The following is a 72,089-nucleotide window of genomic DNA, read 5'->3' on the forward strand; positions in this document are numbered from 1 at the left end:
TTCTTGATGTGATGATTGATAGAGTTTGATTGAATTAACAAGTTTGATTAGATTGATGAGATTGAGATCAAGTCTAGTTTCAAGAATGGTACCTTCTATATAAGACAAAGATGATCAAAGCATCTGGTTTCAAGAATGATATATCCTATATAAGACTTGATCAAAATGTCTGGTTCCAGGAAGGATTCATCCTATATAAGACACAATAGAATGGATCAGATGAGATGGATTGATAGAATTGATAAGATTGATTGGATAAAGAACTAACATTTTGTTGATATCTCATTGCAAGAAGATTTAGATGCACTGAAGTTGGTGCATTTAGGGCAATAGCATAAGATTCACTTTGGGTTGACAAAATCTGGAAAGAGATGAGTCATCATTCTGATTGTGTATACACCTATGATGATACATTGATGATTCCTATGATAGATTTGGCCTTGGCTAATATAAGCTTTTTTTATCCTATGCAAGAATGAAATGCAAGCTAAATGCAAATGAAATGCAATGTTGCGGTCGAACCAGTCACTGGGTTATTTCTTTTTGTCATCATTGAGCTTTTTAAAATGTGGGAAGTGAGTGAAAACATCGATGGTATAATTGAACCCTGATGACCTAAGCATTACTTTCTTGAATTTTGATATTGAAAGTTAGCACAAGCATCAAGGTATAATTGAACCAAGATGACTTGAGTGTTAGCACAAGCATCAAGGTATAATACAACAATGAACCAAGGCCAATTTAAGAGATCAAAATATAATAAAAAATAGTTAATAATCCTCAATAGTGAGGCATGAACATCCCACTGGAGTTCTCATAATCATTCCTCAACGGCAAGACATTTATCCTCTTGCTAGAGCTAAGCATAACATAAGTACAACCCTCAATGGTAAGGCACAAGTCATCCTATAGGAGCTATATACAATCATGAAAGAATAAATATAAAATTAAAGAAACCTCTAAGAACCTCAAAATCAATCCCAAAATATTCTAGTACAAGCCAAAGATCTAGAAATGCATTCACACTTAGCAAAACTAACAAAACTAGTAACTCAGGGCAAAACTGCACAACAAAAACCTAGTTTAGCATGTTTGGGAGATAGTTTAGCACATCCATGACATATCTTGGAATTTTTGGGTCTTCTTTTGGTGTTTTGATGCCATATTTTAGCGTTTTGGGTTCAGAGAAAAAAAAATCAAGGAAAATAGACAAAACAAGTGACGAAACTTGCCCAGTTTGCACATAGGCCTACAAAATTGATAAATAACTCTCCCGAAAGACATGGGAGGAAAAAATAGGACTAAGAAAACATGAAGTATCAAAACTATGCACCTCCTACACACAGACTTACAAATAACACACCCCGATTGCACAAAACTTCACCAATGGATTCATTGGGGTAAAAGAAGGACTGTCACACAATAAATAATGGAAATAAAGACTCTATAAGTCTAGAATAAAGGAAAACAAAAAGAACTATATGCACAACAAAGGAAACCACATGCATCACAATCATTACACAAACACATTCTTCCATTCCATAAGAACATATCCAGATAAATAGAATCCTAAAACTTTCCCCCAATCAATATATAATAACATAGTATCAAATAACCATTTACAATACCCAAATACAATCTTTTAGGAAGACACAAAGAAAACTATTCCATTTTGCAAATCAAAATCTCAAAAATAAAGGCTTATCTCCAACCCGGAGAAATTGAGTGATGGCCAAGGAAATCAAAGAAGTGCAAAAAATTCTAGTCCAAATCTTTAGCAAACCAAATCCAAAATTTTGCTAAATGGTAACTCGACAACATGCCAGAAGACTCAAATAAATAAAAATCAAATTCAAATTATAGAAATCCACTAGCTGATCAAAAAATTCTTAAAACTATATATTATACCTACCATGTGTGAATATGAGGTAGATAATATAAAACTATATTATTTACAAAAATCAACCAATCAAAATAGAGGGTAGGTAAACTTTATATTATAACCAATTATACAAATAATAATAAGTAGTAATACAAACATAAATGGGATAATAACAAATAAAATCCCAATAGAAAATAAAATAAGTAAAAGCTCAATAAATATAAACTTATAATAAAATATAAAATCAAATCAATAATAAAATATAAATATAAATAATTAATAAATCAATAAATAATTATTAAATAACCATTAAATAATAAAGAAATAATTATATAATCAATTAAGCAATAGTTCAAATAAATTAATAAGTTTATCTCAATTAAATAATTATAAAACAACAACAATAATTAAATATCAAATAATCAATTAAACACTAAATAAACCAAATAAATAAATATCCATGCTATATAATACATTAATAAATCAAATTAATCTAATTATTAATTAAATAATAAGCTTCATGCAACCACATCACCTGAAGCAACCCAACAAAAGGGGCAAACACTGACACAAGACTCTAACCACCAACTTGCGCCACAACACAAAATAGACAAGGCGAACAACTTAAGCCTAGAGTATGAGAGGGAAACACATGCCATCTACAACAACCTGCCATTGGGATAAAGACACACTCAGACCTATGAGACCAGGTGGAGTCGATGTCTGGTGCCTACAATCCTGCATCCACCATTAAATACAATACACCATATATACATCATAAATGATCAATCAAGTGATAGAGAATCACAACGTCATATCATGCTCACAATGAGTGGTATGACATCATCTCTAATCACAAATACACTAGAAGATAGTCACACTCATCATAATTTCAACTCAATCATCATCATAATCATGGAATAGGGTTGGCATAATCAAGATGTCCTCATAACCTCATAAGCAATATAATCCATATATGAATAATGAGTGCATCTAGATCACTTCACACAAGTTAGATTATCATATCAATCCAAGACATAAATTTATCCATATAAATCAAAATGAATCCACTAATGTCAAAGAGACTATCAGAGCACAAATCTAAAAGTGTATATCACACCCTTTGATAAAGAATGAGTTAGGGAGGGGCACTACACTAATACATACCATTTCTACAACTGCTATAAAAAGATATGTTTATACCATCTGAGGATAGTTAAGGGAAGGGATACCAAGTATTTAAAACATTGAAATCCTCAAGATCTAGTTTGTTATCAAATGACTACTAGTAACATTTATCAAGATCATGAATCTATTTTATTTTGAATTAAAAAATGTTTGATTTTAATATTATATTTTAATATTTTTGTTATTTTTGTTTGTTTTAGTTGATTATTTCACTAGCTAAATGGTAATTGATAATTCTTGAATAGACTCTCTATAAACACCAAGATCAAATGAAGATAAATAACAAGCACAATAGAAATCTAATTATGAGCAATGTTGACCAAGTAAAAAAGATGGAGAAGGAGATTGGATCAAATAAAAAGTTGAACCCAACAGTCAATGAGTGGATGAAAGTTTCCTCCCACTAAACTAGAATTAGGTGTTGTAACTAAGTCAACACCTTTCTAAACAACTCCTAGATAATATTGACAACTTGCATGAACAAGTGTCAACTAGATATGGACGACTAAGTAGGCTTAACTAAGCCTAAGTTTAATGAAATGAAAATTTAAATAGCTTGACACTAACAAACCCCTTTAAGCATATATTAGGAGGACAAGAAGAGAAATGGGTCTTGGCTACTAGCCTGGTAAGCTACCCATGTACAATGAAATCTCTCATAAAAGGAGAAAGATAGAAAACCTAGCAGGAAAAAACTATCCTCCAAAAAAGAGATAAGAAGAGAAGAATCCTAGAATCCTCCCCCCCCCAAGGATGATGGTGATGCTAATGTAGACCGTACACTAAGAAGAGCTTGTAGATGAATGAACTTTCTCTCTATTAGACTCACACTAGCTATTGGCACAACACATTCATGGGATGTTCATCATAATCTATATTTCATGGAGACACAAATGATGATGGTGTAGCAAATAAGCCCTTGCATGTTAATTTCTCTTTCTCCTTAGTATTTTCCTGATTTGAAGAAGATGCTTTAACAAAATGAGTTACCCCAATATTATTCTTTTTGAGTAGAAAAGTGAGGTGCTCAATTTAATTTTTCATTCATTGATGCTCTTCATGACGAGTTTTATTACAAAAAGAACATGTAACTTTCTTAATAGTTGATTTACTTTGTTGAGAACAATTATCATTTTTGAATTTGTCAATTTTATCTTCTTTCATCCCTTCATTGTCCTTTTTAGTGTTCTTCTTCTTTCCTTTAGTATTTTTTTAATTTTCAATTCCCGCAATTAGATCTTGAGGCTTTGTAGGTTTCAAAGTGTCCATTTGAATTAACTTTTCTTGCTTCCTTGATAGATTAGAAATGAAGTCCTAGTGTGGGAATTTTCCATGAGCTACCAAGAGCTCTTTTAGTAGAATACAAAGTAGGGACAAACATAGAAAATTGAAGACCTAGTTTGGAAAGTATAGAAAGGATTAATTGATCCTCTTTCTTATCAATTCCACAATATTTTAATTGCACCTTTAAAGATTTGAATTTAGTGAAAAAATCATCTAAAGCAGTAAAATCTCTAGGACTTAGACCTAAGAGTTGATTTTCAAACTCATCACTTCTAAGTTCATCAATTGTTCTAGATAGTTGTTTTAGAGATTCCCAAACTTTGTTGGGTATTTTAAAGTTCTCAAAATGAAATACTAATTCAGGAGATAGATTTAAACACAAGAAATCAAATGCTTGGTCACACTTATTGAAATAATTTTCTTTGTCTGTAGTTGCATTATGCTATTTTTCTGTTCCCATTGTTAGCCTAAATAAGCCTTTATTCTCAAGGGAAAGAGTTACTTTCAACTTCCAATCATGATAATTCAAAGGTGTTAGAGGTTGTATAGGCACATTAGAATCCATGCTAGTAGACTTAGATTGTTGCTTTTGTAGAATGTGGAAATGAAGAGAGGACTTCTTGAGGAAGTGATAAAAATAGGCCATACACAACACTCCCCTTAAAAGAGCTTTTTGTTCCCCCCTTGTGTTTAAAATTTTATAGGAGTGCTTTGTAACCAAACCACCCCCCAAAACACAAAAATCGAAACTTTATAATGAGAGTGCATGAGTATGCCCATTGGATTTGTGGTGAAAAAACATGCACTTTTGTAAAAAATAGCAATCAATTTCAAGTTACATAGAAAATGTTATGAGAAATTTTTTTTTTGTCTTATTACAAAATTAATCCTCTAAAAAATTTTTCACTTACCAAAAACTATGGAGCACATTAAGCCCCCAAGGGTCGGAAAGAACTAGGGGCTAAAAAACCATGTGACCAGGGGCTAAAGTCCAAATGGTAGTAACAAGGTCAAGTCACAGTTGTGTGCTCCAATAGCCTTAAAGCAATGCCTTCTTTGACTGCGTGGGAGCTACACTAAGTAGCAACACAAAGCTAGAAGAACATGCGCTGGTCGACAACGGGTTCAAAATATGGACGCTTTGCAATAGTACCTCAAGAAAAGCTTTGATACCATGTAAACACCAAGATCAAATGAAGATAAATAACAAGCACAATAACAATCCGAATATGAGCAAAGTTGACCAAATAAAAAAGATGGAGAAGGATATCACATATAGCAAGAGTGATTGGGTTGAATCAAACGTTGAAGCCAACACTCAATGTGTGGTGGCGAGTTGCCTCCCACTAAACTACCATGAGGTGTTGAAACTAACTTGATACCTCTCTAAACAACTCCTAAATGATATTGACAACCTGCATGAATAAGTGTTAAGTGGACATGGAGGGCTAAGTAGGCTTAAATAAGCCTAAGTGTAATTAATTGAAATAAATACACTAACACTCTCCAATCTCAATTTCATAAGTAGATGTTTTGAATTTATAAGAGATGATTTAAAGAGTGAATATTTAAATTGTGTTGTATATAATGAGTTGATTTTGGTAAGAAAATATCCAACAATGCAGTAGCCTATTCTAATAGAAAGTTGTCTTCTACAAGGATGGACAAAAGTTAAGATGTACTCCATATTACATAATAAATTAAAGAAATGTTCAATATAATGATGAATGTCTAGATTTAGTTGGATGTAGTAGGAGAGGAATTTTAAAACTTAGAGTTGATGAAACATTAATAAATAAAATTTAATGAAATAGTTGAAGGTGTCAAATTTGATGAAGAAGGTATAAATGAAAGAATGTTAAAGGCTATTTAGAATTGGTAAAATAATTGAGTTGATTTGCCCAATGATTTTTGGTAGCTTGAATCTCGAAGAGTTAATTTTTCTCTTGTTACATTTGAACTTCATTTTAATGTATTATCATGTTATAATTTAATTTATATTTTATTAAATTATCTTATAGTTTATTTCATACTTCATTTAGATTAGTAATTTAGAGAATTGATTAATTCTATCATTTTACTTCATCAAATTATTTTAATTTAATAATAGTTATTTAAATTAATTTATAATTTGAGGGATCTTCAAAAATAAATTATAGAAAATTAATTAAAGTTTACTAATTTATTTTATTAAGTGAATAATAAATTACTGAAATTATTTTTCTTAATTATTTATTCTATAGAGTTTTTACATTGTATTTAAATATTATTGAATTGCTAAAATGATAGGTAAGTAATTATAGTAAATTATTAATTTCTAATAAATTTGTACTAAGTAATTAATTTAATATTAAAATTGATAAGTCAATTAATAAAATATAAGACCTTAAAATTTTAAAATATAGTGTGAATAGAATTATCCATGATAAAATATAAACTATTCAAAATTTAACACAATTTTATGACAAGTTTGTCAAATACATGAATTATCATTAAAAAAACATAAATAGCATCATCAAATTCTCATATTAGATTAAATCATCAAAATTTAGAGGCCTTTTAGTTCAACATTAACTAGTTTCCTATCATCTTGTAATATAATCCCCTCAAAAAATCTAATTATTGTGTTTTGGATAAATGTATGGAAATGGGAGTTAAAAGTTGCCATGTTTGTTTGTTTGTTTTTTTGATTTATTTTAATTAAATAAATTAAAGTTAAACTACTATAGATGATTTAATATGTCTACCCTTAATATTTAAAAATGTGATAATGAAAATAATTATAGTACAAGAAAAATAGTTATTATTAAAGAATAAAATGTTGAGTACAAGAAAAATGATTCTATTTATTATTATTAAAATATAAAGTAGTTTTTGGTGTGCACCTTCTATTTTTGATAGATTAGGTATTTTAAAAACTATTTGTTGGAAATATAGTCAATAGTGATTACTACAAGTTATTATTATTTTATTAAATACTTTTCTTTTGTGTTTTTTGAAATGGTTGATTTCAAAAAATTACATTTCTAAGAATCCGAATTATATAACTTGCACAAAATTAATAAATCTCTCTCTCTCTCTCACACACACACACACACACAGACACACACACTAGAATGCTAAGAAGTAGATTTTCATTTTAATGCTAATTTCATAAAAAAATATTGCAACATATGTAAAAATTAATGATGTTAAAGTTCAAATTGAATATATGAGATGTCCAACCCTTAGAAATTGGAAATAAAATCTTAAATGAATAGGGATAATAAAATTTTTAAAGTTCTAAGACATTCAAAATGTATACACATTAACATACATATATGTTATATTTTTCTTTTCGATAAAATTCTCAAGACTACTCATTAATTTATCCCCCATTTTCATGCACCTAACAATTTACCCTAAATTGATACATTTGTGTCACCCTATAAAGATGAATTTGTAAAGGTGAAATGTGTAAGATCCTCTATAAATAAAATAAACATAGATAGAATAATACAAATACATACGACCTAAATTGCATATATAGTTTTCTTTAAATAATATTAATTAGTAGCCTCAAATGAGGTAGAATCAAATGAAAAATGATAAATAATTTCTTGTGTGGCTAACATCCTACATATTAAATTATAATTACTAGTAGTTGTACATTTTATTTGCATGCAATGGTAAGTTGATAGGCGGTTGACCACTCATGGGAATGCTAGAGAGGATTGGAGATTGATGTCTATTTTTCAAAAAATTGTATTGAGGGGAAAATGGCAATTCAATTATCATTATTTTTTATATTAAAATAGTTCAAAACATATACATCATACTATCAGGTGTCCTGTTTTTTACATATATTTTTCTTTGCTCTTCTTTTATGTCCTTCTTTGTACAATATATTTTTCACATGTATATCAAAACAGGCCTTAGCCTTGTGTTAGATAACTATGTATTAAAATTTGAACAACATATAACGAGGATTAATACAAAATGCCTCATAGGCCAGTATTGAATTAACAAAAGAGCCACCCTATTCACTGTTCTCCTGCGCCTTTCTCCCCAATTCGAGGAGAAAGCTCATCTGAGTCTTCAAGTTTGAGCTTTTGGCCTCGATCTCCTTTGGATGCAACATATCCATATGTTTCTTGAAGTACTGGATAGACTGGATATCTTCCTTGTAAATCTGCAAAGTAGCTTCACGAACCAGAGTCATGAATCTATCTTTAGAGATCTCCAAGATAGTAGAAACTTGTGACATAATATAAAAATGTGTCAGTTTATTATTAAACTCGGTAAGCCTCCTCCTCTTGTTTTGAAAACTCTCTCCATTTATTTCTTTCCAAACAAACCATAACACCTCACAAGAAAAGACAGACCATAACCGGTTCATCTTAAGGTCAAAAGATTCTACAAAACCAGAAAGGACGTCACTCTAGGAAGGACTAGGTCGGTGGTCCCAACAATAGAGGGGCCAAAGAAAATGGACCACACACCACAGGAAAACTGACACTCAAAAAATAGGTGCTCAAAGGATTCTTAGACATTACACACATCACACTTAATAGACATGAGACCCTCAGTAGATAAGAAGGAACCAACATCTAACTTTTTTAAAAGGAAGAGCCATCTAAAACAAGACTTCTTAGGGTCAATGGGAGAATGCCAAAAGAAATCAAAAACAATTTTCCAACCCAGTCTAAAGCACAACCTGGATTAACTCTAGAGACGATTGAGTAGTCCTCCTTCAACATCAAATAAATCTGTTTAGTAGAGATTTCCAAGAAGGGAGAACCATCCAGCCATTTAAGTTGTTTCAAGGAGGAGACACTATCCAATATATTACCAAGGAAAAAACAACCTCTAGCCTTATCAATGAGAGATTGTAGTTTCTTTGGTGAAGCACGGATCTCATATTTTGACTTAATCTCAACCCAAGAGCCAAGTCGGTTGTCAATCAATACATTACTAATCAGAGAGATACCCTTATCATTCCATATCTTCACGGAGTAGCTTTGAGTCAAAGCAAGGGATTTATTGTTCAGGTTCACCCCCCACCAAATAGATCTATCCACAACAACATATGAGAATTCAATTATTTTTTTTTCAAGTAGAGATTGCTTAAAATATATTTATTTTAAATATTAATGAAGAATGTGCTTTGACAACATGAAATTAAATATGTGGTGAAAAAGATGCAATATTACCATTAAATTAAAGTTTTTTTAATTGTATGAAAAAAGCATCAAATGTAAAAATTACACTTTAAAGTAGTTAAGAAAACCTATATAATATCAATAAAATAACACATAAAGGGGCAAATGAATAAAAAACTAATTATAGAAAATTATTTACAACTATAATAACGTATATTGTAAAGGGATTACAAAAATTTATATTGTGAGCAAATGAATTGATATGTAGTTTGGGGACACTAAACCAAAAGATAATTTATTTTATCATGGTTGTATTGGAAAGCAATATTTTCTTTTGCAAACTTGAAAAATTTGGGCCAATCTCTCTTTTTCTAAATTTTTTTTGGAGAGCTTGGAAGGTTGACTATCCATAGAAGGGAAAAATTGATGATATATGAATTTTAGTTGAAATTGCTTTTTTAGCATGGTTGTATTGGAAAGCAATATTTTTTTTTGGCAAACTTGAAAAATTTGGGTCAATCTCTCTTTTTCTAAATTTTTTTTTTGGAGAGCTTGGAAGGTTGACTATCCATAGAAGAGAAAAATTGATGATATATGAATTTTAGTTGAAATTGCTTGTTTAAAGTATATATTTTTTTAAATGTTAATGGGCATTTGTTACCAACAACATTAAATTAAATAGATGCTGACGAAAAAATAAGATCACTATTCATTAAACTTTCTTAATTCTAGGAGAAATGAAAGCAAAATTCAAGGAGAAATGAAAGCAAAAGTTTTTCAAATATTCTTTTCTAGATTAAATTACAATGATTACATTTACTTTGTTCGGCGGGGAACATGACAGAAATGTAAAAACATTGTGACAGCAATGGAAATTAGTATAACGTGGAACCCAAAAAAGTAGCAAAGAATACCTATAAAATGGTTCTACTCAAATGCAGTATTAAGCCGCAGCGAAGGAATGTACTGTCGTTGGTCAGGTCTTGAATTGTGGCAGCTGTCTTTAAAGAGGACAACACTCATATAAATATCAGCAGGAAATGTTAAAAATAACTGAAATTAAATGCAGAAAGAAAAAGGATTGTGTATTATAGAATTCAAGAGGAGTGTGATATGACTTTATAATAAGTGCAACAGTATACCTGCAACATTGTTTTACGCAGACATGTAGTATGGATGTGCAACGGAGGGATGACCTGGCTCTCGAAGGGAGTTACTGTATCACAGTTATTTGGAAAGCAAGCAAACTTTTATAGAAGAATGACCAACAAAGAACATTTGAATATATTGTGCAAAGGTTGAAAGTGATAGAGATCGCAAATAAATATTGTTTTAATACGTTACTAAAATAAACGAAATGGTTTGTATACGAGATATAAAGCATCCAAATTATGAAATTTATTGATAGAAAGGTATGAAACAGGAGGAAGTAGATAAAAGATAGGGAGCTTACCAAGTAGCAGATTCAGAATGTGGTGGATTGTTGTCTTTGACGAGAACTAATGAATATTCAAATTCATACTATGCTATGTTTACATCAGTTTAGATTATAAAGTGATGTGATCCGCAAAAGGAAAACTTTAGTACTTGTTGAACGGATCCACACATATGTAAGGATATATATTGATTTACATACTTAAGAATAGGAAAAGCTTCATTAATTCTGTGGTTTTATTTAATTTGATTTTGAGGGAATTATTTACAGTTTATTTTGGTGCCATAGTTGGTAGCCTCTGCAAAAAGAAAGAACATCTAATCACTGTATACTGGAAACTACAATAAAATTGTTGAAAAAGGAAGCTAAAAGGAAGGAAGCACAGTAAATGTGAGTAAATACCTAACTGATGTTGTATTCGGGAGGCTCTAGAGCCAACAAAAAAATACAGAGTATAGAAAAATGTCATGGTTGTGTTATTGTGTATCTGAATACTACTGCATCTGTGAGAAACTTGTATCTATTTTGTCATTATGGTCAGTTTACCTAAATTGTTAAAATAATAAATTTAAGATTCCTAACAAAGTGAAAATTATAAGAAATTTGAATTAAGGTAAATTTAAAGGAGATTGAAAACGCTGAGCAGCAAATGGAAAGAAACATTACCGAAAATAATAGTCCAGCAAACATCATTACTTTGGCATGGGAGGATATTGAGTTTTGTGAAAATATACCTTAGCCGGGAATGCAATTTGTTGGAAGTGGATTTACTTTGAGAGGGGGCTGAATCAGAGTAACGACAGATTTTGACAAATTGCAAACACAAGACTCAATTACATAAAAGCTCTCACAATGAACTGTTGTCAATGCATCATTTTTATTTAAACCAACCAAATAACTTGACAGGCATGTTTTTCATTGTTCATATGAAACTGATTGAACAATAATTTTATTGCTTTGTACTTAAAGTATATTCAAAACTCATGTAGCCGTTCAAACATAATAATAGCATATTAACCAAACAATTATGACCAATGAAATTATTAGAGCATGACACTTGATACATATGAAAACATGAGCTTTAAATCACACAGACAATAACATAGATATTTTCCTCAATAACATAGATATTTTCCTAAGTGGAAAAACTCTCATGGGATATAAAAAATCACTCAAAACTTGTCTTTTTATTTTACTCAAAAACAACTCTTTACATCGGTGAAGTATCAACTCAACACCTTATCTGAAATTCCAAATTAATGGGAGCACTGACTCCTCAAACTACCAAGTCACTTTCAAAGTTTGTAATCACTATTGACCTTACAACTACATCAAGTGTGCTATCCCAAAATCATTAATGAATACAAAAACAAAATATGATTTTTAATGATGCCAATTACAATATGTACTGTATATAACAGTACCACCAAATCATTTCTCTCAATTTTGAATAAGATTCTCTGTTGTGAAAGCCAGAGACGATAAAACCTTCTTTTCAATCTTGACAAGTGTTTCAATACAGCACATTAAAAATCGTTCATAATGCTCGGTTTCTTTTTACAAAAACATTGAATTGAGAAATGGCTTAAAGCCATGAATTTATAGAGTAGAAGAAATGAAACCCTTACAACAAACTGAAAACTCCAGTCAAGGATCAAACCCTTGAGTTAGGGTTTCGAGAAAAAATGAAACTCTTTGAAACAATTGGAACCAAAAAATTAGTTTGTAACTTTCTTTTCAGTTAAAGAACAACTGAAATTATTCTCCTTTTGGAAAATGAAATAACTAAGTCATGAAGGTAAGATCTCACATTCACTGCCTTAACAGAGTACAAATCTTTGTTAATCTTTTTCTTTTCCAAAGAAAACAAAAATAAACCCTCAATAAGATCTTATTCATAGCCCTAATAATTTTCAAAATAAAACTTTTCACCAATAGTTTTACTTTGGAGAAAGACTGAAACGCAATCGTCAAATGTTACCTTTACAGTGACCTGAAACCAAAAAATAAATTCCCATCAAATCTGCTAAATTTACCTCCACTTCTAGCTCAAGCGAAAAACACCAACTGAATCTCCAATGCCAACTCTTCGTGATACCTGTGGTTCAAATCAAGATGTGCAAGCCAAGCGTAAAACACTAAAACTAAATAATTTACAAGGTGGCGCTAGGGTTCGGGCTGTTGTAGCCAGATGAAAGAACGATACTCTTTTACCCTAAGGTTTTTCCTTTACATACAAATCCCAAAGCAAAATGAATCTCATTTCAAGTCCGTGACACTTTGAATCTTATCAAACTTTGACATCATACAAATATAATTCATTTCAAATCACTACCCACGTGGATTACCACATAATCATCATTAGGTGCTTGAGTGTATTACCACGTAATCAACATAAGTGTTTAACTGCTATCAAAGTCACCCGATGCTATATGTCAATGAAAGACAATAATGTTTATCGACAGTCCATAAGAGCCGATTGCCCAAGCTCCATGACGGCACACATTTTCGGCGTAAGTTACTTAATCAAAAACTTCAAGCAAACCAATCACTCATCGTAATAGTTATAACTATCTGCATAGGAAAATCATACTAGATCGACTAAACAAGTTATTCCAATTTAACACTGTCAACTCACCTTTATCGGCATAAGTATTCTGATTGCAAACCCATCAGAATATCTAACACTATCGAATTAGCTTTTGGATACTATACCATCAATACATATTTATTTCGATGACCCAACCTAAACATGCATGGACATAGCTATGGACATAGCTATTCCGATATCCTGATATCAGAGTAGTTTACTCTAGCAGTGTTACTCAAAAACGTTACTCTACCTTTGTCATACTATCCCGATAAGTGCAGATGAACCAAATGTTATTTGTCAGAGTCAATCACCAAGATGCAATGTAAAAATGAAACCAACAATTTTTTCATCAAGGACAAATAGAAAAAGAGAAGTCAACACAACTAGTGTGGGCAGAGATGGAACAAGAGAGTAGCACTTATCGTAAAAGTCACTTGAAAGTTCGATGGGGTAAACTAGTGAATCATTGGAGGTGGATAACAAAGGCGGTTGTGAATTCCCGTCAATGACGTCAAACTCAGATGAAATATTATAGAAATTGGATATGGTGGATATTAAACACAATGAAAAACCTAAATGGAACAAGTAAAACATTTTGTTGAAAATACAAATAAAATGTAATATATCAATGGTTATAAATACCGAAGTGAAAGTTGTAAGATTGAGGATCAGTATATTTTGAACTCTTAGTTTTCTCGTGCAAATTTGATTTCATTGAGTTGGAATGACATATGAGTTTGCTTTTTTAGTTTGCTTCTTACTGAGAACGAGGAGTGTGTAATAAATATGCTATCTATTGTCGAATGGCAAATGAAAAATGCATATGTGTAAGGTGTCATGGGGAATACTATTGTGTAATAAATATGCTATCTATTCTCCATTGGTAAGTGAGAAATGCATATGTGTAAGGTGTGGTGGACAATGCTATAAATGGGGTAAAAGAACAACACAAAAGACAAGAGTGATATAGTTATGTTGAACAAAAATAAAATAAAGAATATTTGAAAGACAAGAGTGATATAGTTATGTTGAACAAAAATAAAATAAAGAATATTTGAAAGCTAGAGGAGGAAAATAAGATATATGGAAAAAGAAAATACTTGATTTTAGTTTGTGCTCTAGAGATTAGCTGTATTTACACTATATAGTTGTGTCCAAAACAAAATAATGTTTTCATAGTTGCATTAAATTAGATGCCAATAAGAATGAAGGCAGCATATGTGTGACTTGATGAGCGAGATGTTAAAGTTGATGGTTGCTTGTTGGATCTGATAATAGCTGCAACCATGCTTCTTCTTTCTTTCTTAGAGTGGTATAAGCATTGTTCTGCAATTTTTAATATCTTTCAAAGAAGGGTGGCTCAATATGCAAACCTTCAAGCAATCATACCTTGATATTGTTGTAAATGTAAGTCTTATTTTTCAGTTCTGCTTATGTCTATGTCTACTATAGCCATTTTTAATGTTAGACCTTGGGATTTGTGTATTGGGATGGTCTAGGTCATTGTTAGAGGAATTTGTGTACGACTACCTTGTGGAATGGGAGGAATAGGTATATCTTTTAGATTTGCAATATCCCATGCAGGTCCATTATAATTTGTAAATTGAACTACTACGTATTTTGGTAAATCAGGTGGCACAAAACCATTTTCATAAATAATTATTTGAATTTGACCTATTGAGCCATTCACAAGACCAACTTTGATCCATAGATTAGCTATTAACATTACTTACTGATTTATACACCAGGACTTCAAGTGGAAGTTGTTCATCATTGTCATTATCATTAAGCTAGGCAAATTTAATTGTTTTAGCATTTTTATATTATGTAAATCTGTTGATTAATTTGTTGTAAATAAATGTATCGATATATCAAATTCCTTTTTTGTTCAACAATATATTTTTAGTTTGTTTGCCCTATCAGAATCTCCCAATTAGACTCCAGTGGCAAAGCATTCCTCACATCCTGGATAATAGTCGAGAAATTTTGTTGTGTTTCAGATGAAACTTGTTGATGGAAAATAGCATCCAATGTTACTACTATTGTAAAAGTGCCAAAGATTTAGAGCTGTAGAATGTGATGCATATATAGCTTTGTCCATTATAGGAGTCGTCTATTCAAGGTCACCCACAAGGATGATAGACAAATTGCCAAAGTGTTCATGTTGTTTATGTGGGAATGCTTGGCATAAGCGGCTACCTATTTTCAACATTAATTTCAGTCCTAAAAAACTCATTTCATCTATGAGGATGTATTGAACTTGTCTAAATTTCTCTTGAAATGTCAATAATTACCCAGTTAGGGGCTGCATTTGTTTTATGGGTATTCGTAGACCTGCATCAATTGTTGTTACTTGTATATTATATGCAGCCTGTTGGTGAGAGGACCAATAATGGATTTATATCGAGAGCGGGTGAAATGTTTATGGCTTTCCTTATGCAATTTATTAAAAATGATTTTCTAGTACCTGCTATTTTTTGGATAATCATTCGTAAGGGTGTTGTCTTACTTTGGTTTTTATAATGGCAAAGAATAATGTCTAGTGCAAATTGCTACTTTGTCCCAATTGAAGTGCTGGTTTATTTAAAGTCGTTGAGTGAGAAGTACCTGGTTGAAACAGTACTGTAGTTGTAGATATCAATTGTGCATCAGTTGTATCTTGTTGTTCCTATACAATACTAATATTTCATGCATAGTTAATATCATAGTCACCTCTTCCTAGTATTTGAGGATCACTTTTAAAGTTATTTGTGTCTCCCATTTGTGAGAGGAGCTCTCATTCATAGAGGTCTAATCCATCTTCATTGTGGCAATCATCATTATCACTATCATTTTCATTCTAGGCTATGTAATTATTTGCTATTTGATCAATGTGCTAATGACTATAATAATTACATGACTATAATGACTAATTTTAAAGGCTTTCCAATTTGTTATTATCTTCTCCTTGATTGATCCTATATCTGCAGGGATGCCACGAAAGTGTTTGTACAATAGTAGTTCGCTCCAACAGACAGTTTCAAAATCATCACAATCTTCATTTGGAGGTTCTTTGAATAGAGGGTGTATATTGACTATGGCTTTCTTTTCTCTCTTTTTCCATTTTCCTTTCTTGCGTTGAGCATTATATGCAAATATTTGTGCTGAATCTAGAAGGAATACATCCTCAAGCTCAGTGGGGCGCTCCATATAAGCATGGATATAATTGATGGATACTCCACCTTCATCTTGTGATTTTGTTATACACAGTAGTTATTTTCTGCCAACATTTAGTGAAAAAAATTATCGGTTGCGTCTTATCAATGGTAATTTTTCAAGCATATTGCATGTTTCTTGCGCGCTTATATCACAGTTTACGGTTATCCCCATCATAAATTTTTGGTATGCTAACAAGATGGTATCGTCAGATTTGGTTGTAGGCACTATTTTTTTCAACATGTAACTGTATGTTTGTGATTTCTTTTTTGATTTGGAAGCATATTTTAAAATATATTGGAGGACAACCTTTTTTGACACTATAGGTTGACAATCAACATTGGCTCTCCATATTACAAGCATGTGAGGATTCTGAATATTCAAACGGTCGTCATTTCTTGTAGGTTTATAGCATAGGTTATTGTCATTAGAACTTGTTAGAGTCGATGTTTCTTGTCCAGGCCATGGTGCCTTGTAACCACATTCTAATCCATTTGCTTTTTTATCAGACATGTATGTTCAGTGCATTTTGTGTGTCTTTGAACAATATTAACCATTTCCTTGTAATCAAATGCAAATTCCATGGATAGAATTTGTGTTGTTTCAACTAAGCATGGATCATTCAAAGGGTGGTTATAAACTCTATTTAATTATTTAGTTTGAATACGTGGATTTCAAACACAAACATAATTATCAAAGAATATTTTTTCTCCTTCAATCTGATAATGGTTAGTCCAATCTACAGTGTCCATATTTGGTGCATCAGGGAGCCACAAGAAGTCATGAATGTGTGCTGAATCACGATGCTGCCATTCATACACATACCAATGGTCTGTTGTTTGGAACAAATTTTTGATAACTTCTTCATAGAATATTGTAAACCTATTATGTAAGAACAATATTGTTATATGTGGATTGTGGATCACATTTTCAACAAATTGTTTTCTTGAATGAGTGTTCCGATTGAAATCTGTGGTAAAAAGTTTGTGTAGGTTAGGCCATTTTGTATCAGCCGAGCTTAATGTGAAGAACAACGTGGCAGTTCCTAATTGGAAGATCACTGTAGTAAGATCTTTTCGACACTTATTCCAATATGCTTGTGTGCCTTGGAATGATAATGCAAAGCACATCAGTTGGTTTCGCAATTGATCATCATGAGTGTCTTGTAATTGTTGGCAGAGGGCTAGCAAGGTACATGGGACACTTTCTTCCAAATTAGCTCTAAAAAAATGGTAGCTATTTGCTATGAATGATGCCTCATTATCAAATCAGATTATAGAGATAATAACTGAATCTCACATGTTTTCCAAATCTTTGATCGATGTATTTGATTAAGTGCAGAGCATGTTCATGCAAATGAACATGTTTTGCACGTGCTTGAAGAGGGAATATAGATCTAGTTGGAAACAATGTTGGAAATGTCATAGCTAATAAGCCTTCGGTGTTATATTCATTTATTGGGAAGTAGTTTATCTCAGACCAAGCTGTGGAATTATTCTTAGCATTGTCAGATTGAAAGATTTTTTTAATTGCGTCAAGTTCATGTATTGTTTGTGGCAATTTGGGAATAAATGATGACAATGAGTCTGGTAAGTCATCTTCATTGTTTGCATCAAAAGTGTGTTCCATTGGTGAACCATTTGTTTTTGTAGAATTTTTTTCTAAGCTATGCAACATATCTGAAACATTAGTAGTGTTGTCTGATAGCAAACTCGCATCGTCATAATCAATGACAACATCGTGATAGTATTGGTTAATACATCCATAACATAAAATTTATTAACGTAACAATCATATTTTTTCCTTGTGTATTGGTTCTATGGATTATAAGAATCTCAAGATCTTGCAATCTACGTGGGAGGACCTTTGCAATTTCATAAATATACTGCAAGAAACTTATAGTGTGCCCAATGTATTTATATTGGCTGCCTCTAGCATGAGTAACTTGCAAAGCAGGTGAATTCCTAGCCATTAGCATTTCCTCCACTTGAGAAAGCTTTTTTAAAACAAAGGGACACTCAACAGGATCTAAGTTATTTTCTAAAGAGAAACGATGTATTCCCTTTTCAGCATAACATCTTAAGCAAACAACATGTGGTTGATTGGAGTGTATCAACATTCCAATATATATATTTCATTACAAATACTGCATGTTTGAAGGTTCAACAATGCATCAATCCGTTTTCAAAAAGTTGTCAATGCTTGTATCAACTCTTCAGAAGAAAAAGTATTTGTTCTTGATTGATGTCTAGTTATATTGTCCACAATTGTTTGTTGAATGACAAATTCAATACATTGTGGAATTCCTCCTTGCAGCAAACCAGGCAGCTATTGTGCTATATGTGACTTTGTTTGGATTCTTAATGGTTCCTTCAATGGTTGAAATGACCTTGAACCCATTTTTTTGCTCTGTCATTGTAGACAACGTTTCCTTTAAATTTCTTCTCTGTGTTCTATCTAATAAATCCTTATTTTTTCTTTCTTTTTAGATTTTTGTAGATCAAATTGTTGCATATCAATCTCATTTGATATCCAACAGATGGCCAATGCACAAACCATATTAGACTGTGTATTAGAAGCAAAGGAATATATATACAAGTATATGTATCTTTCTTGTTTGTGACAATTTTTATGTGAGGTTTTGCATACAAGGCATATGAATGCAGTTCATAATTATAATTGTTACATGACATTTTTCTATATAAATGTACATATGTATATATACAAATATATGTGTATGTGTACATATGTACACCTGCATGTCTTTATGTATAGAAGCAAATGCAGTTTTATATACATTTGCTTGTGCATAGATAAAGGGACACACACAGATATATTTAGGTGTACATATAGAGAATAGATTTAGACCGTATATATTGTAATGTCTACACCCCAAAAATATTGGACATCTAATGTTGTACCTTACATACATGAACACATACATATAAATACATGCAGATGTACATGTATAAGATGCATGCAAAAATTACGTAGTCCAATATTTGTATGAAGGTGCTGTACTTTTTTTGAAGTGTGCAATATATGACAGTTAAAGAGATGCATACATATATTGGATGCACCTAGCTATGCTTAGGTATTTTTGGAGCTTTTTTTCTTTTTCTTTTTTTGGTTTTTCTAAGGGTCCGTAGATCTAAAAGTGTGCATATATTGCTACTTTCATTCTACAACTATATAAACAGTTTCATATGACCCATACATTGATGTAAGTTAAATATAAATTCAAAAAAATCTATATTTTAAGTGGCATGCAAGAGATACATATATTGACATATATATAGCTAGAATAAGTCTAGGGAGTACAAATATCTATCATATAAATATCTAGAATAAGTCTAGGGAGAACAAAGTTGACAGATGCAGAGGAAATATTTTTGTACGTTTTCTTTTCAAAAAAATTTGATACTAGATAGATTCAAATAAGTTTAAAAAATGGGAGGTTGCTAATGTAATTGGGTATATTCAATTTGAAGCAACACAGTAAATTAAATTGTCAAAGGAGAGAAAGAGGAGAACAGGCATACATACAAATACAAATAAATTAAACTATTGTAAAACCACAAAGATCCAACCACAATAAACCCTAGTTCTACAACTAAAAATTCACCATACACCAATGAAGATACCTAAGAACATGCAAATCAATAAATGAAGAAATATTACCATTCACATGCCAAGTAGGGTTTTAATTTCCATTGTCTCCTATCTCCATTGATATTGTTTGATAAATGTGCTCTTAGATTTTGTGTGTGCACAAGAGATTAACAAAGAATGGATTGTGGTTGTGAAGTCGCTTGAATGCAAGAAGGCTTGATAGTTGCATTAGGTGTTAGATTAACAAGATAGAGTGGCAAGGTCATGCGTGAAGACTGACATGGGATAAGAAGACTTTCATGAGAGACTAGGCCTAAGCAGCCTATATGTACAAGCCACAAGGAAAACAATCTCATTTGAATCCAAAACATTTAGGAGATCAGAGAACCAAGAGTTTAGATAGTAGTCAATAGAGTAGGAGAGATGGCAGAGAGGATTCATAGATTTTGATCATGTCCGATAGTTCTAGAGACTAGATGACATGGGTGAGCCAATATGTAACGTGACTTTGCTTTGTATGTTTCTGCATTTATTGCTTCATTTAATGCATTTTAGAGTAGTTTAGTAAAAACACATAAGTGGTATTTTAGGGTTTTAATGCATCCAGGTTAGGTTTGCCCTCATCTGTGATGAATAGGCATGTCTAGGTTGACTTAGGGTGCATCTTCATGGATGATCACATCTGCATCAAGGTATGGGCGCATTTGTCATAGATAAGCCCGTCCATGCTAGACAAGCGCTTTTAGGTAAGACAGTGTCGCGTCTGTGCTTAAGAAAGCACGTTTATGCTGTCAAAAAATGTTTGGGTAGGGTAAAAGTGTGTCTCCATAGCATAAACATGTCTATGTCTAAGATACGCAAAAATGAATATTTTATGATGAATTTACACTATCAATTGGATAATCTGTCAAGAGGACTCACTCAAATAGGTGTCCTAAGGAAGACAAACTAAAAAAATAGGTTAGAATTGACAATTCATTGATAAACATATGTTGCCAATTAGATAAGCTATTGAGAGGATTCACTCAATAGTTCCCTAAATAGGTAGGTTTGCTAAGCTAAGTATAGGAAAAGTCATCAAATTGATAAAATCCAGCAAGTGCTCTAGCAAAATAGGATCAAATGCAATGTGATAAACATATACACTGATAGGATGCAACACCATGTGATAAACATAAGCACCAGGATAGGAGTAGCACCATGTGATGAACATGAGTACCACTAGGATTGACATGATTGATTTAACTGGATGTAGGACTACTTGCCCCAACTAGAGTCACGAGAGAGATTCCCAATGACTCAGTCATTATGACCAGAGTTAACCTTTGAGGAGCATACCAATATTGATGCGATGGGCTTGAGATATTTGTTGTATATGCCAAAGATCAAGACGAACATAAGACTATTGTCTTCTCTTATAGAGAGATGGAACTCAGAGACATGCACATTTCCTTTGCCAATTGGTGAAATGTTAGTCACAGTAGAGGACATCTACAGGATACTACGGGTGCCAATCCATGGGGATCTCATAGTATATGATCAGGAGGGAGATAGAGATGCACTCAGACGAGTGTTTGTAGACTCAGATCTGGAGTTGAGATCAAGACATTTGAGTTGGGAGGTTATGTACTCCAATGGATGGAGACTAGCAGTGGTGGTGGGAGGAGTGATCAGTGGGTTCTTATGTCCTGACAGAGCAACATCAGGGTTATCTATTAGATGGGGGAGGATATTGGATATCGTTATCATTGAGAGGAGGAGATTTGCATGGGACCTTGCATTATAGCTCATTTATACCATGAGTTGCATCAGTTTGTATACCTCTGTTGCTATGGTTAAGGATGTGGGTTAACAACTCTGCAGGTGTGGGTTTATGAGATTATTACTGTGACGAGGCTAATACATTTCAGATTCTGAGGATACAAACATTCATATGTGCACTTGTATAGCATGATCACTTTCCAGCCATGGATTGGGTAGGTAGATTACTAGCATCGGGTGATAGATGACATTGATAGTGTGACATGGAGGCCTTATGTCGACTGCGAGGTCTGGGAGGAGGATGATAGGGAGTTATTGTATTATTTTTAGAGAAGATATTTGATAGGGCAGATGCCATATATTCTTCATAGATATTTGATTCATAGATTTTGCAGGCAGTTTGGCAAATAACAACGGATGCCATGAGTCTCAGGAGAGTTTTCATGCATTGTCAGAGAGCATGTCCATTTTGTCATATGATGCAACTGTTATCCAATTCCAAGAGATGGTACCTATGCCTTGTGATAGTTTGCCATATATAGTTTATGTAGGGATGGATGATGAGTACATGGCATATTTTGCAACCCATCCATTCCCTAATCTCATTGATCCAGGAGAGCCCATACCACCTGCAGAGGAGGAGGATGACAATGAGGATGGAGGTGGAGGTTGAGGGAGAAAATGGAGAGAGAGAGCTAGGAGGATCGTGTGGGGTATAGGAGGACAACAAAATGGAGGTAGAGAAGAGGGTGTTAAGGGAGGTGGAGAGACAGAGCAGGAAGGAAAACCACTGAGGCTACCCAGGGGTAGAGGAGGACAGCTATTGGAGGTTCTAGTTCAGGGATAGGGACAAACTCAAATTGGATAGAGGTAAGTATAGGTACCAACTAGATAGGTTCAAGGTGGATGGGGATAGGATGCCCCATAGCATAGAGAGCAGGTAGAGGGAGCCTAGGGAGGGAATGAGGAGGTGGATGACTTGCTCATGTGGTGAGAGCACATATAGGGCTAGGCTGATGAGTTTGACGATCTTGAGAGAGATGTGACTCAATTGGGGCATGAGAGCTAGGGGATATACAATGGGAGAGAGATGAGGCTATACAAAGATGCATAACTATCAAGGAGACACTGAGTGTGGCTAGGGCTACAACGACAGGAGACACAACATGAGGGTTTTCCTTCTTCCTTTAGGAAAGAGATGACATAGCATACTGGAGGAACTTGTACTATGTTGTAGTAATTCCACACTTGAGGGAAGGGAGCTACAGGAGAGCTTAACGCTCGACCGCGATAGGTAGAGATGGATGAGTAGAGTCTAGTGGAGGGGTCATCAATCCACCCGCACCAGAAGTAGTAGGGAGTAGAGATAGGCGAGATGATCCTAGGGTTGGGACTTTGAGTGCTCATATTCCTTCAAGGCTTGCCAGCTCTGAGGGAGGGTCATCATTATAGCTCTCTTATATCCAATTTTGTATAAGTTTTTATAGCCATGGTATCAGTTTTTGTATGATGGTATATACACCTTTGGGCGATTTTGTAGCCATATGAGAATTTGGCATCATAGCATCATGACACTAATATATTTTTGATTTATATACATGAGATGATCTATCCTTGCGACAATTATATACATGTGTTCTTATGATCTATACGGTGCTTCTATATGTTCTGTAATTATGTAATGATCCTATATGATGATGTAGGCTATGAATGATTCTATGGTGCCTATGATAATTATGATGGATACAAAATATGTACATGAGGTGATGCATTGTTTGTGTTCTCGTATGTTTTTACATATTTATGTATGTATTATGCAAATTTATATGTACTAATGCAAATGAATGTATGATAAGGATGTTTTATGATGATTTACATGATGCTATGCACTATATAAATGATGAAATGCATTATTTTATGTTGTTATATTTATATTATATATGAGAATTCAAATGAATGGATTGTACGCAAATTTTTATATGAAATACTAATAAGTGGTGTGTGCATGATGCGATTATTATTTTTTCTATATGCATGTAATGAGAGTTACTAACATATGATGGTGCGGATTAACACTACATGAGATGCAAATATTTTTGGCATGTCATTATACTCATTCATGTGATAGCGGGTTACATGGACTTAGGAAGAGACAACAAAAGATAAATGAAAGACAGGGTAATGAAAGGTAGAAGATATGGAAGTGAAAGGAGCTTCTTGTGATTTATCATCATTGAGCTTTATTATGGAAATAGGTTATGACCATCCAGTATTCGACCTAGAAAGTCATTGTACCTATTTGCACGGAGATCAGACAGTCAAAAACAAGGAATGCCCCAGTTCACACTAGACTCGCAGTGTCCTGATATCCTTGGACGAGCCATAGTATTACTAAGAGAAAATCCATAGACAACAAAATAGGTGAACATATCACATCCTCGTCTTTCTAGTAGAAAACATCCTAGAGATAGAATCTCTAGTTAGAGACATCTTGGGAAAGTCAAAAGACATGTTACCATAAAAGATAAATTCAAAATAAAACCAAGACTTGACACCCACATAAACTGCAATCATCAAGTTTTTTGTGTTTCTTGCCACGTATGTTAACATGTTTGATTTGTTCACAATGTTTATTTAAAGATTTGATTTGTTGAAAGCCTACTGCTAATTGAGTCTCATTTAAAAATGACCGAATCCATGAAACTACTACCTTTGTTGTAAAGAAGAATGAAACTTTATTGTGGATCAGCGATGCAAATGTCAAACAAGAAGGAGGTACATGAAAAGATGATACCCCTCAAAACATGTGATGTTTAGGGTACCACTTCCATCACTAGATTTAGGATTTTGCCCCAGTTATAGATTGGACTTGATTTATTATGGAAGGAAAGGGTGAAAAGGGGTTTATTATGAATGGAGAACCAATCTTAGTTAGATCAATAACAAGACATGATGGGAATAGGTAAATTTATTATGGGATGGTAGGCTATACATGTGTCCATAGTGAAAGAATGAGATTTAATCTTCAAGGAGGGAGGAGCAAAGTCTCTACACATTGCATCAGTAACCCAATTTTCACCACAATACTTGCCTAGGGTGTCATTGAAGTGGTTTTCACCATTGGACAAATTTTATTTCTCTTTATTTTTTTTTATTTTTCAATTTTTTTGTGTCACAAGGTGCTTGTTTTCTAGGTTTTCACCAAGTAACGATTTATTTTATTTTTATAATTTTTTGTATTTTTGATATTGGGATACTTTAAAAAAACTATGTGTAAAACATGCGAAGGTGCATGCTATTAATCGGATCCTCTAAAGGTTCTCCATCTGGTGTTGAGAGTTGATATGCACTTGATCCATAGACTGCTATGATGATGTAAGGGCCAAGAAAATTTGGTTCTAACTTAACCTTTTTCTCTATATCTTGCAAATTCTAAGGATTTTCTCTAAGTACTACGTCACCCACCTCAATTGTGTGACGATTTAATTTATGATTGTAGTTGCATCGTTCCTGGATAGAATGATGTGTAGCTCCATTGATTGTCTTCCTTGATCAAGGAACTAAGGTAGAATTACTAATGTGTGGACTACGTAGGCCCATATGCATGTCACCTAAAGAAGTTTGGGAATCTCTCATAACAAAGACCCTCAAGGAAGTTCCATTAAAGGTCCATTGATGTGATGTATCACCGAAAGGAGATGGATGTGTGGAACAAGTGGATAAGGGATGAAGGCTTATGATTGTGAAAAGAAGTGAAAGTAGCATGGCGTGGTAGAAACTCAATACCAATAAGTATACCTTTTGAGTTGAAATTTTAGAAATTTTGCCCCTAGTTAATTTGGTATTAGTGGGGATCAACTCTTGTTCTTTTTTTCTTCCCTAGGATTTTTTATTCTTAAATTTGATTTTTGTAGTCCAATAGCTTTATATTTTTATTTGGACTAAAGGACTTTTCTTTATTTTTGAGTTTTAGATTTTTCTTTTCAAAGATTGATATTTGATCCCCAATAAGTAAGGGCTTTTGTGATTCTTGTTGATTCAAGTCTAGAAGCGGAGTGGAAATGGAATGAGTGGGTGAAATGATAAGGTTATATGAGGTCTCAAGAGAGTTAGCGATATATTCAATAGATTCTTTGTTGGAACCACTCTTAGGACTATTGATATTAAGAGTTGCATGCACCACTAGAGGATATTTGCATTAAGACTTAGTAGCCACAACACTAGGTGGTTCATACCAAATTCCTTGATATTGCAAATTATTTGTAGGTTGTTCCTATCAACTAAATGTCTCAAGAGATAGTGGGAGTTGATCAACATGAAATATATATTCACCACATCCCATGTCTTTGAGCTCTGCTTGTTTTGATGTAGAAGCTTTCAATGATTCCAAGTCAACATATGCTAGAGAAGGAATAGTTTGTCGATTGAATGGAACTAGTATTTCTGGTCTTGGTCATAGGTGGTTGCAATATATGAATGGATTTGGATCACCTTTTATTGTTACTTCAACTCTATTGTAAGGAAATTTGATACATTGATGATACTTGTAGCGTTATAAAATTGTGACCTTGAAATTTGCGACCGCATTTGGTCTTTCGCATTAGTGGACAAATACGTAAGCTTGATTGGAGACCTGAGACATGCTCAAAACACCTAAAAATTGCACCTCGCACTGCTTTCTATTACTTCGTGTCCTAAATTAGGGCAGGAAAGGGGTGTGGTGCCCCTATCCTCCTAAGACAAGGGTGTGGCGTCCCTATCCCTACCTTATTTTGGTCCTCCCTTGACCTATTTCTACATTGGGCTTGTCAATTGTGAGTGGGAAATAGTTTTCCTATGTCGGCCTAAGATGAAAAATTAGTTAAAAACCCCTAATTGGAAAGTATATAAGGAGCATTTCCACACATATTTGCATGAGTTCAATAAGAGAAATCAAGGATAACTAATCATAATGAGAAATTACAAAGCGACATTGTCATCAACCATTCAAGCATTGAGCATTTCAAGTCTCCTTTCAAGGCTAGGTAATGCATTCAAGTCAAGGATTCATCCATTGAAGAGTAGATCCCTATCAAAATTCAAGACATTTTACTTCATATATCCTTTTAATCAATTCTATCAACATTTCAATTGCATCCTCTCTTGAGGTGGATTTTACTGTAGACATTTCCTTTCATTTACTTGCAAGTATTTTCATCAGTTGATTAATTTCAAAATGGGGTTTGACCTAAATGCAAACCCCCAATCCCAACAACATTCCTCTCTTTTCTGTGTATAGGTTGCAGGTGTGCAACTATAATTGCAGGTTAAGACTCCATTTTCAGAGATAGAAAATCCTTTTAGGCATGTAGATTTTTTGGAGGACCAAGTACACTTTCAACACAGTCTCGATAGCTTTTGCTCAAATTTGTAGGGGAGCTTCATCTCAACATCTTATTGCTAATTCCTAGTGCACAACTTTATCTTGCATCTCTATCTCAATATATAATCATTTCTTTGTCATCTTCATATTTAGTCTCAATTCGCTTAATCCAACTTGTCTATTTTTAAAGAGGGTTACTTTACTTCCTAAATTCATTGTCAATTCCTTACAATTTACTTAGTGTTCAATCTCTTTCCATTGGGATTGGATCTAGTGAATTCAATCCCCCTCTTTTGCATTTAATGTGCGTGAGAAGTTGAAGGGAATCCTTTGTGAAAATTTCACTCATTTCTTGAGGAGGGTAAAGCTTTTCACTTGATATCCTCTCATCATCGTTTCACCACATTACAGTACTGCTCTCATTTTATGTATCCATGGATATCCCAAGAGTATATTTTATGTGAGATCTAGATCAAGGACTTGACAAACCACATCCTTTGTTACTAGCTTAATTCTCAAAGGTAAGGTGATTGTTCCTTTGGATGAGCGTTCTTCATCACCATATGCTTTAATGATGATCTTATTATTTGAATTCCCAGTTTGTTCACAATATCTCAATTGTTTAATAATATTCAATGTAAGAATGTTCAAACCTGCTTCCTCATCTATCAAGACTCATTTGATGTGGATTTTGTAGATAAAAGCTTCAATACGAAGAGATGCATTGAATGGTTGACGTACAGAGATGCCATCAGCTTCTCTGAATGTAAGGCAATGTGGAGTGGAAAGGTATCCCACCTGAGCTTTAAAATTGGTTGATTTTGTTGACTTTTGATCCCTTTAAAATAAAAAATACTTCCCAATTTCAACATCACAACCTTCAAGGAAACATTTACAATTAAGTGGTTAATTATAATGTGCCCTAATTTTAAAATTTTAATTTCTTTTTTATCATAAATTTTCTCAAAAATTGTGTCATTTCTTCTTTCCACAAAGTTCAAATTGTCTAATCATAATTTTCTTAGATTTTTGCATTATTCAATTTTGCAAACTTTGTTCCAAAAATTCACAATTCAAATTCAAAATTCAAATTCCCCCCCTGTGCATGAGTTTTACAACTATTAGTCCTACCTATACTATCCCCATTAGACAAAGCATTATAATTAAGGATTCCCAAGGTTTAATTTACGGAGAGATGGAGCCTAATTGGGTGACTTCTTCAATGAGGATAATGCTAAATCTTCCCATCCTAATAATATCCCGATCTACCCAATTGATGAATAAGAAGCTTTGACTATAGTTTCCATAGATCAACTTTCAAAATTGGACAATAAATTTGACAATTTCCAACAATGGATGTCCCAAGAATATCCTAATAGTGAAGGTCTTCTATTAATTGAAGGTCTAAAATACATGATTCAAAGCGCTAAGAATGGAATTGATATATTGCATGGTATTTCTCATATTATTGATTCTAATTTTATGCCTATAAACAGTTGTGTTGATACCTTGGGTTATTCACAACCTCCTACACTAATCAATCATTCTATTCCTTTGACCAGTTCAATGACTAGTATTCATACTTTCACTTCAAACATCATGGCTACTTCAACTTAAAATGTCATACCTACAACCATTAGTCATGGGGGCAATCCCTCTTCCTCAATTAATCTTCCATCTTTATCTATGCCTTCAATGAGTATTCCTATTGTCTCTCAACCAATCAATATGATATGAGGGAGAAACTCATCCAATCATTATATCCCTCCTTTTAGTGTCCCATTTCCTACTCAATCATCACCGATGCCTTATTACCATAGTTTTCCACCACCCTATTATCAATCAATTCCTTATTTCAACAACATCACACCACCTTCTCAATTAAATATTTCTAATATAAATTCTTCAACTGAAGCAACCATTAATAGCCTTGCCCAAACTATGTCATCATTGCAATAATAAATCGCTTCTATGAGTAGTCCAAGTTTAGTGTGCCCACATTTGATGTTGCGAGCCCACTTTCTCTTGATATTGTTAAAAATGTTGTCCCTCCTAAACATGTTGAAGTCCCTCAATTGGAACTCTAAAATGGAAAAGGTGATCCTTTAACACATGTCAAAACATTCCAAACTTTGTGTACTGACTTTTCTTATGATCAAATATTGCTTGCCAAATTGTTTACTAGAACACTAAGAGATAAAGCTTTACAATGGTATTTCTCTTTTCCTTCTTATTCTATTACTTCTTTTCAACAATTAGCAAATGCTTCTATTCAACAATTTGAAAACAACATAGGTCCTAAAATCACTTTGACTAATTTAATGCATTGTAAACAAGGTGTTAAAGAAAAAGTGACTGATTTCATTAGTAGATATAAGAATTTGTATTCTCAAATAATTTTCAAAGAATTTTTATTTCTAATTTGTAAAAAGACATTAGGGACAAACTTATCCTTTCTAATTTTACTTCCTTTCCTCAGTTGTGTGCAACACTTTACAATTGTCAACTAACTATGAGTCAACTGCAGAAGTGTACTCCTATGGCTCCAAGTGATAAGGGTGAGAGTTCTCAACAACCATTTGTGAAGTTCAAACCGAATAAAGGATTCATCAAATTCAGTGACACAATCAACAACAACAATGTGAATGCTACAATAGGTGTGCCTCCTATTTCTAAATTTTTCAAAAGAGAAAGACAATTTACTCCTTTGAATGAATCTTTGCATACCATCATGTATCAGTTGTTACAAAGAAATGTTATCAAACTCCCTCCAATAAAACTAGTTTATCCTTCTAAGGCAATCTCGCCTTACATTGATAGTAATTATTTTTTTCAATTTCATCATCAACCTAATCATGATAATAAGAAATGTTTTGCATTAAAAACTAAAATTCAAGACCTTATTGATAATAATACTATATCTGTGGTAGGTGTGAATGATAAGGGAAACAAATCAATAGCTCCTCCTAATCAAAATCTTAAGATTTTTCACTGATCCTTTACCCTCTCATACCTCTAACGTGATTGAAACAGAAAATATCTCTTTCTCTCCCTCTTCTCTCACTACCACTGCTCCAAATTTGGTGAATATGGTAGAGACACAAGAAACAAAGAATCCTATATCACATTTGATCCTAGTGAGACCATTAGAGCACTTGATGGACCTTTATACATAGTTGTGAAAATCCAATATAAACCTTGTTGTGGTGTGCTTATTGATCCCTCTTACATGATTAATGTCATAACTGAAGCATATCTTTATACTTTACATTTGAATAAACCAATCTATGATGACACTGATGTGGTAGTTATTTGATGGATTTTATTTTCCTACCATTGGTTCTATCATACTCCCAATTGAGGTTCACACTAAATCTATAAATGTCAACTTTGTTATCATTCCTTCATTTAAACAATTTTGTGTAAAATTAGGCTACCCTTGGTTGTCTTCCATGAAGGCTATTGCTTCTCTAATCCATAAGTGTTTGAAATTTACCCATAATGGAGAAATCATAAATGTTAACCATAGCTTATTTAGACCAACTGAAAGAAATCTAGGTGTTCCTATTGATTACTTTTGGCCTCAACAATTTCAATCTCTTCCAAGAAGAAGATATGCTCTCTTTCAATCTTATCAAAAATGGAAGAAATATATGATCTTATCCTTAAGAGAACCCATAACTTCAACACTTGATATTCCCATGATTCTTGAAGATGAAGTTCTTCCTTTAATAGATAGAACTAATCTTCCTCATAAGGAATATTCCCAACCTATTCCTATGGATGAAACTATGCCTTCTCCTAAGGAGACCAATAATATTCTTTCTAAGTTTAGATCTATACCTCCTCCTCATGATGGACCTGGTCTCCTTCCTACACCAAACATTCCTCCTTTATATGGTGCAGTTCCACCTCCTTTCTCTTATAGAGAGAAGAGACTTCACTCTCCTCTTGTTCAACCTAAAATACCTCAACCCAACCATCCAACTATTAAAGATGAAAACATTCCTCCTTCACAAATATTCCTCCTTATTCTTAGCCTTTTGCTAAGACTCAATGGAATAATTGTGCTTGAGCTCATGAAGTTGTTCCTCAAACTATTAAATCTCCTAAAACTCCAATAGTTGACATGATTCCCTTTTCTCCTAAGCAAGATGTTGAACCTGAATTTCCAAATCATAAGTTGTAAAAAACAAGTGATGGTTTTACTTCTATTCATGTTAGAGCTCATCTTTCTATAAATATTGATGAATAAATAGTTGAAAATGTTATTCATAATGGCAATACAACTCCTAATGCTTTTGATAGTGAACATGAATATGTTGATGTTGAGAAACATTTATCTACAAAATTTGCAAAAGCCTTAATCCTAGCTCAAATCGAAACGAACAAAGTGACTTAGCACATGAGCATAGTCCTTGTTTGGATCTTGCGATAGCTTCATCTACTATGCTCGATGTCTCTCGTTTGGCATTTTTCCCGCCTTCCCAAAATAATGATCAACAAGATTGGGAGGTGGATGTCATGCTAGAATAGCTACAGTAGCACAATAGATCCTCTGCCTCTCTCTCTTTTCTTTCTCTTTTGTGAGCATTCTTCTATGTGTATCCCTGTTCTTCTATTTTCCCTAGCAATGTCTGCTTGAGGATGATGCGAAGCATTACGATCTCTTTTGGTCTCTTTCATGTTGACTCAAAAGACACATGTGTTCCCTTTCTTGCAAGGTGGTTTCATTTCTTTGGGGAATGAGGACTATTCTATGCATATATACATGATATACATGAGTTATCATACAACACACTAACCCTAGGGAAAGTGAAGCCACCTCGTGCTTTCTATTTTGTGTTCATTATCCTTGGGTTTATTCCTCGATTAGGGGCTAAATCTTAGCGATAACGTGCTCCCTATCTTTCTCTCTCTTTGGTGTATCCTACCTTAAAGAAATCACTCCCGATAAGGCATTTGCGATCGCTTTAACGTGGGGGAATACACTCTGCTCATATTTTCCTTCTTGATGCTTGAAGTTACTTAGTGAAATTAGCCTTGCTTTGTAATTTTTGGTATCCTTTCTTTTCATGACTCATAGTGAGGGGGACCTTGCTACTTGTAGTCACAATTCTCTCCCCTTTGATCTTACCTTTTACTTCATCAATCAAAGTCGTAAGATCCATAGTCCACTAGGGGCTTGGTGTATCTTGCCTCCTTGACGTGGTGAAAGTCTTTCAATATTGTCTCTTTGTACTTTACCGATAGTATTGGCATATGCTTATACTCCAGCTAAAGTGGGGGATAAATGTAGAATCATAAAATTACAACCTTACAATTTTTGACTGCATTTGGGTCTTCACATTGGTGGAAAAATACTTAAGCCTGATTGGAGACCCGAGACATGCTCAAAACACCTAAAACTTACACCCCACACTACTTTATGTCACTGCCTATCCTAAATTAGGGTAGGACAGGGGTATCGCACCCCTGTCCCCCATAGGACAAGGTCATGGCATCCCCATCCTTGCCCTCTTTTGGGCCTCCCTTGACCTAATCCTGCATTGGGATTGTCAATTGTGAGTGGGAAAATTATTTCCTATGTCGGCCTAAGACGAAAAATCTGTTAAAAACTCCTAATTGGAAATCTTATAAGGAGCATTTCCACTCCTATTTGCATGAGTTCAATAAGAAAAATCAAGCATAAGTGATCATAAGGCAAAATTACAAAGCAACATAGTCATCAAGGATTCAAGCATTCAAGTATCCCTTCAAGAATTGTGCATTTCAAGTCTCCTGTGAAGGCTAGGTGTTGCACTCAAGTCAAGGATTCAACCATTGAAGAGGAGACCCCTATCAACATTCAAGAAGTTCTATTCCATATATCATTTCAATTAATTCTATCAACATTTCAATTAAATCCTCTCTTGAACAGGATTTTTCTTCAAACATTTCCTTTCAATTAGTTGCAAGTATTTTTCATCACTTGGTTAGTTCCAAAATGGGGTTTGACTTGAAGGCAAATCCCCAATCCCAACAACATTTCTGTTCTTTTCTGTGTGTAGGCTATAGGTGTGCAACTGTAATTGCAAGTTTAGACTTCATTTTTTAGAGATGGAAAAACCCTTTTCGACACACAGATTTTTTGAAGGACCAAGTACACTTTCAACCCAGTCCTGACAACATTTTCTCAAATTTGTAGGGGAGATGCATTTCCACATCTTACTACTAATTTCACGTGCACAACTTCATCCCGCATCTCTATCTCAAGATATAATCATTTCTTTGTAATCTTCATACCTAGTCTCAATTCACTTAATCCAACTTGTCTATTTTAAAAGAGGGTTACTTTACTTTCCAAATTCATTGTCAATTCCCTACAATTTACTTTGCATTCAATATCTTTCCATTGAGATTGGATCTAGTGAATTGAACCCCCCTCTTTTAAATTTAATGTGCATGAGAAGTTGAAGGGAATCCTTTGTGAAACTTCCACTCCTTTCTTGAGGAGGGCAAAGCTTTCCACTTGATCTCCTCTCATCACCTTTTCACCATATTACAGTACCGCTCTCATTTTATTTATCCATGGACATCCCAAGTGTATATTGTATGTGAGATCTAGATCAAGGACTTGAAAAACCACATCCTTTGTTACTAGGCAAATTCTTAGAGGTAAGGTGACTGTTCCTTTGGATGAGCGTTCTTCATCATCATATGCTTTAATGGTGATGTTATTATTTAAATTCACTATTTGTTAACAATATCCCAATTGTTTAATAGTATTGAATGTACAATTGTTTAGACCTTCACCCTCATCTATCAAGACTCGTTTGATGCGGCTTTTGTGGATAAAGACTTCAATGTGAAGAGGTGCATTGAGTGTTTGGCATACAGAGACATCATTGAATTTTGTGAATGTAAGGCAATGTTGAGTGGAAAGGTATCCCACCCTCACTTGAAACTGGTCTACATTCAGATCAGTGAGTATGCAGGTTTCTCTCAAGGTTTTGTCAAGAATAGCCTTATGTGAAGGGGATATATACAAAAGCTCAAGGATGGAAATGAGAGCGGGTGTCTTCCCTAACTGGTCTATAGGGTCATACTCATTTTTGGAAGATTATGAGGCTATGGTATTGGGTGGAACACCTTGCAAGGTGACTTTAGCTCGATGGGTTGTGACATTACATTCGGAGGTTTTTTCGTTAGAGGATGAAGAGGATGGTCCAGTGCCTTTCAAAAAAACTTTACTCCTTTGGGTAAATTTTTTGAGAGCTTTGTCCTTCATAATAATGGTAGAAACATGAATGTCCATTGAAATATGGTTAATGGTAGAATCATAATCATAGGACATCTTAGCATAATTAGCTTGATTGTCTACTTTAGATTTTCCTTTATCATGTTTAGGAAATGGTTCCTTAAACATCACATGTTCCTCATTGTAGGTATGACCATCAACTTCTATGTCACCCTTGTCAATAAGATCTTGTATAACATTCTTCAATATATGACAATTTCCGTTTGTATATCCTTTTCTCTTGTGATACTCACAATACTCATCATCATTCGACCATACAATTTTTACTTTTGGTTCATAAGGTGGATTGTCTAGTATTGTTATAAGCTTGTTTGCAACCAATTTATTAAAAGTCTCAATTGGCTCTCCCAATGGAGTGTATTTCTTTCGATGCTTTTATGGCCTTTGTGTGGTCACTTGATTGTTCAAATTGGATGAACTTGCACCAAGGAAAGTCATTTTGGGTTTTACAATATTTGTGTCTACTACCCCATCATTGACTATATTCTTGTTCTTATTCCAAAAGTGGGGTTTATCTTTCCCATTTGATTCCTCTTTGTTATCCTTGAATATCTTAATGGTTCCTTGTTCAATAAGGACTTTCTCAATTTCCAATCCATTTTCTTTGACTTCCTTTGAAGGTAGACAAACAAGCTTTTATTAGTTCATATCCAATATCCTTGTTGACATTTTGAGTGAATATTTCTACCATTTGTTTTTATGGGATATCTTAAGAGAATTCACTAGAAAAACCTCTCCATCACTATAACAATGAAGCAAAGGACTCCCCATTTTTCTATTCGGTGTTACACAAAGTAGTCGCTGACACATCTATTCAATTTTGTATGAGAAGTGTTGTATGAAAGCTTCTGCTAGATCACTCCATGACTTGATTCCAGTCGGGAGTTGGGAAAACTATTCCATACCTTGTCCACCTAAGATTTGTGGGAACAATCTCATCAAGTATGTTTCTTTGTTGGCTACCTCAATATATGCTATGAAAAATTATCATATGTGTTCCTTAGGATCTCCTTTGCCTCTATACTTATCAAATTTTGCTGTTATAAAATGTGAAGGATATGGAGGCATTGGAACACTTCTATCAAATAGATATGGACATATGTATTTCATTGTACACTCTTGCTTTGATATATTCATGTCTGCCATTTGTTTGCAAATCCTTTATTTATTGTTGCAAGTCATTCTTGGGTGGTGTCTTTTCTCGTTGAGTTAGTCAAATGCCTGAGCCATCGGGTGGAGGAGGAGGGATATAATGCATGTATGGATGTTATTGATCATAGATGTGTTCATATGAAGGAGGGACATAGTTGTGTCTAGGATATCGACCGTTTGGTATGGTATTATAACAAGGAGCACTAGGTATAGGTTGATACATGTCATGACCATAAGGATAGGAGTCTTGGAATGCACTAATACTGGCAGTAAACTGAGAGGGGGGATGAATCAGTTTACTCACAAGTATAACAATTAATTCAATTATAAACCTTATACTAGAGCACAAAATAATGAAAGATATGACATGAAAGCACAACACACATAAAACCCATATTTTGATGTGGAAAAATCAGAAAGGGAAAAACCATAGTGGGAAACCCTACCCACAATCAAATGAATACTCTACAGTAGTATTATGAATAATTACAATGGGGTATACACTTTTAGAAATCCCAACACCCTAGAACACACTACACATCATAGAGGGAAGTCCGACTGACTTACATAAACATCAAACACCAATCTGGAAAGAAGTGAACTATGAAAGTAGCATCTACTAATGCTTGATACAATTCCGGTTAAGCACTGATGTCTGCTATACAACACAAAACCTTTCCAACCTTCACTGGAATGATATGACTCTATTCACACATAATTATCTCTTTAATAATTTTTACATAACCATTCATCACCATCGATACACAAATTACATGAATAAGTCACATATAAATACAAATCATCAACCTTATTGACAAGGTCGACTAAACCCTAAACCCATAAACCCATAATTACAAAAAATACATCACACAATACCATTGGACCAGTATTATGATTTATATTACATAGCATGGACTAAATCAAATATCCAAACAATTAGATGCATCAAAAATTCCGCTAAGACCAAAATCCAACATGCTTCACCAACCGGTAGAAACCCTCAACGAAATAACATAAATTTTTACCGGATCCAAATAGGACCATCATAAAAACACTTAATCCAATGAAAAATGACCAAAATACTGGGATATGATCAAGAAACACCTTCATTATGAAATAAATTGATCCCATAAGCTAGACCCAAAAGCCGCTGATCAAGTCACCAAATATTGCATACTAGTAAAGCTAGTCGAGATAGCTAGAGGCGAGTTGGTTTTGGTAAATACCAAAAGTGGTAAAATCCAAAGAACCAAATCATGAACCAACATAAGATAGATAGAATGTAACCATCTATAATAAGCACCCAAAACCAATTCTAGAGATCTGATCATACCTTATCAGAATCACAGTTGAAACCAAGAAGATCACCAAGAGTAACCAGGATAGATCCAATGGGGATAGTCTCCAACTGAGATACAATGTTGACATCAATGACAACAATTAACCAAATCCAGCATATTTCCAACAATTTCCCCCTTTGGCATTGATGGCAACACCGAATGTGAAAAACATCCAAGTGCCAAGGAATGCCAACTATCTCCAAAAGATAAAAGACTGATATGAAATAACTCCTCCCAAAAGATATGATATTTTTTCACATGAATACCTTCTCCCCCTTTGACATCAATGACAAAGGATGGATACTAAGCCAAGAGTACTAAACCAAATAGCTAACTACTCTCCCTCAATAGGAGCACCATCTTCATCGACCTGGATCAGAAAAGTATGTATGATAAGCTCACCGGATTGATGCATCCCTGCATCTCTAAGTCTCTTCCAGAGGGTTGGTAACCCCCAACCAATCTCTGAGATATTCAAATGTGTCTTTAGGAAATGGTTTTGTTTCAATATCTACGATTTGTTCCTTAGTAGGCACATAAAACAATTTGACTTCCTTTTCTTCAACTTTTTCCTTCAAAAAATTATACCTTATAGAAATGTGTTTTGAATTGGAATGAAATACCGGATTATTTGACATATCAATAGTAGCAGTATTATCACAGTGATTAACAATAGGCTCATCATAGGTTACCCTTATATCCTTTAACATTTGTTTCATCTATAAAATGTAAGTACAGTTGGTAGCAACTGCAACATATTCTGCTTCAATAGTAGACAATGAAGTGCATGATTATTTCTTACTAAGCCATGAAACCAAATTCTTTCCAAGAAATAATGCACCCCTAGTAGTTCTCTTTTGGTATCTACATCTCCTGCCCAATCAGAATATGTATATGCACATAATGTGAAGTCATCATTCTTTGGATACCATAACCCAAAGTCTGTTGTACCAACCAAATATTTGAATATCTTCTTGATAGAAATATCACGAGTTTCTCTAGAATTTGACTAAAATTGAGAGGCAATACAAACAACATTAATTATATTAGGTCTTGTTTGAGTTAGGTACAACAAACCACTAATCATTGATTTGTATCTGCTTGGATTCACTTTAGGGGATTCATCATCCTTTGAAAATTTGCAACCGGTTATCATAGGAGTACCAACAGGTTTAGAATTCTCAAGTCCAAATTTCTGAAGTAACTCCTTCACATTCTTAGTTTGACAATTGAAAATACCTTTATCAGTCTCAGTAATCTACAAACCTAAGAAATTTTTTATCTCACCAATCATAGACATTTTAAATTCATTCTTCATATCATTAGCAAATTTCATGCATGGACCTTATTCTCCTCCAAAAATGATATCATCCACAAAGACTTCAATAATTAGTCTATCATTATGTTCAATTTTTTAATATAATTTACTATAAACATTACCTTTACTAAAACTAAGCTTTGAAAGATACTTATCCAATCTAGCATACCATGTTCTAGGGGCCTGTTTTATTTCATATAAAGCTTTCTTCAATCTGAAACCATGTCCTTGTCCTCTAATAATGAAAATCCATTAGGTTGCTCAATGTAAACTTCCTCTTCAATGTATACTTTATAGTTATTTTGTGTAGCATAAGCAAAAAAAAATCTTACCACTTCAATTCTAGAAACCAAGGCATAAGTCTCTCCATAATCAATTCCTTCTTCCTATGAATAACCTTTGCAAACCAATATATCCTTTTTCCTTACAACTTGACCTTCCTCATTCAATTTGTTCCTAAAAACCCATTTAGTTCCAATAATGTTCTTGTCTTTAGGTCTAGGTACTAGTTCCCATGTCTTATTCTTTTCAATCTAATCTAATTCCTCTTCCATTGCTTTTATCCAATTTTCATCCTTACTTGATTCAATAAATGATTTTAGTTCAATTTGAGAAATTAAACATATCTCTTTAGCAACTCATCTTCTCCTAGTCATCACAATTTTCCTTTTATCTCCAATAATTTTATCTTCAAAATGATTTAGTTTTACATACCTGGGAGTCTTTGAATTTTCTTGATTTGCTGACTCATTCTGTTGTTCATTCATCACTGTTGAATTTTATGATGCTACCAGTATCATTGGTTCACTATTTTGAACTGATTCTTGCATTATTGGTTCCTGACTGATAAATTCATCTTTCAGTCCATAATCAAATGATCTAATCTGATTACTGTCATGCTCATCCACCTTGACATTAATGCTCTCCATTATCCTATTCAATCTTTTGTTATAACATCTATATGCTTTTCTCTTAGTAGAATAACCCAAAATTATTCCTTCATCACGTGTAGGATCAAACTTTCCTAATGCATCATCTCTTCTAATGTAACATTTGCTTCCAAACATTCTGAAATATCTAACAATAGGAGTATGACCAAACCATAATTCATAAGGAGTCTTACCTATATCACCTTTAATGTGTAGTTTGTTGAAAGTGTATACAACTGTATTGACAGGTTATCTCCAATAGATATCAGGTAATCTAGCTTTTGTCATCATTCTCCTTGCTACATCCAATATTGTTATGTTCTTCCTTTCCACTATTTTGTTCTACTGTAGAGCCTTAGGTGCAAAAATTTGTCTCCTAATACCATTCCTTTCACAAAAGTTGTTGAACTCACCAGATATAAAATCACTGCCTTGGTTTAATCTCAATAATTTTATCTTCAGTCTTGTCTTAGTCTCAACTATAGCTTTAAAGATTTTGAATTTCTCAAGAGCTTCATATTTTTCCTTCAAAAAAATACCCACATCATTCTAAAATAGTCATCAATAAGTAACATAAAATATCTATCACCTTGAAAGCTTTAAGTCCTTTCTGGTCCACACAAATCAGTATGAATAAGATCAATAATTTCATTAAATTTATCAGGTATACTTCTGAAAGAAGTTCTAACATTAATACCAATTATTGGAATGCATTGATACCAACAGTAAACTGAGAGGGGGGGGGGGGGGGGGTGAATTAGTTTACTCACAAGTACAATAATTAATTCAATTATAAACCCTATATCGGATCGCAACACAATAAAATATATGACATGAAATTAAAACACACATAAAACCAATATTTTAATGTGGAAAAATCGGAAAGGGAAAAACCATGGTGGGAAACCCTACCCACAATTTGATGAATACTCTACAGTAGTATTATGAATAATTACAATGAGGTTTGCACTTGTAGAAAGGCCAACAATCTAAAGTGCATTGCTCATCACAAAGGGAAGTCTCACTAACTTACATAAACATTAGACTACAATTTGGAAAGAAGTGAAGTGTGAAAGTAGCATCTACTAATGCTTGATACAATTCCGCTTAAGCATTGATGTCTTCTCTACAACACAAAACCTTTCCAACCTTCACTAGAATGATATGAATCTACTCATACATAATTCTCTCTTTGATAATGCAGACATAACTACCCATCACCATCGCTACACAAATTACATGAATAAGTCAACTATAAATACTAATCATCAACCTTATTGACAAGGTCAACTAAACCCTAAACCCATAAACCTATAATAACAAAAATTACATCACACGATACCACCAGACCAATATTATGATTTACATTACATAGAATGGACCTAAATCAAATATCCAAACAATTATATCTACCAAAAATTCTGCTAAGAGAAAAATCCAACACACTTCACCAACTGGTAGAAACCCTCAGTGAAATAACATAAAGTTAAACTGGATCCAAATAGGACCATCATAACAACATACCATCCAATGCAGAGTCACCAAAATCTTAGGACACAATCAATAAACACCTTCAGCAATGAAAGAAATTGATTCCATAAGCTCAACCCAAAAGCCATTGATCAAGTCAGCAAATACTACATATCGGTAAAGCTAACTCGGATAGCTAGAGGCAAGCTGGTTGTGGGAAATACCAAAAGAGATAACAACCAAAGAACGAAATCATAAACCAATAAAATATAGAAAGCATGTAGCCATCCAAAATAAGCATCCACAACCCAATTCCAGAGATTTGATCATACTGGACCAGAATCATAGTTGAAACCAAGAAGATCACCAAGACTAATCGGGATAGTCTCCAACTAGGATATAATGTTAACATCAATGATAACACTTAACAAAATCTAGCATATTTCCAATAATGAGGTATCATAAGAATGATCTTGGATATTGCCCCCAAATCTGACACAGGGTCTCCTTGTGTCATGATTTTGAATGTTCCTTTGAGTGTAATTGTATGTATTGGTATGATATTGGGTATTATCGTGAGCATGCATATTAGCATTTATTTTCCATGAGAAAGGATGATTATGGGGTTGTTCATAACAGTTCCTATCAAAGTTGGTGTGAGTATGGGTGTTGGGAACTTCTAGTTTTTGAAATAAGGAAGATGGTGACTTAGGCATGAAATATTCTCTCCAATTACCACCATTATGTCCTCTAGGATTTGCATTGTTTTTAACCACTTGATTAGGATCCTCCTCTAAAATTTGTGACACATCAAATCCATAAGGTAACTTTATTCCATTTTGTACCATGACTTGAAACAAATATTGTCTATCTCTCCTCATAATTTCTTCAATCAATCTATTGAATCTTGGTTCCATGATAGTCTCGTCAATATCCATAGAAGTGATAGATGCATTGTCATTATCATTGTTCTCATTGTTATTGTCTAGCATATTACTTCAACTCTCAAATGGGCCCTTGTAAAATTCATCTCCATCAAATTCATAAGTACTCATGTTGAGATATCTTAGAGCTTCCCTGGCTTCTCTTCTAGACCTTCATGAGTAGGTTTCAACCATGAACTTAACCCTGGTTAAAATGAAATATAGAAGAAAATATAAAGTCTATGGAAGACCAAGAAGGAATATGGGATGGAATGAATCTAGGGTTGTCTTCCAATGTCCAAAAATGTAAGTCCAAGATATGTGTGATCTAAAGTAAGGTGTGGTTTCCAACGAGATGATAGATCTCTTGATGAGTTAAGCTGATCTTGACTAAAGAGGACCAAGTGGGACCCTAAGATGATAGATCTGATATGGGAACCACCTAATCATATGTTGTAGTATGTTTGCAATAGATAAGTAGGACCACAAAGAAACCTTCTGACTCTAGTTTGAAAATTTTATATGAGGGATTGTAAATGAAGAAAAATGATGGACAAATATGAGACCCAGACTAGTTGACTAAAAATAATGATGAAGTCCTATAGGAAATGCCTTAGAAGCTCTTCAAATCTTAGAACCTAAGCACATTTCCTCTTCTCAACCTTTTTCTTTTCCTCTTTGAAACACAGACGTGGAGATGTTCTGCATAGATGCAAGTTCCCAACCCAGATGCAGTTTTAAGCAACACATATGCGGTTTAATTTCACAAACATGATTTTGTATGCCACAGACACGATTTCTTGTAATTATTAATAACTATTTTTCTCTTTTGATACAAAAACGCGAATCTATCCTACGCAAATGCAGTTTTCCAACCTAGACATGATTTAAAATGACACAGATATAGTTTCATAGAAAAATTCTGAGTCTGTCGAAATATAAAGTTATTCAATAAGACCAAATCTTGATGTTGAATGTTTTATGGCAAGAAAACACAACAAAAAATGAAGACACAATGTCTAAAGGTGTTTTTTTGTCTAAAGTGTTTTGTGTATGTTCAATAGATTTCCACTAGTAAAGCACAAATTGAAGACACTTGAAAAGATGCACAACCTAGGTTAGAAAGAGAAACCATTCAATGGGGCCCCCATGACATACAAATACCTCAAACAAGTGACCAAATAGAGATTCTAGTAGCACTGGATCCCCCACCATGACACTCACTTCTTAGGCATACCAGATTTTGTTACTTCAAAAGACCAAAGATCAAATAAGGGATTCCTATCTCAACATGAAAGGGTACATGAGGGGTATCTATGGGGTACGATGCACACTCCCTGAACCATCAAATGTAAGGATTTTTGGCCTCTAAAATAATAGGTTTTTAGTGGGGGAACTTCTGTAGGTATTGGTGTCTACTCATTTAAGAACGCACTCCTAATCCCCAAAGAGGATTTTTAACACATCCAACACAAGTGTGGATACTAGGGAGAACCATCGGTGTAGATACACGTCACCAAGTCATTGTGACTTTCACCTAACATATTAGTTTATACAGTGGGAAGAAGATGTATTGCTTGGGTCGTTCTCTCTCACTTGACCTTATGGGATACTTGGGAGTTAGACCCTCCAACCTAAATAGAAGATGATAAAAATTTCTCTTACACCCAAGGTCCAATGGAAGGCAAGGGGAGAGGATACTTTTGTTATCACCTTGAGGGTTATAAACATAAACTATGCAAAATGTACCAAACACTTCAAACAAGTTCTTTAACCCTAAATGAAAGAGATGTGACCCTAATTAGACTAAAAAAATCAGAGACACACAGCTAGATTACCCCTACAACAAATGATTAGTAATTTTGATAAATTATCTCCCCCTACAAGCACACTAATTAGGAAAATTTTAGAGATCCAAATCCAAATGTGAAAAGAGGGGCCTTCAACAAAATGATCTTTTCTCCTTTTCAAGATAGCTGCACCACTTCGTTAGTCCAAGAAATGGGTTAGGCCAAAAAGTAGATCTAGAAACCCTAAGAAGAAAAACAAAAAGCCAACTGAAAATAAAAAACGTAGCTATACAAGACATAGACATAGTTACCAAATGCATATGCGATAAGGTAGAACACATACACGACAGCAAAACTTGGAAAACCTACAAACAAACTAGAAAATAGAAACGTGGTAAAAATAAACCTAAACACAGTTTCCAATCATAGACATGATACTGTGATTCACAAATGCAAAAATTGAAAGTTTGAACCTACAGAAAATAAAAGAAAACAAAGACGCGGGAATGATGAATGAAGACATGACTTCTGGGCGCAAACACAAAATGAAAAATCATGGATGTGATTTTAGATCCTGAAATTTGCAGACAATAAAATGAAAAACACAAACATGAAATCTAGAAACACAGATGTGGAAACTGAATAGGGATGCAAAAGGATAAGTCATAGACATGCAATAAATTAAAATCGTCACTGATCCAACCTACAACTTGGCAAAAAAGCTCAAAAAAAAACCAACCAAAGTTAGGAATAAAGGGACAAGAGTTCCATCAAGCATGCCAAATTGTATACGGTAAAAAATGATGATGATAAAATATTGTGAAACCACAAAGATCCAACCACAATAAACCCTAGTTTTACAACCAAACATTGACCATACACCAATGAAGATACCTAAGAACATACAAATCAACAAATGAAGCAATATTGCCATTCACATGCCAAGTAGGGTTTCAATCTCCATTGTCTCCTATCTCCATTGATCTTGTTTGATATATTTGTTCTTAGATTTTGTATGTGCCCAAGATTTCAAGATTGAATAAATTGTGGTTGTGAAGTTTCTTGATTGCAAGAAGGCTTGATAGTCACATTAGGTAGATGCATTAGGTGTTATAAAGAGAGAAAGAATCCTCTTATATAAAAGACACTTTAGAAAATGGAGGAATAAGATTAAGAGGTGAAAGAAATAAATGGTCAGCTAGGATTAAAGGGTAGGTAGAAGAAATAATAAAATAATGAAGGGGGTAGGTAGAGAAGTAAGAGATAAATGACATGACATAGAGGAAAAAGCTAAATGAATTAATTAAATAAATAAAATATTTATTTAATTAAGGGAAAAGATAATTTAAATAAATGAAAAATATTTCTTTAAATGAGAATAGGCTAGAAAAGACTAAAGGAATTAATTAAATGAATAAAGATTTATTTAATTAATAGAAAAATTAGGATAGAATAATTAAATAAATAAAAATATTTATTTTATTAAACAAGATAATTTGATGTATGTATATATGTATATGTATACGGGTGATCGTATGGATATGTGTCGCACTTTAGGCTAACAATACCTATTCCATTCGGAAGGGTTCCAGCTAGAAGCGTTTTGATTGGAAGCATTCCGATTGGAAGGTTTCTGGTCGGAAGCGTTTCGGCCAGATCGATTTGGCTCCATTCGGCATCCACGTTGTGCTCTCGTGGAAAGAGATTTTCGGATGGAACCATTTTGGCTAGAATGGCTTCGGCCGGAAAGATCTTGCCCTATATAGGAGTTGAAATCCACCCAAGCATCTCATTTTGCATTGAGCGGCTTGGAGTTAAGTAGGAGGGCACAAAAAGTCTTAGATATCCAGCCGAAATGGTTTCGGTGGCAAGTACCTTTTTTTTTTTTTTAATGTATTTATTTTAACATATTAATTTATATATTTTTTTTAAAATCATTTTTTAATAGAAAATTAGTTTTTTTAAGTTTTTTATTTTTTTATTTTTTTGTATATATGCTATCATATTAGTTTAGAATATTAGAAAATAAATACACGCATACATGTGTAAAAACATACACAAACATACACGTACATACATACAAACCTACATACATACACATACATACATACACCTACATACACATACATACAAACCTACACACAAACCTACATACACAAACATACACAAACATACATACCTACCTACATACATGTACATACATAGATATAAAATAATTATATGTACACCTTAGGACATACACATACATAAAAATACATACACATACATACCTATGTCTACATACATACATACACACATACATGTACATACACATACATAAATACATATATGCATACATACATAAATACACATAAAATAATTATATATGCCTTAGGCCATACATACACCTCAGAAAATGCTATGACGGGTCATGTGTCATCCTGAGGGGTTACACATGTGTGTGACCCCTCAGGATGACACATGACCCGTCATAGCATGTCCTGAGGTGTATGTATGTATGTATGTGTATGTATACATCCTAAGGAGTATATAATTATTTTATATGACCCCTTAGGACCACTAAAGGCCCCTTGCTACACATGTGCACCCCTTAGGACCTATTATGGCCACATAAGACATGTGTGTGACCCCTCAGGACCACATAGGACCCCTCATAGCATGTTCTGAGGTGTATGTATGTGTATGTATACATCCTAAGGAGTATATAATTATTTTATATGACCCCTTAGAACAACTAAAGGCCCCTTCTTACACATGTGCACCCCTTAGGACCTATAATGACCACATAAGACAAAATGGTGTTGCAAGGGGTCATATGTGGTCCTAAGGGGTCACACATGTGTGACCACTTTGAACACATGCATGACCCTTTAGGACCACTTAAGGCCCCTTGCGACACATGTGCACCCCTTAGGACCTATTAGGACCACATAGGACCAAATGGTGTCGCAAGGGGTCATATGTGGTCCTAAGGGGTCCTGCATGTGTTAGAGCACATGCATGACCACTTAGGACCACTTAAGGCCCCTTGCGACACATGTGCACCCCTTAGGACCTATTAGGACCACATAAGACCAAATGGTGTTGCAAGGGGTCATAGGTTGTCTTAAGGGGTCACACATGTGTTAGAACACATGTGTGACACCTTAGGACAAATTAAGGCCCCTTGTGCTCCATGTGCAACCCTTAGGACCTATTATAACCACATAGGACCAAATGGTGTCGCAAGGGCTCATATGTTGTCCTAAGGGGTTACGCATGTGTTCTAACACATGCATGACCCCTTAGGACCACTTAAGGCCCCTTGCGACACATGTGCACCCCTTAGGACCTATTAGGACCACAAAAGACTAAATGTTGTCGCAAGGGGTCATATGTGGTCCTAAAGAACACATGCGTGACCCTTTATAACCACTAAAGGCCCCTTGCGATACATGTGCACCCCTTAGGACCTATTAGGACCACAAAAGACCAAATGTTGTCGCAAGGGGTCATATGTGGTCCTAAGGGGTCACGCATGTTTTCTAACACGTGTGACCCCTTAGGACCACTTAAGGCCCCTTGCGACACATGTGCACCCCTTAAGACCTATTAGGAACACAAAAGACCAAATGTTGTCGCAAGGGGTCATATGTGGTCCTAATGACCGCTTAGAACCACTTAAGGCCCCTTGCGACACATGTGCACCCCTTAGAACCTATTAGGACCACATAGGACCAAATGATATCGCAAGGGGTCATATGTGGTCCTAAGGGGTCACACGTGTTCTAACACATGCATGACCCCTTGGGACCACTTAAGGCCCCTTGCGACACATGTGCACCCCTTAGGACCTATTAGGACCACATAGGACGAAATAGTGTCACAAGGGGTCATATGTGTTGCTAAGAGGTCACGCATGTGTTAGAACACATGTGTGACCCCTTAGGACCACTAAAGCCCCCTTGCGACACATGTGCGCCCCTTAGGACCTATTAGGATCACAAAAGACCAAATGTTGTCGCAAGTGGTCATATGTGGTCCTAAGGGGTCATGCATGTGTTCTAACACATGTGTGACCCCTTAGGACCACTTAAGGCCCCTTGCCACACATGTTTATCCCTTAGGACCTATTAGGACCACATAGGACCAAATGGTGTCGCAAGGGGTCATATGTGGTCCTAAGGGGTCACGCATGTGTTAGATCACATGCGTGACCCCTTAGGACCACTTAAGGCCTCTTAGGACCTATTAGGACCCCAAATGACCAAATGTTGTCGCAAGGGGTCATATGTGGTCCTAAGGGGTCACACATGTGTTAAAACATTTGCGTGACCCCTTGGGACCACTTAAGGCCCCTTGCGACACATGTGCACCCCTTAGGACCTATTAGGACCACATAGGACCAAATGGTGTTGCAAGGGGTCATATGTGGTCCTAAGGGGTCACGCATGTGTTCTAACACATGCGTGACCCCTTAGGACAACTTAAGGCCTCTTGCAACACATGTGCACCCATTAGGACCTATTAGGACCACATAGGACCAAATGGTGTTGCAAGGGGTCATATGTGGTCCTAGGGGGTCACACATGTGTTCTAACACATGTGCGACCCCTTAGGACCACTTAAGACCCCTTGCAACACGTGCACCCATTAGGACCTATTAGGACCACATAGGACCAAATGGTGTCGCAAGGGGACATATGTGGTCCTAAGGGGTCACACATGTGTTCTAACACATGCGTGACCCCTTAGGACCACTTAAGACCCTTACGACACATGTGCACCCCTTAGGACCTATTAGGACCACATAGGACCAAATGGTGTTGCAAAGGGTCATATGTGGTCTGAAGGGGTCATGCATGTGTTTTGTGTTGTAACACATGCATGACCCCTTAGAACCATTTAAGGCCCCTTGCGACACATGGAAACAAGCTCATCAACTGCCCATAAGAGAGCAATTGGAGAAAAGTAGAGGAAATTGTTAAAGGGTGATAAATACATAGAGAGTATGCAATAAAAACAAACAATGTCTGGAGTGTTTGATGTGGTCTCTAATTTATGTCCGGAGGGACTAAATGGTTTTGGAGATGGATGGAAAAACCTATTGGGCCACACTTGGAGGAAATCATAGTGTTCATGCAAGGGCCACCTTTTTCTATTATGAGAATGATGGTTTTGCATTGAAGAATATTTGGAAGACAATTTTCAAAAATTTATATGGTGTGAAACCAAAGTTTCTGAACTCGAAGTACACTTTTTAGCATCTTAGAAGACCAAGAGGCTATGTACACAATCTCCCAATAGAAGGACAATTTTGAAAGCGTAATGCTCTGGTCTTCTGGAAGTTGAAAAGTACTTTGACGAGTTCGCCAACTTTGATTCCACACCATAGAAATTTTTAGATATTGTCTTCCAAATATCCTTCGGTGCAAAAGCATCACTCATAATAGAAAAAAGGTGGCCCTTGCATCAACACATTGATTTCCTCCAAGCATGTCCCAATAGGTTTCCCCGTCCAACTCCAAAACCAATTAGTCCCTCCAGACATAAATTAGAGACCACATCATACACTCCAGACATTGTTTGTTTGTATTGCATACTCTCTATGTATTTATCACCCTTTAACAATTTCCTTTGCTTTTACCCAATTGCTCTCTTCTAGATAGCTAATGAGCTTGTTTCCATGTCATTCAAGATAATGCAGGTGCTTGGTTTCTTTTACAAAATTTACTTGCACCCCTTACGACCTATTAGGACCACATAAGACCAAATTAGGACATATTAATTAATTTGTACATATGCAAAATTGTGAAATTAATTGTAATTTTAATTTTACATAATTGTAAATTAATTTCACTTAACTTCGGGTCGTAATTTGACTTAATTTGACTAATTTTTAAATTAATTATTGTATATGCAAATATATGTAATTGTAAATTAGACATATATTGAAATCTAAAATTAAATTTATAGTTGTTTAAATTTCTTTTCTGCATAGATCTCTAGGAATTTATCTTAAAATTGTCTTTATATCTAGAAAATTTTAACTCAAGTATGCATTTATGATGTTTAAATTTCTTTAAAATGTATATATCTAATTTTTTAATTTACATGTTTTTAAATATGTTTAAAATGATTTAAATGTATATATAAATTTTTAATTATTGTTTAATGTGTACTACATACATGCACACGTGCAGATATATATATCTAGATCTAAATTATCCATTGAACATCATGTTTGACGAGCTTGGATCGCATAACATGAGTACCTCTAAGCCTAGTGTTCATCCTTGTGGGAGTGAGAAAATGTCACATAGGTCTGCAACAACCTCACAGGAGAGACATCATCTCTACAATCAGATTGTTGAGGCACTCCAATGTGCCTTAGATCATTTACATATCACTTTGGGAAACATACATGATCAAACAAATAAACAAAGGGGTGAGACTATTAGACATGAGCTAGTTCATATGATTGACCTCGTCGACAATTATAATCCATATGATGAGGTCAAGGCAGAGGAATTCTATAGATCCATTTCATGTAGTGTACGTGGTACTATGAAATAGGACACGGTGAATGATCTAGGGTTTCCATAGTTGATGTGAAAATCATGTTTCCTCTTTATCAGCCCTTTGGTAGGGTGAAAGGCTATATGCCTACCAGGTGCATGGATGCACTAGTAGCACCATTTATCTATCCTAGATGGTTAGCCACTCATCATAGGTGGCCCCAAAAGGATGAGCTGCCCCTTTATTTCTGCAAACAATTGTTTGCGGAGTTTCATTTGTTGGATGATGTTGATTACACCGATTTTCTGAAACATGTTGGGCAAGGGAAGGGCAGATTTTCAGATAAGTTTAGATGACTAGGTGCACCCCCACCCGTTAATAGACAAGCATTGATTGGTCCAAACCTTGTGGTTCTTCCCAAGAGTGCGGACCTAGCACATGTTGTAGATAGTGTGCCAGATGACACTCAACAATCAATATTTTCTAGTATTGCTACTATAGCCACACAGGTGGATGAGATGACATCAGATCCGGTGGGTAGGTATTTGGTGTGCTCTCATACTAGCATTCATGATGCATCAGTGATTGATGATCCATATGTTTTAGTAGACATACTATTGCCGATGGATGTTGCACACATGTATGACATAGATCCTTTATGACATATGAGCGCATGCTAATCCAGTGATCTCTTAGATGCATATCAGGTCATTGTTATGGATCATGGGAGCCCACTATAGGATGCCCCATTATTTGTTAGTGTTGGTGTAAATAATTATTCATCATGGATATTATTACACTTACTTAAGTTTACTTAGGATAATGCATTTCATAGTAGTTTGGATATGAGACACTTGGGTGTTTGTGCCACATTGGGATAGTGTGTGTAGGAGAAATTCCACCTCTTATGGTGTTGATCTTGTTATTACACTATCATATCCACTTATTGTGGAGTGATAATTCCACCTTCGGTGGGTGATCCACCTCATGTGGAATATTATATTATTTCTCCTACCTACCCACACCTATTTCCTACCTACCCTTGTTTCTTATTGAGCCACATGTCATATTTGTGTGCTCATACATATCCCTAGCCTTGCCTATATAAGCAGGCTCATCTACATTGTATGTAACAACTATTGAACAATTATTGATCATTTTCTATTAATGAGAATACAGTTTATTCTTGTCCCATATTATGTCTCTATCTTGTACATTTCATTAACCTCTTGATCTTGGCAAAATCCAACATGGTATCAGAGCTATTTGGGGCTTCATTGATTCGTCTTGAAGAGGCATTATTGTGACGTCAAGAGGCAGATCTGAGGAGCATCATCATTTGGAGGCGTCCTAGACCAGATCCGACCTCACCATTGCGTCCGGAAGGCCATTTCCATGAATTTTGGTTATAAAGTTGGCCTATTTTGGTGAGAATTTTTTTTTCTCCATTTTTGCCCTATTCGTACAGATTTTCGAATTTTTAATATATTTTTTTCAAAAAAAAAAAATTCGTTTTTTCTGAAATTGTTTGAAAAAAAAATCAAAAATCAAAAAAATTGAAAAAAATTGAAAAAGATCAAAAAGAATCAAAAAAAAAATAAAAAAATAAAATGATTTTTTGGGGGGTCCGCAGACCCCCCCCCTGTGCTGCATGTCCCTGCAGGTCTACGCAGACCGTGGCTGCACGTTGTACCTCCCCGTACTCTGTCTGCAGACCGCGTACTTTCCAGCCGACTGTACCTGCACCTCATGCCGCCCGCACAGTCTCCACCGGTGCCTCGTCCACGACGCCGACCGCTTCCCGCGTGCACCTCGCGCCGCTACGAACCAGCAGATCCCGACACCACCGCAGGTTCTCTGCCAGCGCCGCTTCCCGGCGCCAACCCCACCTCCCTGTAGCTCCCTGCACGCCTCCGCTCGAACGTCTACAGCCTGGTTTCCGGCGCCGACGCCTTTCCGCACCCGGCCGCCGGTCTTCTACCGCCCGCCGCGCTCGGCTCCTAGCGCCGCCTCCCGACACTGCCCAGTGCTGGCATCTCCAGCTCCGGCTCCTCCCGCGAGCTGCCTCCGGCACCGCTCCCCGCTTCCACAGGCTCTCTCCGGCTGCCCCACCCCGCCACGCGGACAAAGACTGGAGGAACCCGCGTCTGCCACGTGACAGGCGGCCACGGGCCCGCGGGTAAAACCCTAATACAGTCAGCTCTTCCGTATAGTGCCACGCAGGAAGCCATACGCCACATCAACCGTACGGATGCCAAGTCACCTGCCAAATCACCTCTGCCTAGTCAGCAATTTCGTATAGTACGGAATACATAGTCAGCACGCCACGCAGTCTGTCCGTACAGTACGGACGCCCAGTCAGCAGGTCGAAGTTTTGTGATGGTCATACGGCCGTCAAATTTAATCACGTGAATTGCTGACGTCAGTGCCACATCAGCAGGGTTTGAAAATTTTTGGACCCCCTCTCATTTGCATTTTTGATTTTGCAGTTCAACTTCAAATGGCCATAACTTGCTCATTTTTGCTCCTTTTTGGGTGCAATTTTTTTTGAAATGGGCTAGAATTTTGTGCTCTCCGTAGTGGTGAAAGAATTTTTTGATTTTGATGCATAGATTTTTTAGAAAATGCAGTTTTTGGTGACTGTCCCTAAGTAATCCCAGTTTTTGCAACTTCAGAGGCTTCGTTTGGGGTCATCCGACCTCCTTTTTAGGTGCCGTTTTTTTTGAAAGTGTGTATTTTTTTGTCTAATTTCACATGATGCTATCAGATTGATGTCATTGTTAGTATAAATTGTACTTTCATATCTTGGCCATTTTTGGCTCTCTTGGTACTTGTATATTTGCTTGAATCTCAGTTAGATTCATTGCAATATTGATTGAAGTCTCTTGTATCTCATTTGGGAAGTTGTAAAATTTGCATCATAAGCCCACTTTGCCTTGTCTTGCAAGTGGCTCATTGTAATCGCACTAAGTATAAAGTGCCAAAATCATCACTTTAGGGGGGGTGCTTTGATTGATTGAATTTGGGGGGTGTCTCTTGTGCTTTTGTGCTCTTGTGTTCTTTCCTTTTTGCTGCTATGGGTTCTTCTAAGTTTCCTCTCTTAACTCCACATAATTATGCTACTTGGAAAATTGATGCATGGAGTAAACTTATGGAAAAAGGACTCACTCATTACATTGATGGAACTATTGTTGCTCCAGCTGATCCTAAGGCTGATCCAGTTGGTCACTTAGATTGGCTCACTAAAAATATCATGGCAATTGGTACCTTAAGAAAGTATGTATCAAAGGATCTCATTTTTCATATTGAGAAATGTACTCTAATCAAGGATGCTTGGCAAAAGTTTCAAGACTTGTATGGTCAAGTTGATGAGATTAGGGGATATCAAATTGATAGTGATCTCACCATGTTAGATCCCAAGAACTTTAATACTATACAAGATTATGTCACTAAGGCAAATGAGTTGAGGGCACAACTCAAAGATTGTGGCATTGATAAAAAGGATACTCAATTGATATTCAACTTGATAGGAAAACTTCCACAAGAATATGCAGCATTTGTTTCTAGTTTCCAAACTCATAGGATGACAATGGGTTCAAGCTACAAAATGCCTACATTTGATGCTTTCAATGAAATGTTGATGATGGAACAAACTAAGTTGATAAGCATGGGCATTCTTAAGGCTTCTTCTAAGTCTCAAGCATTAGTGGCAAATCAAGGAAACAAAGGAAATCAAGGAAAGGACAACTCAAACAAGAAGAAATGGCAATCAAAGCCTAAGGAAAAAGCACAATCTTCTCCACAACAAGGAGATTCATCCTCTTCCAAGAAAGATAATTCACCAAAGAGAGAGAGACCTACTTGTGCTTATTGTAAAAAGATTGGTCATGAGGAACATCGTTGCCATACTAAGAAGATTGATGAGCTTACACATATCATCAAAAAGCATAACATTGATTTGCCTAAAGTCTACAAAAAGGATGATTCATCAACTTCCACTTCCTCACATCCAAAAGGAAAAGGGCAAGCATTCATGGCTTCTACAAGTGGAAAAACTCACTCTTTTGGAACAAGAAAAGGAAAAGCTCTATGTGCTACTATCAGTCATAATTCAGAGAGATGGCTTCTAGATTCAGGGGCTTCTCATCATATGGCATCTTCACAGTCTATGTTCTCTACATTTGAGCCTTGCACCATGCCTCAGATTTTGATGGGCAATCATACATACATGGATGTGATTGGGAAAGGATCTATTGACATTGGGGATAACTCCTTCAATGATGTGTTGTGTGTACCCCACTTGACAAATAATCTCCTTTCTATCTATCAAATCACACATGGCGCAACTAAGAGAGTTGTGGAGTTCACACCTGACTCAGTTTTTATTAGAGACATGGAGACTAGAGCTATCATTGCAACTGGGATGGTTGATCATGCATCTCGGTTATACACCTTTTCAGATTTTGTTGATGATGATGATTTCACATTTGATGATTCTACACATGATGATCACACTTATTGTGATGATTCAGATTTTGAGGAGAACTTTGGACACTTGAACTTGGGGATTCTCACATGTGACCCAGTTCTTGAGTCTTGTATTTCATCTTCTCATATTGATATCACATCACCTATTGCACCTGATGATGCAGATAGTGCGACAGTTTTGCCTTCATGTGATTCAGTGCAGCAGGATATTCATTGTCTTCCAGCTTCAAATTCATGGGATGATTACTTGACAGACATTACAGGTTTATTTGTGGAATCCTACATTGCAGATTTGGGAGACATCATTGATGACATTCATCTTCTCTTTGATGAAGATGATCCTTCTTCGATTGTTGTGAGGGAACACTCTGACCCTCTTGTTCATTCTCTGCATGATCATTCTTTCGAGGTTGACATAATTGTGGATGCTTATGTACAGCAGTTGGAGGAGGTCTCTTTATTCTTTGAGGAGACACATGAGTCTTTGGATATTGTTCTACATTCATCTCCACTAGATGTTGGAGTGCCTTTTTCAGCAGTGTGGCACAGTTTACCACCTTTGGAAGGGGTATCTTTTAGCATCGACATGGGGACACTTGAGCAGTTTTCAGAGATTCCTTTCATCATGAGTTTTCTTCATACATCTTCCCTTCATGATTGGGGAGACTTCATGGATACACCTTTGGTTTTGTTTCTTCCTAAGGGGAGGAATGTTGTTCGACGTTCGTGGAGCAGTTTCTTCATACATCGAGCTTCTATCATTGGTGCAGATTCTTCATTGAGGGAGGATCACAGTTTGACTTCTCTTCTTCTCTCATATGGGGGGGACTTTTTCCTCACATGGGGTTTTGTTCCTCACATTCTTCTATGAGAGTTCTTGTATAGCTTTCATCTCTCTTTTTGGGGGAGGGTTTTTTCCCATTGGGTTTTTCTCTCTTTCCCCACTTTGTGAGAGATTTCTTTGCATTGGTTTGCATGCATTTGCATTTGTGCATGGGTACCTAACATGGCCTCGTAGCCAGGACCCATCTTGCATTGCTTAGTTGCATTGTAGACTTAAGTGCATTCCCCTAAGTTGCACTTAAGGGGGGGTGTTGGTGTAAATAATTATTCATCATGGATATTATTACACTTACTTAAGTTTACTTAGGATAATGCATTTCATAGTAGTTTGGATATGAGACACTTGGGTGTTTGTGCCACATTGGGATAGTGTGTGTAGGAGAAATTCCACCTCTTATGGTGTTGATCTTGTTATTACACTATCATATCCACTTATTGTGGAGTGATAATTCCACCTTCGGTGGGTGATCCACCTCATGTGGAATATTATATTATTTCTCCTACCTACCCACACCTATTTCCTACCTACCCTTGTTTCTTATTGAGCCACATGTCATATTTGTGTGCTCATACATATCCCTAGCCTTGCCTATATAAGCAGGCTCATCTACATTATATGTAACAACTATTGAACAAGTATTGATCATTTTCTATTGATGAGAATATAGTTTATTCTTGTCCCATATTATGTCTCTATCTTGTACATTTCATTGACCTCTTGATCTTGGCAAAATCCAACAGTTAGGCGTGCACTTGGTAGACTGGGTGCATCTAGCCGTGGTTGTGAGCATACAGATTCTCAGCCTACTGCTACTGCACATCCTACTGCCCTACTCCAACATACAATAGTTGGTCAGGATACACCTCCTCCTCTTGTTTATACATCAGTTGATCGAGCCATAGTACCTAATACTAGATTTTTGGGGATGTTCACTACCATGCATATGGAGCTAAATAGTGAGGGGGATCATGTTGTAGTGGGATCCTTGCATGATTCTGATATCAGCAGGATCAGACGAGCCTTACATGCCACAAGAGAGGTTGAACTATATAATATATAATTTACTAATTTTAATTTAGATATTTTATATAACTACTTGATTGTACACATGAACTGCATAGATTAAATTATATATATATATATATATATATATATATATATATATATATATATATATATATATATATATATATATATATATATATATATATATATATATATATATATTTATTTATTTATTTATTGGATTGTAATTTTTGAACTATATAGGGTATCACGTTAGGGTCGATGTATGGAGATTTGGATGTTGCCAGTGACCTAGTTGTTTATCAGGAGACATAGGTATATAAAGCTTAATTTATTTTTTTTTGTTAAATTAAGTTCTATTTAAATGGATATCTAGGTGTTGATTAAATAATTTCAAGCGATTTAAATTATATATATATATATCCAACAAAATGTGTGCATTGTCTAGGATGAGCGAACTTTGCACAGGATGAGCCATTCATCCTGCAAACATTCTAGAGTCCAGCATGCATGCAATGGAGGTGTTGGAGACCTTGAGGTATGTTTATCTAAAACCTCATGTACATGTACATGTTCAAGTAGATTAGATTTAAATAATTATGAATTTTTAAATAATGCACATGTTCAAGTTCATGTGTAATTTATAGTGCAGGCGTAGGGGGAGATGTTTGAGGATTTGCACATTGCCACCAACCCTGTTCATCATGAGAAACATGTACATACATTATAACTTTAAATTAATTGAATCTTAAATATTTAAGTTCTATTTTTAAAGGGTTAGTTTTCAAGTTATGAATATATGTGTACACATGTATATCTAACAAAATTTCAACATTGCAAGATGCACCACTATCACACAGGTTGAGTTCCTCATCACATAGACATCCTAGAATCCTGCATGCACATGGTGGTGATGTTAGAGACTCTTCACAGGTATTTTTGTCTACATACAAATGCTCATAATCTATGTTACTTTAAAAAAATTACTTTAGTACATTCAATTAATTGAATCTTAAATATTTAAGTTCTATTTTTAAAGGGTTAGTTTGCAAGTTATGAATATATGTGTACACATGTATATCTAACAAAATTTCAACATTGCAAGATGCACCACTATCACACAGGTTGAGCTCCTCATCACATAGACGTCCTAGAATCCTACATGCACATGGTGGTGATGTTAGAGACTCTTCACAGGTATGTTTGTCTATGTACAAATGCTCATAATCTATGTTACTTAAAAAAAATTACTTTAGTACATTCAAATTAAATGTTTAATGTATGATTTTATGCATGCATACTCTATTGTAGGCACATGGATCGAGACATGCTTCAGGACAAGGCCCCAAGTGACCACTTAAAACACCTTAAAATAACATAATTAGTTGCTCATTTTAGTGAAACTATATATAAATGTGTAACTATATATACAACATAATTAAATGAAATTATAAATGTGTAAATAAAAATTAAATGAATACATAGATGAATAAAACAAGTAAAATCAATGTATAAAATGTAAAATAAATGCATCAACAAAACTAAATTTCCACAAGTTATCCAAATTACTACACATGTCTAGAAACATCTAAAAATACATATGAGTTTATCAAAATAAGACCTATCTAATATATTTTGCTTGTTCAAACATGATAAGTGAACTTAAAGCTCGTGGTACATATAATCTGGATCCTCCCTATCTTTAATAATTTCTAAAAAAAATTCATGGTCTTCAATAGGAAACCTCCACTTTGGGTTGCCACGTCCTCTTTTTGGAAATGTCTCCAACTGCAATCTTGTCACTATTACTAAGTGACTGTAGTGTAGAACTTTTTGGCTAGGTATATAATCGATGAATGTTACACCATTTGTACCTATCTTTATTTGTTGATAATAGGTGCCTTCAATAACAACTGAACCAGTGGGATATTGTTGCCCATCATCATCATTGGTTGATTCCAATAACCAACATTTTGGTTTTGTGCATCTCAGTAGATAATAATCTACACTTTTAGTATTGTCAGGATCAACAATCACCGCAAAAATATCACCTATGAAAATAAACCATGCATGTATATATATTACAAGCAATATTAGTTCATTACACATTTTTAAATTAATTTTGAACAATATTAAATTAATGAAGAATTTAAAATTTTTACATGCACATATATGTAATTTAAAAAATATGCATGCACACACCTATAACAACTAAATCAGAAACAAATTCATAATCAGTTGCATATAGAGGATCATGAATATCAATAATGTCACTATCTTCATAAGGAGGCATTGTGATAAAATCTTTCATATCCCATTGTAAAACATATCCATTAGCAATATTTTGACAATGAGTATCTCTATTGTTTGCAATGCAATCAACAAAAAAACATGATTTTCCTCTTGCAAGAATAACACGAGCCTTGCTAAATCCCATTTTCATGACTTGATGAAAACTTCTAATACCATTAATTGATTGACAATTATAAGGATTTGATTGATCAATATCTGATAGTACAAAAATTATTTAGTCAATTTTAGTTCATTTCAAACACATATATATACACTTGAATTTTAAAAATAATTCAAGAACACCAAGAATGTTTAAGGAAATATATATATATATATATACCTTTAACTTCCCCCAAAAAATGCTTGTTGTAAGTTCTATCATGACTAGCAAAATGATTCTTGCACTATTCAATAATATCATTAGAATTACGTATGGTGTTACCTGTACAAAAGCTCTTTTTTTATAAAATTGGACAACCCACACACACACACACACACACACACACACACACACACATATATATGAAGACAATTTACCTGCAAGTTCATGTTGGCGAAGTGCACGCTTCACACATGCTTCTGCTCCATCATTCTCTCCTTTTTCATGTTTACTCTCAAATAAGTTCCACAAAAACTTTATGCTACGTCAAGCATGTTGTAGGGATAACCAGTTAAAAGCTTTTGCAAACTTAAATTGCCCTGACATGAATAACATATATATTTAAACTTTTCCCCTATTATATACAATCAAATCATATATATATATATATAAACAACTTAAATAATCAATTTCAAATCTAATGTACTTACCGGCACATCCATTTGACCAAATTCAATGTTGTGTACATTCTATCCCACGATCTTTAATATCTTCAAAAAATATTCCAAAACAATGTGCTACATAGCTCCTATCATGACACGTATCATCACTAATAGAAATGGACCTCCTTGATGATAATGCGTTCAATTTTAGTACTCTCTATACCATCCACATGAAATTGTGCATGTCCATAGCAAACTTGTACAAATATTGCAACTTGATTAGAATGATAATAATGACTTTGAATTTTTGTGTGAGGACTAAATGTATAGTTCTTAGAGAAATCTACAATTGAAAGAATACAACCTAGTGGAAGACAATTCTTTGAATCACGAAACTGTTTAGCCTGCCATCTTGCACCATGACAATGTTGGATATGTGGATATATCATATTACGAAATCTATCTATAAACTAAATGTAAGACAATTCACTCTCTTTCAACATATTTTTTTTGGATTCAGTTCCTGACTTACTTTGGTATGTCTCATATTCAAATCTCTTCCATATAACTAGTGCATGAATATCAAAATTCTTCATTCGCAACACAAACTTACTCAAAAATCCACAATCAGTGCATTCACCTTTTATACATTATATTTTGAACTCATTGGAATCTTCTAATTTATCACATAAAATAGACTTCACAAATTGTGTTGTACTTGTAGGAATGACTAGATTTGGATTAACCGTTGCCATGAACTTATATGATTGCAAGTATAGATGAAATTCAACATGATTTCGACAACAAAAAGTTTCACGTACCTTATTTATGTGTACAAAGCAAGGATAAAATCTCTCAAACATCCTTTGGCAAATCTTTACATCTAAAACTTCTTGCTTGAATGCTTCAAACAATTCATTTTGTGTTGTATCTAAGAAATGTTTTGGATGTGTAATCTTTTTACCATCTTCATCTATCATTTGTATAGTATCCATTCTATTGAAAGAAACACGAGATTGGTTGGTTCAATAATCAATGACCCATCTTTTTACATCTTCAGAAATTCTGTCTTTTCTAGGAACCCTACAAATATTTACCCAATTCTTTTTGATGTTTTCATCCAACATAATTCTCTTCCTAATGTATCTTTGAACAGTTCTTCTAGATACATTCATTAATTGAGAAATTGCATTAACTTGTTTTTTACGAGTCATTTCATTACTAGTAATAATAGTTATCAATGCTCTACGTGCAGCACTTAAATCAACACCTCGATTTGTGTTCTCAATACAGTTCAATGCTTCTTGTAAATTTTCAATTATAGTTTCTTTTACTAATGTATCACTCAAACTTTTCTTATTACCAACACCTAACAAGTCCAAAACAGGTTTCATTTCCCTTTATCTAAATAACTTAGCAAATAATTGTGCTCTTCCAACAATAGACTTATTTTTAAAATAATCATCCCACAAATTCTTATAATGCAATTTTAATGTGCTTTCAGGTATCATATCTTTAGATGGAATTTCATTGAAAAGACTATCTTCATCCATTTCCATCAACTTTTCCATACCAGAAAAAAAAAATTCATCTCATACCTGAACAGATGTTTCTTGAACATTATTAGGTTGATGTTGAACAACAACATATTGTTGTTGACTACATTTTGTATGACCTTTCATTTTATCATCCCTTTTACGATCATACAACCTTAATCTAGTCCTCTTATTCCCCATTGCAAAAAATATTTAGATCTTCAAAATTTCATGCTTTGAACCTATAAACAACACATGCAAATATGCATATCTTCAAAATTTAGTGCTTTGAACTAAAAAATAATCTCAAATAACATACTTGGAAAGGGTAGACGCCTTCCGAAAAAAAATTCAAAATCTTCGCCCCTTTACAAAAGTAGAAATATTCGCCCCTTTATAATCTTCCCACTCGCTCCAAAATGCCACTTTATTTGAAAAAAAAAAAAGATTATTTGCAAAAATAACTCTTATTATTTTTCACACTTTATTGATTTGGTTTTTTTAATGGAAAAAATAATTCTTTTTTATATGTGGTTCAAGCAACCAGTCGCATCGGCCCTCACAATTCTAGCTGGAATTATTTTTGAATTGTTTTGGCCAAAACCCTTCTGGCCAGAACGACTTATGTGGAATGCCAAGTGGCAGCCACATCAACAAAAATGATGATTTTCTCAAACTTGTCACTTCTGCAACAAAATTCAATAGGTAAATTAAACTTATTAAAAAAATTTAAAATACCCTTTTTTAGAGGTCAAAGTCATGATTCTACTCATATAAATTTTTTAATGTTTTGATTACATTTAATATATAAAAAGTTAAAAATACTACAACTAGGTATTCTTTTGTTCGATATGAGTCTTCTTTGAAAAGAAATATCAAATCACTTCAAAAAAAATAGAAAAAAATATGGTTCACTAGAAGACAGAGTCTTCTCCAGAAGGGTATTTTTAGTTTTTGTATTATCATAAATTGAATAGACAAATTGTAGTGGGAGACAAAAACTGTCAAATTCTGGTGTATTCGACTTCCAAATGCTATTACAAAAAAAATATAAGTCAATTTTAATTTTTTTTAATACATACATACATATTTAGTGCATGAAAAAAAAAGGGACTTTAAAGCTTAAAAAAGCATATAAATTAATGACAAAAAAATTTCAAAAAATAGTAGACATAAACTTCAACAAATTTTACACATTTCATCAGTTTACATCATCTTCAAATTCAAAATGCAAATGAAACTTTTATTGCGACGAAATTGAACAGTTATTGTTATGTTAGCCTTTTCCTTTGTAAAAGTGTGACACAGGTTTGTACTTTTACCCATATGTATATATATATGTATGTATGTGTGTGTGTATATATATGTGTGTGTATATCTATGTATGTATCTATGCATGTATGTGTACATGTGTATATATATGTATGTGTTTGTATGTATGTATGTATATGTATACACACACGTGTGTGTATACATACATACATATATATACATATATGTATGTATATATGTATATAAATGTATGTGTATATATGTATATGTATATATATACATGTATATATATTTGTATATATATAAACATATATATGTACATATATACATATATATAAATATATACATATACATGTGTATGTATATGTGTATATACATATATATACACACATATCTACATACACACATATGTATATGTATATGTATATATACATATATGTATATGTATATATATATACATATATACGTGTGTGTGTATATATGTACATATATATGTGTATATATATATAAAAATATATATACACACATATATATACATATATATACATATGTATATATATGTGTGTGTATATATATACATATATATACATGTATATATTTGTATATATATACACACATATATAAATGTACACACACACATATATACATCCACACACACACATGTATGTATATATGTATATGTATATGTATATATGTATACATATACATATACATACATACATATACATATATACATATATATATATATATATACACACATACATACATACATACACCCATAAATATATATACATATATATATATACATATACATATACATATATATATGTGTATGTGTATGTATATGTATATGTATACATATATATGTATGTACATGTATATATATACATATATAAGTACATATATGTATATATACATATATATCTATATACATGTATATATATATGTATATGCAATGTATATATATGTGTGTGGCTATATATATAGTTTGAAACATACAACTGAATGTGGATTGCATACAAAGAAGGACAAAGACAGTTACACAAACACAGATATCGCTAGGCACACATAGATACACACATATCGCTAGGCACACATAGATACACACATATACGTATAAACACTTCCGAATACACACGTAGAAAATGAATGAAGGACTCAAATATGCAAATGTTTCTGTAGAGGTGTTCTATTTTTTTATTGATGCTTGCACCAGTTGAGACATATAGATATGTATGCATAAATTCGATGCAGCCAAGTGCGTTTAGATATGTTTGAGGTTTTTTTTTCTTCCTTGCTATGTTCATTTTAAAACATGCAGACGATTCTACTTTCATTGTACACTTACATGAACACATCTATCTAAGACAGGAAATGATCCACACGATATTTACCTTTCCAAAAAACTAAATTGTGAGTCGAAGATAATAGATAAATACATTGATATGTATATAAAACTGCAATAAACCTACAAAACACAAATCCGTATCATATAATTCTCAAGGAATATTGGTTAATGCAGAAACGATTGCAGTAAAGGTGAGCATATAAATATTAATATATCCAAATAAACATATAGTGTAAATAAGGATATGAATGCCATATATTTATCATGTAAGCACAAAAACACCTATAAAGTTTCAAAAAATAATTGGAAAAAAGCCACAATAATTCACTATCAAGTTTCTAGGCTGACAAAAGGTAGTTGGGAACAAAACCACAAAATTTGTCCACATACAAAAGTACAAATCCATTGGTGGCTTATAACCTAAAACATAATGCTAGAAAAAAGAGTTGTTTGTCCAAGAATATCAAGATAGGCTGCTTAAGAATATAAAAGTCTATTGCACTGTCAAAAGTAGAAACATTCATTTAATATTAGATCATGCAACTACACTAATATGAGAAATCTTTGCAAGTAACTAGTTACACTCAATCTCAAAATCAATTTTTGCATCTTTACTAATTGTTGCTTTCAACCTTGGCTTGGAATTATACATATTAGTTGTTATCAAGATTATGAAGATGAAATATGTTTATGTAACACTTTTGATTTATTGTTGTAAATTATGTCTCATAATTCCACTTTACTTAAGTTGACTTAGGATAATTCATTTTATCGTAGTTTGGATATGAGAAACTTAGGGAAGTGTGCACATAGGGATGGTGTATGTAGGACAAATTCCACCATTTGTGGTCTTATCTTGTTATTACATTGCACCTTTTGTGGGTGATCCACCTCTTATGGAATATTTTAATATTTATCTTACCTACCCTCGCCTATCCTTGTTTCTCATTGAGCCACATGTCATGATTGTGTGTTCAAATATCTATATGACCTTGCCTTTATAAGTAGACTCATCTACATTGTATGTACTAATTTTTAATGATCCATGTGATCAGTATTTGCATCTTGATAGGAATACAGTTCACTCTTGTCATAAATTTTGTTCTTTCTTATTTGTGATATCAATTAGATTCTATATCTTGGCAAATTCCCACATGGTATTAGAGCCATTAGAGTTTTATTGGTTGCCAATTGAGAGAAATTTGATGTATTTGGGTTTTTTTTTGGAGCTCATTGGGTCAAATTTGAGGTTACCATTGGATTGAGGAGGTTTGAAAAAGTTAGAATCGCCTTTTGTTTCATCCAAATCCGACATCTGAAGCCAAATTTAGAGTCGTTTGAATGTGGAGGGTGGTGACTTGTCCTAGGAGTGATCTACAATTTTGGAGCACTTTGGATCAATTCGACATCGCCATTGTGTTCAAAAAGTCCAAAAACCTCTAAATTGTTTATCAATCCATTGAAATCTGCCTCTGTCTCCCCGGGCAAAAAAAATCAACCCCTCCTCAACCATACGGATGACGGTACAGTCTACAAACTAGTATATTTTTTATTTTTTAATTAAAAAAATGTATAATTTATTTTTGGTTTTTTTTTTTTTTGAAAAATTCAAATTAAATTCCAATTTGTTTGGGGGATTGTTTTTAAAAATTAAAGAAAAACAATAATAATTAATTTTCCAGAGTCTCCGTGATACTGTAGGGTACTGACAGTATCACAGAGTTTGTCAAAACCTGTGGCCCACAAGTCCGTAGGACGGGGTGGATCACCCCACCTGTCACGGCTATGGTCATGGAAAGGGGATCACCTCCCTTCCGTAACACGTTTTTTTTTCAAAAGAATGTATTTTAAAAAACTTTTTTAATTTAATTTTATAAGTTTAAAATTTTAAAACTTTAAGAAATCGTATTTTATGAAAAGTTTTAAAATTTTCATTATTAATAATTTAAAATAAATTTATTAAATGTTTTTATTAAATTTTTTAAATATGTTTTCTTAATGAAATTTTTAATAATTTTTTTAAATAGGTTTTTAATAATGCTTTTTTTAAATAGTTCTTTAATGTTTTTTATAAATGTTAAAATATATATATATATAATATTCTTCTTTATTATGTTTTTAGTAAAGTTTTTTTGCATGTTTTTTAAATAAATATTTTCATTAACTTTTAATTTTTTTTTAAAAACAATTTTTTTCATATAATAAGTAAAATTGGGAACATATTTTTTCTCATCGACCTTTCATACCTATTTTGTAGCGCTTCCAACCGACAATCAAGGTGGGGGGAGGAGAGGGGAGAGGGGGGGAAGGGGTTAGTTTTCTCCTTTATATCTCTTGGCACTATCTCAATCAGAGGCATCTTCATCTACAATATTCTACAAGGCTTCTTTGGTGGCATCATGTTCATGTTTCCATATTTGCACTATGCCATGATATATGCTCTTGCATGAGCAATGTTGTACTGTCACTATCATAAAGTGCCACACCTCTTTGTATCTTGTCATTGATGGCATATTTGATGTAATCCTTTTGTACACGTAGATTAGGAATATTCATGTAAGACATTTATTCTCTAGTTGAGAAAGTATTTGGATTGAGTACATCTTCCATTGGTGCTCATCCACTTGTCTCCTATAAGACTTGGTACATGGCTCCCATTGAGACTTAGATTGTACTCATTTGTGCATGGATCCCATGAGACTTTGATTGTACCAGCATTTATGTCATTTATGAGTATGAAGTTGATGCTCAAAGAAGGTTGTCTCCATGCCTGATCTTTATCTTTTTGTAGCGAGTGATTCATCGTCATTGACATTGATTCCTAGTTTTCTCACACTTTGACATTATTAGTGCAACATTGGCTCTATTTATTCCTTATGGGAAGATATTTTGGTCAACATCTTAGACATTCTTTGTAGGAGATTCTACATTGAGGGTGGCTACTTGGTCTCTCTTCTTCTCTCATATGTGGGGGACTTTTTCCTTACATGGGGTTTTTTTCTTCACATACTTCTTTGAGAGTTCTTTGTATAGTTTTCATCTCTCTTTTGGGGAGGAGGGGGGAGCGGGTGGTTTCCCATTGGGTTTTTCTCTCTTTGTTTGTTTGTGCGATATTGCATTGCATAGGTTTTCTTGCATTTGCATTTGTACATGGGTACCTAACATGGCATCATAGTCAGGACCCATCTTGCATTGCTATTTTGTGCATTCTCCTAAGTTGCACTTAGGGGGGTTGTTGGTATAAATTATGTCTCATAATTACACTTTACTTAAGTTGATTTAGGGTAATGCATTTCATCGTATTTTAGATATGAGACACTTAGGGAAATGTGCACATAAGGATGATGCATGTAGGAGAAATTTCACCTTTTGTGGTTTTATCTTGTTGTTACATTCCACCTTTGGTAGGTAATCCACCACTTGTGGAATATTTTACTATTTCTCTTACCTACCCTCACCTACCCTTATTTCTTATTGAGATACAAATCAAGATTGTGTCCTCACATATCCATATGGCCTTGCTTTTATAAGAAGGCTCACCTACATTGTATGTAACATTTTTTCATGATTTAATTTATCGTTATTTGCATCTTGATAGGAATACGGTTTATTCTTGTCATAAATTTTGTTCTCTCTTATTTGTGCTATCAGCTGGACTCTAGATCTTAGAAAATTCTCACATGATTATAGCATGAGGGGTTCTTTATGTGGTTGTATCACACTACAACATGTAAAGGTCCTTCGCAGATATCTTTAATAGATCTATTGCAACATCATCAAAGGCAATAGCCCAAAGGTTCTCTATATGGTCTTGAAGCTTCAATTGCAACAAGTATCTATAATTGCACTCTAGTACATGGGCTTGACATCTAAAAAAAACTAGTCATTATCATTTGGTTTGACACATTTCCTTTTACACTCCTTACCATTGATTTGTAGGGGGTAGGCTTGATAGAAAAAATAATCAGGTTTAATAAACCTTACAAAAATCTCTTATAGTAGTTTCAACAGTCTTTGACGTAACACTGGCACATTCTAGAACAAAAGAAATTATCATTCTACTGTATTACAAATTTATCTAACTAGCACTCAAAGAGGATGCAACAATCTCAGACATAATTTGGCCTCTTGATCTAAGGGCCTCTACCTCAGGTATGGAAGGGTTTATTTTTAAGGTTGTTGCTGCAATTGTGTTAATCACCTTTCCATTAAAATAACCAACATGACCACTTATTACAACAAGGACCGCAACTGTCTTAGATGCATGCATTTTATTCAAATCCTCACCTAATCCTTCTCATGTTAGACCCCATATGTTAACATCAATACTAAAAATTGACATATCATTTATTTTTACAATTTTTCTATTGACTTGACTTCCATCTTTTCTATGAACTATTGACATTTCTCCAACCTCAGTCACAACACCAATAACATCAACTAAAATATCATTGCTATAGTTAGTAATTTCATTGATGGGTATATACCGAGTAGTATCTTGCTGACCAGCATCATCAACTTCACAATGCTTTAAATAAAATTTTCATCCAAGGTAATCTCAAGATGATTGTTTAACTTATAATTGAATTTTGTGTTGGCTTCCCTAACAGAACCTTTAGACACAAAATAAAAGCCTCCTACTTCAAACTTGTCATAATGCAACTCTTCTACATGTATGTGATTCTAATTTCAGTGCCTTCATCATCTATGATGTCAAAACTAAATATTTACCTACTGCTTTTCCCATTGCTTTTTCATGTGCTATAGTGGTGCATTTTCCTCTTGCTTATGACACGCCCTTTTATTGTCTATTTATTTTGATATGGGTTCAAGCCTTTTGGAGGACTAATATTAGTAAAGGTATTGCACTCTATAGGTGTAAAATGTATCCCAAATCTAAGGGCTCATTTAGGTAGAGGGGGTGCTCATCATCCCAACATTTATTCTTCCTTCTCTTTAAACAAGTATCTAGGTTTCCCAAGCAATGTTGAACCTGTCATTTTCACATCTAGGCTGAACATAGTGATGGTCTTGTAACAGGGAGAAAAGATGACATTTAATACTGTGCACGTTGATGACATAAACATGGCGAAAACTTTAAGACAAACTGAGAGAGCATATATAATATCCTACCTTGTGTCCAAAATATTTCTACAAGCATAACATTTCAACGACAACATGTCTATCTTTAATGTCTCTGAATGCAGCAAATGACTATACTTAGGTGGTAGAATGGCCAATTGCATGTGAGAACCATCAGAGAGGATGATTTTATATTGCTCACTGTCATTTCCATCAGCTTTCAATTTCTTAAAAGACAGAAGTTGAAGTAGTGGAGACAAAAGATGATCCCCAGCATTGATAGATTAAATTACATGTATAGTCAACTTGAATTCGGTGTGTTCTCCCTACAAAGACAGTACAATAGAGCTGAATAGGTATGGGAGGATATCTAATTTTGCACAGTTGTATATAAGTATGTGCACTTTTTATTAAAAAATTCTCCACTTTTTATGTATATGAACCATATAGATATCTATGTATATAGATATGGGCATCTAAAATTAGATGTATCTATATGTGTACATACACAACAACGCACAGGAGAACTTCCATATAAACATATGCACTTATTACAAACTATAAAAATACATATATTTATGTCCATGCCTTTGTGTATAGCCATATCTTTGTATGTATGTACAGGCCATGTACACATGCACTTATACTTTTAAATGTATAAGCATATTGTGGACAACACATATGCCAATAAATTTATATATGGGAAACCATATATAGATTTGCACATTGGTTCAGAGACTAATATTTAAAACTATATATTTTTGCGACGGTGTAAAATGGAGGTCTCTAAAACAAAATAAATATATAAACCGCCACTTTAAACAAGTAGTAGCTTCAAACTACATCTATGAATGTAGAATTTCATTTTTAAAGTTAAATTAAAGACCCATATGCAGAGACACGTGCATTTTCTTCGATGCAAAAATAGGTTGTACAATTGAAAAGAAGAAAGTAAACATATAATGACTATAAACAAGTTAAAATTTCCAAGGGAAAGTTATGTGTATTCTTACTGAAGCTTCTCCAGATGTTTACTGTGAAGGATCAACAGACGTTGTTGCAGTTGACAATGTGATAACTATTGTCTATAGCTGACAAATAATATTTTGTTTGGCATAATAGGATGTCTATGCCAAAATAAAAAAGATGAACAATTATATTTCAAAGTTGCATACACAAACGAATGTGACATAGAAAGTATATCAGCTATTCAAACCAATAGACAACACAAATAACACTAGCTGGATCCATATATGGCTTGAAGCAAATAATGGAAAACTACATACTTTTCTATATAAATTTAATAAAGCTATCCACATATATCTATCACTACTATGGTGCTTACAAATATTTTCAGTTAGCCCAATGGATATATCAATTTAGTTCTTCAAAGACATTTGTGAATATGCATAGAAACAAAACCACCAACTTCAAAGTTGCATACATATACGAATGCAACACAACAAGTATTGCAGGGATTGGAAGCAATTCACAAGACAAACCAGAATGGATGCAACAATATATGGCTACAAGAAAATAACAAGAAACTATAAAGAATTGTATACAAATCAAATAAAACTATCCACATATATGTATCATTGGAATGGCCTTTTCACACAATCCCTGTAAATAGATCACCTGTTGATAAACATTAAAATATCTAAGTTTTACATTCAGTTAAAATGAAATGCAAGAGGTAGAAAGAGATAGGATTCATTGTCATTTGTTACTTGTGTAATGTAAAACGTAACACCATGCAATACATATTGTTTGGCCCTCTGCAACATACAAGACTATCTAATTGAATTTATTGTCATTTATAGTTTAAGGAATGATGATGTCTTTCTCTCACACACACAATGTATTTTATACACACACATTTGTATGTATGTATGTGTCCATATATATATATATAAACCTCCTAAAACTCACAATTCAAACCCTTTTAAGTTATTTGCAATATCTATTACCTGATCTGGAAGTCTTTGTTTCTCAGGGCATGGAAAAATATTCCAATAGGGAAAATTTAGCACCCAAATCTCCATACAAAATTCTTGATATATGTAGCTTCCTCCAATTTTTTTCCTTCACCAAGCAAGTGCTAAAAGCCATATACAAATACCACTGAAATAATCCTCTTGAGAGTTTACAGAGTGCCAAACAATACGTGTTGCATAGTGTTTGCCTTGTTCACCACACACATTTCAAGTAACAATTAATCATTCTAAATAATTAACTATGCCTACCAAAATTTAAAAGCTCACAGGAGAGGCTTTACTATGAAACATTGTCAGAAACCATTTTGGTGGAAGGTTGACAGTTTTCCACGAAGCAAATCCCAAACAAAAGCCTATCGGCTTAATAATTTTCCATTATTTGATTTTTAAGGAATGGTATAGGTATATGTATATGTATATGTATGGGTAAAAGTACAAAACTATGTCATGTTTTAGACCAATTTATCAACATAAGTTAATTTAAGTAATTCCAATTAAAAATTAATTTTAGTGAAACATATGGTCTATAGAGATTCATTATAGCTATCTTATATATGGGCCACAAATTTTCCAATTGGTATTGTCTACTAAATGTATATTTTATACTACTTTGGTCTAATTACCAAATTTTTTCCTTTTTTGAAAAACTTGATGTTTCAACAACTCTTACTCTTATAAATAATATTTTTTTTGATATGTAAAAATACCCTTCTATAGATTTATAAGTGAATTTTCCTATATATATAGTAGGTCTCAAACACTAAAATGTAAGGTTGATTATTTTATAAAGAAAAATACTAAAATTTATTTAAAATTTTTGAAAAAAATAACTACACTAGAGAAAAGAGTCTATGTCAAGATGATATAATTCTTTTCTAATTTGGATTAATAATTAAGAAAAAATGTGATGCCAAATGAAAAGAGTTTACATTTCAGTACACGCAACTTTTTAAATTTATTGAAAAATATAAATACATAAAAAATAGTTAAAAAAAATATTTTGCACTAAACTTTCAAGTTATCAATATACATAAAAAATTTGAAAAAAAAAAAAGGTAAAATTTATTATATTAAGTGTGACGCCTCATGCAACTTCAATTTCAGCATTTTATCGGCAACAAAATTATAGTGTTGACTTTATAAGAAATTATATTGAAATATTTTTTAAATTTTTTTTTAAAATAACAAAAATAAAATACACCAAAAAATATACATTTAAATAGTTTACATCATTTCAAAATTCAAAACACATATTTCACTTTCTATTGAT

The sequence above is a fragment of the Cryptomeria japonica genome, chromosome 4 (genome assembly GCF_030272615.1).
Source record: "Cryptomeria japonica chromosome 4, Sugi_1.0, whole genome shotgun sequence".
Classification (NCBI taxonomy): Eukaryota; Viridiplantae; Streptophyta; class Pinopsida; order Cupressales; family Cupressaceae; genus Cryptomeria; species Cryptomeria japonica.